This window comes from Gymnoscopelus microlampas (genome assembly GCF_963454915.1).
Source record: "Gymnoscopelus microlampas genome assembly, chromosome: 2".
NCBI classification, from domain to species: Eukaryota; Metazoa; Chordata; class Actinopteri; order Myctophiformes; family Myctophidae; genus Gymnoscopelus; species Gymnoscopelus microlampas.
In genome coordinates, this window is record NC_139939.1 from 58828657 (window position 1) to 58900745 (window position 72089).

General features: G+C 41.2%; 5 protein-coding genes across 8 annotated transcripts; all 5 read left to right on the top strand.

The window, feature by feature from the left end:
• Window positions 1–457: 457 nt before the first annotated feature.
• On the top strand, window positions 458–11619 carry LOC311056003 (growth hormone-inducible transmembrane protein-like; the record flags this gene model as incomplete). Its single annotated transcript, XM_084072342.1, has 6 exons — window positions 458–1450; window positions 2078–2130; window positions 5416–5513; window positions 8491–8696; window positions 9657–9668; window positions 11539–11619. The coding sequence occupies 6 exons, from the start codon at window positions 458–460 to the stop codon at window positions 11617–11619; spliced, it is 1443 nt and encodes a 480-aa protein (XP_083928468.1).
• An 8856-nt stretch (window positions 11620–20475) lies between these two features.
• Window positions 20476–28639, top strand: LOC311056014 (vomeronasal type-2 receptor 1-like; the record flags this gene model as incomplete). The annotated part of the gene is made up of 9 exons (XM_084072353.1): window positions 20476–20538; window positions 20756–20889; window positions 21045–21315; window positions 22709–22795; window positions 23041–23265; window positions 27188–27418; window positions 27514–27637; window positions 27747–28016; window positions 28341–28639. The coding sequence occupies 9 exons, from the start codon at window positions 20476–20478 to the stop codon at window positions 28637–28639; spliced, it is 1704 nt and encodes a 567-aa protein (XP_083928479.1).
• Window positions 28640–29059: 420 nt separating this feature from the next.
• LOC311038170 (NADH dehydrogenase [ubiquinone] 1 alpha subcomplex assembly factor 4-like) lies at window positions 29060–29596 on the top strand (the record flags this gene model as incomplete). Its single annotated transcript, XM_084047542.1, has 1 exon — window positions 29060–29596. The coding sequence occupies one exon, from the start codon at window positions 29060–29062 to the stop codon at window positions 29594–29596; it is 537 nt and encodes a 178-aa protein (XP_083903668.1).
• A 3358-nt stretch (window positions 29597–32954) lies between these two features.
• On the top strand, window positions 32955–60353 carry LOC311065025 (uncharacterized protein). 4 transcript variants are annotated; one of them, XM_084085181.1, is made up of 4 exons: window positions 32955–33121; window positions 35371–35514; window positions 51198–51293; window positions 55677–56822. In XM_084085181.1, exons 2-4 carry the CDS (start codon window positions 35403–35405, stop codon window positions 56549–56551), a joined length of 1083 nt encoding a protein of 360 aa, XP_083941307.1. In that variant the 5' UTR covers window positions 32955–33121; window positions 35371–35402; the 3' UTR covers window positions 56552–56822. The 4 variants fall into 4 exon arrangements, 2 of the variants coding, with proteins under 2 accessions (XP_083941307.1, XP_083941308.1); XR_014602784.1 differs by lacking the exons at window positions 51198–51293; window positions 55677–56822 and adding an exon at window positions 58752–60353; XR_014602785.1 differs by lacking the exons at window positions 51198–51293; window positions 55677–56822 and adding an exon at window positions 44747–46842.
• Window positions 60354–64435: 4082 nt separating this feature from the next.
• On the top strand, window positions 64436–66085 carry LOC311056023 (EH domain-containing protein 1-like; the record flags this gene model as incomplete). The annotated part of the gene is made up of 1 exon (XM_084072364.1): window positions 64436–66085. The coding sequence occupies one exon, from the start codon at window positions 64436–64438 to the stop codon at window positions 66083–66085; it is 1650 nt and encodes a 549-aa protein (XP_083928490.1).
• Between the last annotated feature and the right edge of the window lie 6004 nt (window positions 66086–72089).

A 72089-nucleotide genomic window follows, 5' to 3' on the forward strand; every position in this document is an offset into this window, starting at 1 on the left:
CTGTTGCGCGTCCTTCCCCCCCGCCCCCCCCGCGGGGGAGGTTTGTCAAATTATAGGAGGATATATATATATATATATATATATATATATATATATATATATTAAGACAGGATTTAAGAAAAAGCTAGACTTCACCAAGTTTAGTCAGTTCTTCCTGGCTTCTCCTGTTCCATGTATTCATGTTGATGTACCGTATTAATGATCATTGATTATATATCATGGATAATATTGCCCGTGTGCGATAGTGTCAGCGATATACACCAACAAGTAAGTTGTTGCTGTGACGTCATGATGGTTAAAGGAGACCTCTCAGCCAATTACAATGCGAGGTTGGTGGCAACTGTGACATCACCGCCAACATAAAAGAGACAGAGTGTTCATAATATGGATAACACGTTTCTATCCTGAACACTAAAGTATAATAAAGACTGCTAGCTTGTCAGACTGATCATTGACCATGTCTTTTGCAAGGCTATCATGTCTACGGAGTCTCCCCACGGTGTCTGGCCTCCAGCCCATGTTGACGCATGGCGCCCCGGCCCTGAGAGGTTCCACCCTGAAGCCTCTGCTAAAGCCCTATCAGGAATATCCCACAAAGGTCAGATCTGGCTTCTTCCAGTGGCAACCCACCAGGGATCTGTTCAAAGAAGCGGCATTGGAGCCTGCATCAACTACTGCCATTAGAATTTCTAACGTAGGGAGAATGATGGTGGCTGGCGGAGCTGCCGTTGGCTTCGGGACTCTGTACTACTATGGAATGGGCATGTCGAGTGAAATCTGTGCAATTGAGAAAGCAGCGAGCTGGCCCCAGTACGTCAAAGACAGGGTCCAGTCCACCTACATGTATTTTGCAGGCAGTGTTGGACTGACGGCCTTGTCAGCCGCCGCAGTGAGCAGAAGCTCGTTTCTCATGGACCTGATGACGAGGAGCCCATGGATGGCATTTGGAGCGTCTTGTGCGGCCATAATGGGAGCTATCAAGTTGGTCAGGTCCATTTCATATGAGGACAGTTCAAAGTCTAAACACGTGGCCTGGATGATCCATGCAGGTGTGATGGGAGCTGTCCTCGCCCCTCTTACTCTCCTGGGAGGACCTCTGATGACGAGGGCTGCCTGGTACACCGCAGGTATTGTGGGTGGCCTTTCTACAGTGGCCATGTGTGCCCCCAGTGAGAGATTCCTCTACATGGGCGGGCCGCTGGCTGCCGGTCTGGGAGTGGTCTTTGCCTCCTCCCTCGCATCAATGTTCCTGGCCCCCACGTCAGCGATTGGAGCAGGGTTCTACTCGGTGGCTGTCTACGGGGGCCTGCTGTTGTGCAGCGGGTTCCTCCTGAACGATACACAGGAGGTCATCAAAAGAGCGGAGGAGACCTGTCCGAAAAAACAGAAATATGACCCCATCAATGAGTGCATGGGAATTTACACAGACACATTCTTACACAATATCTTTGTGAGTCTATTTAGCATTCTAGCAGATAGGATGTAGTCTTCACTGACGCTGTAGAACCTAGAAAAGGTAGTAGGTGTCCAATCAGCTGAGGCACAGATTTCAGTCAAGGGAACAGTGCCCACGGAGAAGTGTAGCCATGCCCCTGTGGACTAGCTGATATGGTGATGATATCAACAAGGTGATTGTCTGTTTCGAAATACTATGACCCAGGGACTCTCCCAGGGGAAAGCTGAAAGTTGAGCTCAAGACTTGGTTACTGACTCTCGTTTCCTGGCTTAAGCTTTTACCTTACTGATGATTTCCATAACAGGACGGATCATAGTATCAGACACCAGCATGGAATCCATCGTAGGATATCCATAGATCCAAGGGGCTCTTTGCTCTGCCATGAGGGGGTCATGGTCTGGCATCCCAGGAAGGGCGGAAGCGCCCCCTGCATCTTGTTCCAGTATTCGCAGAACACATAGTAGCTTGTCAGAGCTCCTCCCCCTTGATGCTAAGGGAGACGAGCACTTTTGCCAGGAGAGAGCACACATTGCTGCAGTAGCCAGTGGTGGTCCTTCTGAAGCGGCTGTTAAAGATCCAGCAGTTGAATGTGCTGCATACCTAGCATGTTCGCTCTTGCAGCACAGAGGCACCAATATCCCGGTCATCTTCAATGCGCTCACTGTCTCGCCCAGGTACAGTACATGGTGTCAGACAAGTACTCAACATATGACAAGATGACACAAGCATAATCGGGCAAAGCAACAGCAAATTCCGTCTACTAGCCGGAAATTACCGGTTAAGAGGTACTAGTTGGGGACCATGAGTCAAAGCCCAGGTCTGCATAGTCTGTGTATTCATAGCTTCAATAGCATTGATGACCTATTGCTTTGATTGTTGAGTGGGCTATTAAATAGCAGTGATTATACTCCAAGAGTACGTTACTACCAAGAGTGTTTCAGTGGTTCTCAAACGTTTTCAAGTCAAGGACCCTCAAATTAATGTATTTGGCCGCGGACCCGATACAAATTTGTGTTGTTAAATTATGTCAAAATGATTCTGTAAAAAACGATGCAACATAAAATATATTGTTTTAAAGTGGTTCAACTGCTATATTAACTCATTTTGTTTGTGACCACCTGGAACCCCCTCAAGTACCCCTGGGGGGGTCCTTGGCCTCCTCTTTGGTGTTAAATGACGTTAAAGATCCAGCTGTTGGTGCTGTAGACCTATATTGCTCCGGACTGTATGACGGAAGAATTTGAGAATTGTTGGAGGCTCCAGTCTGGCTCGTGAGACTTAGGCACATTGATGCACATTGGCATGCTCTGTGTTATATTTAACGGGTGCAGTACGTTAGTCCGACAGCGCATTCCTCCGACAGCGCAGCGCTCCGACGTTTCAATACTAAACCCGAACCAAACCCGCACCCTAACCCTAACCGCACGCGGATGCCACATAGTCGGAGAAAAGGTCTGTCGGATTATCGCATGCCTCCCATATTTAACACCCACACGCCCGTTCATGAGCTTTTAGTCTCACGAGCCAGACTGTTGCCTCCCACAATTTTCAAATGTTTCCGTCACACAGTCGGGAGCAACGGAAGCTCTGAAAATGATCCGGAGGGAAAGCGGATGTGACGCCTCCTCCTTTTTCACAGTCACGTAAATGTGTCCCACTGTAAATCAAATTAGTGGAGCCTGGAGTCAGCAAAACCGCTAACTCCACCCCCCTTTGGTGGAGTTAGCTGGTTTAGCAGAAAGTTTGAGGATCCAATGGAGTTAGCTGCTTTTGTCAGAAGCGCTTTTTAATACTTTTCATTGGTTCAATATGTTTTTCTCCAACACACACACGTAAAGGCTGTTAAAATATAAAATATGTTTTCATGAACGGAGGTGACGAACAGATGACAGCTTCCATTCTTGGCTTTCGGGAGGTGTAGTTCCAGACTCTATATAGTATTGGGAGATTGTGGAATAGTTGTCTGGCCACGCAAGTGTACTGGGAGTCCTGTGTGTGGTCACCGCTCCCTGGGTTAGAGGGAAGCTAGGCTGCACTAGCACTCCTATTTTCGTGTATAGAGGGGCGGGTGTATAGAGGCGCGGAGAGATTGCGCCTGATCCCATTGGTTCACCGATCTGTCCGTCAACCCCCGCCCCGTTAACACAACATTATACGAGCGACGCCCACTGCACTCTGGTTGGTTGGGGAAATGAAACACTTCCTATACCGGGTACACCGACGCGCTCCTCCAGGCGTTTATTTTTTAGGAAAACTAAACAATAAAAGTCTGGAGATGGAGGCTAGAGGGAAGATGACCAACACAGTTTTCCCAAACTTGTTTAGGGACAGGCGCGGTCCCTGAGCCCGAAGGCTTAAAGCCCGATTCATGGATGTGCATCGTGTTTCTCAACGAAAATAGCAGACGCTATCACAACGTGCTGTGTTGTGAGCTTTCCACTTTGCAGAGTTTTATTTAAAACAGTGCTTTTCAGGGTACTCAATTGCACATTACATGAATAGAAAATTATTTCAATTCATCCGTAAAATGAACGCATTACCTTGGGATTTACACAATACAGATATACAGTACAGTATGTGGTAACGAGGCATAAAAACGCTATCTACTATTACATGTTTAAAAACATGTTTAAAAACCTATGTGACATATGTCACATATTGCAATTTATAAGTCTACAGGAGACATTGTGAGACATTGTGTATAGAGTTCTTGTTTTATATTGTTCTGTTTTAGGTTTTATATCTTTATTTTAACTCATACTGTAGGTGTCCCCAGCAAGGTGACAAAGAAGGTCAAGGGATTGCCACATGCCATATATCAATATTTATAAACCAAGATGACTGCACTGTTAGGTTTAGTTAGTAGGGACCATGGCAGGAATGTCAGGGAGGCCATGAAGGCCATGGCAGTCGTTGCCCCCCAGTATGGCCTTGTGCCCCTCAAAAAAATGGCATGCCCTGAGGCCACAGTTGCCTTAACGCCCCAGCTGACTGTACCACTTTCTTCTCTGTCTCTTTCTTGTCATGTACACCAGTGTTTTTTGTTGAGATTCTGAATTCTTAACTCCCTGAGTCCCCATCTTTAAACCAATCCAGTAACTTTGGTTGGTGCAGGGCTGAGCATGGATCAGATTGTAAATACCATAATTTATTTATTTCACTCCAGATAATCAACATAATACATTTTAAATCATCCTTAACCCTAAACATTCTATTAATTCTTTCAATGGACTAAAATCCTGTTTTATTTGATAGCCTTCCTGCCCTGGCATTTGGCCTTTGTGCCCTCAAAAAATTGACAACACCAAAGGCCAAGTGGCCTTGCACCCTAAAATGACGAAAGTCCAGGCCTGGTAGGGACCCAGTATAGCTGAACTACTGTAGGCATTCAGCTTGCAAGAATACAAACACAGGTATTTGTATTTATTTATTTGTTTGTTTTTATTTACACATGTATTGAGAAGTATAGATTGATGATGAGCAGAGAGCTGAGGCGTCGTTTTGGAAAGCATGCTGGCAAGATCCTGGGTCGGGCAGGTAAGTGAGCAGTGGTGTAAAGTAACTAAGTACATTTACTCAAGTACAGTACTTAAGCACAGTTTTGAGGTTTTTTACTTTATTGGACTATTTCCAATTTTCAGTACTTTTACTTCTACTCCACTACATCTCAGAGGCAAATATTGTACTTTTACTACACTACAATTATTTGAAAACTTTACCTGATACTTTGTATATAGATTTTGATTATTATTACAAACCACTTATATACCCCTATATATATTTGGCCATTTGAAAATAGCCGATCTACAAGCTCACAATGCGTGGAGGACGCTGGTGCAGTGAGCGAGAGTGGAAGTTAGAGGGTGCGTTCGGAAATGGCACACCGGTGCGCACTCGCCTATTACGGTAGTTTGTATTGGCCAGTGCGCTCAGTGCTGTATTTCCGAACGCACCTCTAGTATTGGAATGTGGCCTTTGTGTGGAGAGCAGCAGGCAGCAGAAAACTCCACAGAGGCTGTAAAGATCCTACAGAAGCAGAGACAGAGGGAGGGGTTAGGTGATTGGGGGCAGGTATACACTACCCAGTTACTCTGGGCATGGTAAGAGATCACACCTGCACCCCATTCCCTTAATGGCTGGCTCACCTGCACCTCATTCACTGAATGGACCTACAAGCAACTATAAAAGGCCCTCAGTTGCAGCACTAAAGTAGTAGCCTGGGCAGCATTCCTTTTCGGGTATATGATCCGGTCGGGAGCGGAAGTAAAAAAAAGAAAAAGTGGCCGGATGGGCAGAACCGGAAAGACGTCTCACCCCAATATAGGTCCGTCCTAATAAAATTCTTGATGCGGCATTGTTTAGCTTATTTTTTAAATGTAAATGTGCGTGCACTATCCGGAGACTATTTAGCGTCGGTATTATCCCACAGGGAAATTCTATTCCATTTAAATAGGGATTGGGGAACCAAAACAAAGCGGCACCGCAAAACCGGATCGGCAGAATCCGGATAGAGGATTGTTTTTTCTTTTTTTCCCCAGTAGGCGTGGCCTAGACCGGATCATATGGGTCTTTTGTAACGCAGACCAGGCTTTCCTCCGAGGTGGAAAGACTGGTGATGCGAGGTTACTAAAGTAACATGTTTTGCTTATCCTGCATGTTAGTCTGTTTGTATTGTCATGACAATAGAACATGTCGCTTGTACTGTCACATTGTCAACATTGTGCCAGTTGGTATTCATTAAAGCCTCAGTATGTAACTTTTGTATTAACAAAATGTATTTGTGTCCAATCAGTATGGTAGAGTATGTTAGTACAATATAACATATACAATTTGGGTGGTTGTATTTAGTCTCCCTGCTCCTCATATTGAGGTGCCGTTTACACGACAACGGTCTCTACAGAAAACGGCAAAATAAAGTATCAGATGTGCCGTACCGTTTAGACGGCAACGGTGTTATCAGGGGTTGAAAACGCAATAAAGTGAAACCTCCTTCCAGAGTGGAATTCTTTGAAAACGCTGCGCCTGGCGTCTCCATGTGAACGGGCAAGACAGTGTTGGAGACAGTGATAACCAGTGTTGCCAGTTGCCAGTAAAATAGCAGATCTGCAAGCTCAAAACACAAAGTATGGGTGTCCTTGACCCTGACACAAAATATTTTCAGGAGAGGGGGGGGGGGTTGTGTGACAAATACATGTAGTGCAACTACACTTTAGAAAGAAGGCCAAAGTCGCTTATAATAAGTGGACATGGCAACCAAACAAACACAGGAAGAAGGAAGAAGACACGTCACCGCCACCTAGCCATTTAAAACTACAGCGTTTTAAATCACTGGAGCGTCTTTGTGTAAATGCATAAGAAGTGGCAACGCAACAGCACTTTGTCGTTTTCTGTTCTGATCGTTGCCGTGTAAACGTGACCTGAGACATTTAGATTGTGTGAAATGTCTCACCTAGACACAGGATCTGACACATTTTGAACTGATGGTCAATTGTCAGCACTTTTGGTTATATACAGTATATATATATATATATATATATATATATATATATATATATATATATATATATATATATATATATATATATATATATATATGCACACCGTATATCTAGGTGTGCCCTGGGATCTTTTGGCTATGCCGGGTGTGCCTTGGCACCAAAAAGGTTGGGAAACACTGTGTTAGATGATGCTCCGTGCCTTTGAGTGCTTCTTGCTGTAGCGTGCCTCCACAGGGTTCTCCACAGGCTCACAGTAAGATTATCAGGTGGATGGGAGCAGCCAGGCAAGGGGAGCCTGAAGCCAGCACCAATTTCTGTTGGTGAAAAGTTTAAAAAAAGATTAATTTCACAAATTCTTATTAGTAAATTATATATATATATATATATATATATATATATATATATATATATATATATATATATATATATATATATATATATATATATGCATTTCTTTGGTTTCTTAATTTATTCATGCTAATTTTCCAAAATTTTTGGAATTATTTTTGAAATAACAGCAATTAAAAACTAAACGTAGGAAACAAAAAAGATTTTAAAAAGGGATATTTAGTCGCAACCTGTAAAAAAAAGGGTCACTGAACCCAAAATGGGTCCTGACCCACTGTTTAGGGAAACACTGGCCTCATGCATATAAAGTACTTGAATTGAAAATGGTTGACAATCTACAGTATGCTCTGACCTAACGGTATCAAACTGCAGGGGCTCCAACATGGGGGTCTGTCTTCATAGACTAGCATACTGATACCAGGAACGATAAATAAATCACCGCAGTTTGAACCGTGACAAGACACTTCTGCAGAAGTCCAGGTCAATGAACTTTCTGGTTGAAGCCACACACACACAAAAACAAACAAACAAACAGAGGAATCACAAGATCTGCTGCTCTTTGTCCTCTGGACTGAGGTTTGACCAGATATACAACAACATATGTTCTTCTGAAGAAGGTACACTACAACACATTCTCCTCTGAGGAAGGTCTACACTACAACACATTCTCCTCTGAAGAAGGTCTACACTACAACACATTCTCCTCTGAAGCAAGGTGATTGTGATTTCCTTTTGACTTCAAGTTTTCAATTTAGGTCAGTTTTAATTTGTTTTCAAAGTGGGTTTGCCAGTTTAGTTTTCATTGTGTGGGTAAGGTGTTAGTTGAGTTTGTATTAGTTTTAGCTTATTGATTGTATTATGGGGCAGTCAGGAGTCAGATTTAAAAAGCTCAGACAAACTGTGACAATAGCAGATCTTGTTGATCTTGTAGATCTGCTATTTTCACTACTTTTAAAGAAAAATATTGGACTCTTACAAAACTAAATAACATTTCCTCTATGTTTTAAGTTAGTTTCAGTTAGTTTTGTGAACACACAATACAGTTGCAGTTAGCTATTGTTTTGTTTTTTATTTTTATGTCAGTTAACTAAACTAAACTCAATAGTAGTTTCTGTTATTTTATTTTATCTAGTTAACTATTATAACTCTGCTCTGGAGGTCTAACCAACACTATATTCTCCTGTTCAGGATCCATGCTGCAGAAGATGATGAGACTCACTGTGTGCTTGTTGTTCCTGAGCGGTGTGTTCTGCCTGGCGACAGGACAGACATACCACAGCTACAGCCAGATGGAACCTCGTCTGAAGACCTTTGTTGATCTGGCTCTGAAAAAAGCTAATCAACAACTTGATTATGGACATCTGAACTTCTTTGCAATCGATGAAGTGAAACAGGTAACGCTGTTGCATGTATATCCTCCTATTATTGTATTCATCGTGTTTTGAATCTTTATTTTTGCATGGTGTATTTTTTTGTTTTTTTTAATGTAGCGTTACGTTATATGATACAGTAAGTGTGTTCTCTTGTGAAACACAGATCAGAGCTGTTCCAATCTGCTGGTATCTTAATGCTGTGGAATGACTCAGCTGTTATAGATCAGAGATTGAAAAAAAAAAAAGACTTCCAGTGGAGTAAAAATATAATAAATGTTTGTTGTGGAATGAACTTACAGTGTAGGGCAAATGTTTGCAGGCCAAGGACGCCTTAGCTGAGAGAGAGAAACGAAGTCCGGTCTCTGCTCTATATTTTCATTCTTATCTTCATATAATTGATCCTCCTCACTAATGCTTATTATTAGATGGCAAACATTTCAGTCTGCTCGCTCTGCTTCTCATTGGTGGGCTGTTGAGAAGTCTGCCTACCAGTGACATCATCAATGGGGATTCCATGCTAATAGAAACGACAGCCTTTCTCTTACTGGGAAGTTAACATGCTGACATAGAAGCCTTTGTTCTTGCATTAATTAAAATACGTTTGTTGTATATATAATATGTTTGAAATCTTGTTTGAAATGAGCAAACCTGCCTACCGATGATGTCACTGGTAGGCAGGTTTCTGAACTGTCCACAGCCCTCCAATGAGACACAGAGTGAGTAGACAGAAATGGTGTCACCTTATAATGAGCATTAGTGAGGACCAATTATATGAAGATAAGGTTGAAAGTGGAGTTAAGTGGTAGTTTAAGTATTGTGACAACTTGTTATTGAAATGAATTGAATTGAATTGAATTGCATTGCATTGCATTGCATTGCATTGCATTGCATTGAATTGAATTGAATTGAATTGAATTGAATTGAATTGAATTGAATTGAATTGAATTGAATTGAATTGGGTCATGTCTTGTTCTCTTGTAGCTCACACCCCGGGTGAGAATTGACGTGCGTTTAAAGAACACAGTCTGCAGTAAGGCTTCGGGTGCAAATGATCACACACATCGCCCTGCGTGTCAGTTCAAAAGGGTTGGTGAAATACATTACGTTCACTTTGAAACTGTGAAGCTGTGCTGGTTATAACAACAATTATAACAATAATAATAAGCATCCTATTGATGACATCACTGGAAGGACTTCCAGCTCCCATTTCTCCCAATTATTAATTAAAAAAAAATGTCTTAATTAAAAGAAAAATGTCTTCGCAAAATACACTTACATTTGTTTGTTTATTTTTTCTAATCATATATACACGATGTGCAGATTAAACCAGTAGAGTTTGAAGTTGTCTGTTTATCAGTCTGTGTTTCGTCTGTGTCTGTCTGTCTGTCTGTCTGTCTGTCTGTCTGTCTGTCTGTCTGTCTGTCTGTCTGTCTGTCTGTCAGCTCCAGGTTCGTTGCATGGTGTGTAGCCCGGATCCAAACACCAGCGATCCTTTCATCGACTGTGTTCGCCATGTAGACCAGCGCACGGTAAATATTTCTCTCTGTTTCTTACGTGTTCCAAAGCAATTCATCAGCTGTCAGGGCCTTTCTGCCATGCATCTCTATGGTAAAGACACCGCGTCATGATGCGACGCATTGTGAGCTTGTAGATCGGCTATTGTCAAATGGCTGAAATGTATATAGGGCTGAAGTGGTTAATATATAGTATTTGCCTCTGAGATGTAGTTGGAGTAGAAGTAAAAGTATTATACTCAAGTAAAGTACAAATACCTCACAATTGTACTTAAGTACAGTACTTAGTTACTTTCCAACCACTGGTATCACCCTCCCCCCTGGCTTCCCTCCCCCGAACACGGGCCAATTGTGTTCGTATAGATGCCTGACAAAGCCAGATGCACAACATGGATTCTAACCCACATCCACCGCGGTGCTGGGTAGGTACTTTCACCACTGCGCCACCCGAGTGCCTGTATATGAAATGCTTTTTGAGGGCATAACCCTTTAAGCCACATACTCCCATTTGGAGAAAAGGGACCCCCATAAGAGAAAATATCAGTTGGTAGAGTAGATTTAGTTCAGAACTGAATGTACTGTAGGTCATACATGGGCAACTGGCGGCCCGGGGGCCACATGCAGTTACAATTCCAAACATGCAAACATGACCCGCTTTAATTACTTCAGTCTATATTAGTAGCTTAATGACTAGTATTAAAATTATATTGTCTTTTTTATGTCTAATGTATTTGTATTTAAGTTCATGAAGTCATTAGTATAACTAAATGCATTTGAAATTAAATACAAATGTTACTTTTCAGGATTCCAATTTAAAAATAGCAAAAATAGCAGATCTACAAGCTGAAAACACGTTGCACTGTAGATCGGCTATTTTTGCTACTTTTGTGCGACATAGAATGGCGAAGTATGGCAAAAAAAATACGGGAGTCCGTCTGCCCTACAGTATATGCAATGTGGCCCTCTGGAGTGAGTGTGGAAATATAGTGGCCCTCTCTATCATCAAAGTTGCATCACCCCTGCTGTATAGGTGGAGATAGGTAAATGGTCTGAATAGTCATCAGTTATTCATTCTCTTTTTGGATTATGTTCTAGCTCATGACATAATAGTGAAATTAACCAGTTGAAACCTTGCGTTCCTATTTTGTGCATTTCATCTGCAAACCTGTTTTTTTTGTGCAATATAGCATACAAGCTCACAATGTGCCACGATGCCATGCAGAAATGGCAGCAAACTTGTAGATTTGTTATTTTGGCTATATATTTCTTTATAGTGCTCCAATAAATAGTACTTGTAGCTCATTTACTATTATTATATTTGCAACTTTGTATGTGTTGTTTTCTTTCAGCGTTTTGCTGTATGGGACCACCACTGCATCGCACCACCTCTACCGGGGCAAAGCTCGTTGAACAAAGAATTTGATGACTGACAGCATAACGGGAATGAGTTTAAACGTGATCACTGATCAGGGGCATGTGATAAAAACCAATGTCTCTGATTAATTAATTCATGATTAAGATGGATAGGCCATTGAAAAATGTAAAATATTTCATATGACTGAAATTAATACATTTGTTGAAGCTAATGATAAAGAAATATATTCTGATAGTACTCATTGATATAGACTCTATATCATACAGGGAGACTCCTATTACTGAACAAACACTCTATTACATCTATGTTTGTTCCTCTTTAGTAAACAGAACATGCATTTTCAGGTCGGGATACCTATTTCATCCAATCAGGAGAGAGAACTTGCACAGAATACAGCAATGATTACTATCACAATATAGAGCTATTTAACACTGTTACTGAACAAACACTCTATAGCAATGATTACTATCACAATATAGAGCTTTAACCTTTTAATAAAACAACGCAATAAAACAATGCATCAATCACACACCCCATGAAGCCTTGAATTCATGGATTTATTTTTCTTTTTTCGGCGGATCCCTAAGCCAATAAGACCGGGTCATCGGTCAGTAGAAGACTCTTGAGACTCTTTGAGTCTCCGCCGGTCATCAAATTATTAGCTTAGGAATGCAACAAAAACTGAAAAAAATCTTCATGAATTCAAGGCTTCATGGGGTGTGTAATTGATAGAAAATAAGTAATGTTTGGGGTGAACTACTCCTTTAAGTTTAGTATGTACTCGTAGTAACTTCTTGTGTAACAAGTGATGAGATCAATTTAAGGATGTGTGTGAGTTATTGGTGGAACAACAGTATGATGTTTTGCATGTTGCAACAGTAATACTGATCTGACCATTATATGTAGAGGAATTATTGACCACATCTTATCTTTGCTATAAAAAAGTAAAGTATCTATTGAAACAATAGCCCCTCTTATTATTTGTTGTTTGGGGCATGAGCCCCCAAAACCACTTGTTTATGTTAACCAGAGCTTTCTCAAAGTGTGTTTTTGTGCTTCACTGCTAAAACATTGTATTAATGTGTATTTATTGTATTAACATTTGATCATCCTTGACAACATGTAGCTCATTCCATATGGGTAGCTAATACAATCATAGTTAACTGTTAATAACGGCATAATACAGGATGTGTTAACCTTAAGGCATTGTTCACATTTTAGACCATGCAGGCAAATACAATAGTTAACATGTCTGTGCATAATAATGTCAATGTCATGTTGATTTAGGACCAGTATGTATGCTTCCGGGACATAATCATGTTTGGTATTGAAAATGTTAGAAAACACAATTACATTTTTGATACATTAATCAATCATTTTAGATAGAAGTACAATTGTTTAATTTTGCTTTAAGGAAGTACTGCAAAAGCAGTCAAGTCGATGTTATCATCTCATGACACTTAGCATATAGAGCAGGTCAAGACCAGCATACATCATTTACTCATCAATTCCCCAATTATAATAGCCGACAGCAAGGAAAAACTGTCCTTTACACAATGCATTATGGGACAACTTAGTATTTCTTGTACATTGGCAGCATATTCAGTTACTTGCTGCAGACACTTCTTGTGTAGACAAGTCTTCTTGTGTAGACAAGTGAGAAGTGGCAGACAAGTATGTCAGAATGGTGCAGGAGTGGGGGGGGGGGAGATCAAACGAGAACAAAAAAAACAAACAAGTTATCTACATATTTACACTAGTACCTGTGATAAGATATTAGGGGCGGCAGTGGTTCAGGGGTAGAGTGGCCGGGTAGAGTGAACTGGAAACCGCAAGGTTCCCAGGCCGATCCCGGGCTGGGGGGCTCCCCCAGTGTTAGTGTCGAAGTGTCCTTGAGCAAGACACTGAACCCCTAATTGCTCCCGATAAGCAGGTTGGTGCCTTGCATGGTTTCCTCCGCCATCGGTGTGTGAATGGGTGAATGTAATGCACAATCTATGTAAAGCGCTTTGGATCAAAGTGCTATATAAATGCACCATTTACCATATTAAAAAAAAGTGCGCAATGTATACTGTGCATGATATACTTATGGACGTTAGTTAAGGTGCTTAGGGGGGGGGGGAAACACAACAAAAAGACAAAAGCCAGTGCGTTATACATGGGTTTAAGGTGCAAAATGTCAGTCCGTGTCTCAATCTGCACAGAAACCATTCCTGCCTCCCTTACTTCCGTAGAAATTATTTCTTTGAATAAGCTGTTATGTCAATTACTTTGTTGGACGCAGTGTAACAAATGATCCCCCTTTAGCCCCAGTCTCATGCAGGCTTTTGCTTTTCTGTATGCATTCATTAACATGCTCTTGCAGAGTCACATCACATTTGCTCTGCAGGATAATCAGTTCAATGTAGTTTCCATGATCAATGGCAATGTTCTCCCAGGGGTAAGCAGCTTCAGATTTGGTGCCTCTATAACTATTACTTTCCAATTAGTTTAACCCAGGGGTCTTCAACAGGGGGTCCGGGACCCCTAGGGGGTCCACAGAGTTACTACAGGGGGTCCGCCAAATCTTGTGTGATATGATTTTTTTTTTCTAGCTTAACCACTAACATCAATTTTCTGAGGTGAACTTTAGCCAAAAATAGCTGATCTACAAGCTCACAAGATGTAGATCGGCTATTTTTGGCAAAGAGGTATAGGTGTAGAGGGGAAAAAAGAGCAGACCAAGTAAACAAAAATGTTTAATCTGAAACACAATTTTATACACAATAGAGGGGGTCCCTGCTTCATCTCTTTCCCCCCAAGTAGGCTTGCTATGTCTGCTTGGCTGGCCTTCATAAAATATGGCTCTGCACTATCTCTGTGGAATTGGACTCTTTCGTCTTTCATGCTCTTCTATTCTTTGATGCATATGGCTCCATGTTTTCATTAAGTCTAGTGTAAGGGTCTTCAACGTTTTCAATTCAAGGACCCCTTAGCTGAGAGAGAGATGAAGCAGGGACCCCCACACTACATATTGTATAAACTTGTTTAGCAGGTTAAAAATGTTCATATATTTCTTAGACAGTTTCGTAGACTTTGCCAGCACTATCATCTATGTGTTGGATTAATGTGTATTTTCAGACATTTAACCAGTCTGCTCTTGTTTTCCCTCTACACCGAACCACTTTGCCAAAAATAGCAGATCTACAAGCTCACAACGCCTCGCTTTTGGCAAATGTTCCACTCAGAATAGGGATGCTAGGGTTCAAGTGGTTAATGTAAAAATAAATGCTATCACACAAAGATTTGGTGGCCCCCCTGTAGTAACTCTGAGGACCCCTGTTGAAGACCTCTGGTCTAGTGGGAAGTAGGGATTTTCATGCACCCCCCGGAAATACACTTCTAATCAGTATTTTCTGATTGGAAAAAAATATGCTGAAAATTATGAGCTATGTTACCTTAACTGAACAACACTACACTTAACTGAACAAATAAGATGTCCCAGACCTATGTTTTGAGGGTCAAGGATCACAATGAAACTATTCTTAAAGTGATCACATGTACCTGTGGCATGCTGGTATGCAAATCAGTGCTGCCATTACAAAATAATTACATTCAATTATTATTATTTTAGCATTTAAAATAAATGCTTACCAATAACTTTCTCCACAAATGTGTTCATAAAGGTATCTACTTAACACCTGTCAATTAGTTCCAATCCAACTCCTCTGAGAGACTTTGTGGGAGCCAATCAAAGTTGGGGTACCCAGAGGGCCTGTCTCACACTGAATATTAACCACTTAAACCCTCTAGTCTCAGCAAAACGGACCTGAGTTGCAACTTCCATCTACACCAAATCTCTTTGCCAAAAATAGCCTACAAGTTCTACAAGACTACAAGCTCTACAAGCTCACAACGCGCCACGTTTGCGACGCGTTGTGAGCTTGTCGATCAGCTATTTAATGTTCCCCCCAGAATAGGGATGCTGGGGGAGAATTGGTTAATAACAGTGAATGCGGATGTTGTGGTTGACATGTTTCATTGTGTACTAGGGTCGGTCGGTTGTCTAGAAGTCAGGCTCTACAGATCTAATGATTTGGGACAGGATATATAAATCAGAGATTCACTTCATTTACAGTTTTGGGAATGTGGCTGAGTTTGTATCCGCTTCAGTTTCTGTGAAATGCAGAAAATAATTGTATAGATTTTTGTCTCCGCCAGGCCGAAAGGCATGGCGAGAGTATGTTTTACCCCCTGTCCGTCCGTCCGTGTGTCCGTGTGTCCGTGTGTCTGTGTGTCCAGAGAATAATGAGGAGGGAGACCACCGTATAATGCAAAAACAAATACTTATATTTGACATTATATACACACAAACACAAAAATGGCTTAAATGGCTTAAAAAATATATAGTAATTTAAGCCATGTTTTGGTTCATGTGCCTAAGTACACATAAAAATATACGTAGCCTATGTGAAGGCATTACAACTCTTTTTATTGTACAGTGGTCTCCCTCCTCATCTGTTTTACATTGGATATTTTCCATTTTGGGAACCCTAGGACTCTAGATGAGATATTATTATTGAGTTAAATTAGTTAAATTCCAAAATGGCCGCCGTGTGAATATGGTCTATTGAAGGAGGCATGAGCTCGGCCCTGGGCTCCTAGGCTGGTAGGGGGAGTGTAGTGCCCAGGATCACTTAGACAATTGGCACCGGGTGAAAAAAAGGGTTACAAAAATCGAGGGATAAAAATGATTAAAAAAAATAAAATAAAAAATTAACTTATTTTTATCCCTATTATAGCTCCACCAGGAGGCAGATTTTTGAAACAATTTTCTTTTTTATATTACTCCTACAGATTTTGTCCAAACATCATGCAAATCGGTACACATTATCTCTATGGTGAAGTGATCAAGATGGTTTTGTCTGATTTTTCATATTCCTTTCTGATTGGCGAATTCTGAACATTGCTGGCCCACAATAACCTACCTGACCTGGTGGAGACCTGTGCTCCGAGGAGCACTTTTTCTAGTTTGCCTGTTGTTTTTGGTAGAAAGAAGAAACTGTCTTTGTCACCCCATGTGTCCCTAGAGAAACAGGTTGTTTGTGAGCATAGAACATTACCAGTTAGTCTCTAGACACTCAACTAGAGAATTATGTAATTCCTCAGATTTCGTTGCAAAAACAGCTTGGAAACAGTAGAAAGTAAATTGAAAACAAAAAGAAACAATCAAGGCATAACCAATCCCACAGTTTTAGGGCGGTTGTTTTGTAATGGCGTGGTGAAATTGGTTTCTAGAATAGTGGGGTTGCAACTACCTTGCATTCAGAAGTGTCCAGATGTAGGCGGACATCTCTGCTTGTCTGGCAGCAACACCCTGTACCCAGGTGGGTACAAATTAAACGTGCACTGGACAAGCAAAGGCAGGTGTGTCATCTGGCCCAGGGGTGATGACATGGTGTCTCAACAGGTGCAGTGTTGGAAAATAATTAATCTCCAGGTCTAATGAGGGGAATGAGTCACCACTTTTCAAAGCATGCTTAAATGAATTAACAACAACAATGTTGTTGTAGATTAAAACAAATGTAATAGCCTGCTCTGAAATCTCCCTACCTCACTATGTAACTGTTTTTAAATTACACATTTTTCTGTCGGGTTTTATTTTGTTGTTGCTATGTCTATATATATTTGCTTTAATTGTTGATTTCTTTGTGTGTGTACTCTCGGCAGTATTGCAAATGAGGGCAAACCTCAATGCTCTTTTCAAGAATAAATAATGGTTTCAATCAATCAATCAATGGGAGTGCCATATAGCAGACCGGCGGTGGGCCGCAATACATGAAATGGTTGTTAATAAAAAATGCCACAACAGTTTTATTCACATTAAAAGTCACTTTAGAATAACTATCCGTTATAAGTAGTTAATAGATCCTTCATACACTGTTAGTTAATGAGTCATTAATGTCTTGTTAAAAAATTGTTAACAGTTAGTTAAAGAGGTGGTGCCATGTTTTTGCACCTTTTCTCTTTTTCATGTGTCTATGAGGTTGATAGAACTTCATTAAGCCCCCCGGTGGTGGTTTTATGGTGTTTAATGTCTTCTCTGACTATTTGGAGTTTCTTCCTGGAGGCTGAAACCTTGAGGGTCAAACGTGCCAATAGAGAAACAGCGCTTTAGTGACATAGTAAAAACATACCCTCCCCCTCATTATCATTACACAACAGGTGTGGGCATGAGGAGGAGGAGGGACTAGGACAGGTGGGTGGTGCTAATGTGGTGGAGGAGGTGCTAAGGTGAGAACCAGGTATACTTAATGAACTGGAGGCGTGTCCACATAAAAACATAATTTTAACAATTTCTGTACACTTTTTTGAAAAAAATCTTCCTCCTAGTATAACCATAATACCTGATCATTATGTTTTAGGAGGGGGGGGGGGGGGAATCACGGCACCCCGTCTTTAAGGATGTATAACTATGCCTTATAGATAGCTAGTATATCGCTCACAAACAGTTAACTGACTTGTTAACTGCATGCTAATTATATAATGAATTATGAATAAGCTATAAGTAAATCACTTACTAATGGCTAGTTAAGTATTTGTTCATAGTTAAAATAGTTAATAGTTGTCTCCGTCCGTGTGTGTGTGTCATTCTGTCTGTGGACAGAAAATCTCCAGCCTAATGGTGGCGCTGTATCAGGCCGATTCGTGTTTTTACCTATAACTGCACCGATCTGTGTAAATCTTTGTATCTGCACTCCCTAGAGGCATTTTTAACATCTGCCTTTTATAGCGCCACCAGGAGGCCGACTTATGTAAAACATTGTTTTTACATTACTCCTTCAGATTTTATCAACATTTCACGCAAATCAGTACACATGATCTCCATAGTCATGTGATCAAAACGGATCTGTTTGTTTTTCATATTCCATCCTGATTCGCTAAGATTGACATCCAAATTTTCATGAGTGGCTTGTTTTGAACAAAATGCTGCAAATCATGAACACAGCGTCCGATTGCGGTGAACCTTTGCACGCACGTTCACATTACGTTGAGATCAAGTCACTCCTGAGATCACTTGTGTTTCATTTTAAGAGGATTGATCCCCCCAAAATCATGTTTTTGCATCAAATGGTGCTTTTGTGGCGCCCCCTATGGATCAAAGTGGAAATGCTATTGGGGATTTGTTGAGTAAACCACCCTTGACATGTGTTTCAAATTTGGAATAGCCTTTAGAATAGCCTTCTACAGGTATATATATGCAACAATGTTAATTTGCTGCTCTGAGGGCAGTTTCTCAATGCTGCTCTCAGGGCAGCTTAAATGATATACATACAACAACATCAATTTTCTGCTCTGAGGGCAGTTTCTCAATGCTGGTCTCAGGGCAGCGTATAGCCTTTTACGAGTATATATATGCAACAATGTTAATTTGCTGCTCTCAGGGCAATTTCTCAATGCTGGTCTCAGGGCAGCTTACAGCCTTCTATAGGTAATTAAATGCAACAATGTTAATTTGCTGCTCTCAGGGCACTTTCTCAATTCTGTTCTCAGGGCAATTTCTCAATGCTGGTTTTAGGGCAGTTTTAGCCTTCCACAGGTATGTATATGCAACAATGTTAATTTGCTGCTCTCAAAGCAGTTTCTCAATGCTGGTCTCAGGGCAGCTTATAGCCTTCTACAGGTATATATATGCAACAATGTGAATATGCTGCTCTCAGGGCACTTTCTCAATGCTGCTCTCAGGGCATTTTAAATGATACACATACAACATCATTAATTATCTGTTCTGAGGGCAGTTTCTCAATGCTGCTCTCAGGGTAGCTTCAAACGGTTACATATTGCGCATCTGTGGCGCCCCCTATGGATCAAAGTGGAAATGCTTTTGGGGATTTGTTGAGTAACCCACTCTTGACACATTTGGGATTGACTAGATGTTTTGGAGTTTTATCATTATCTTTCCCCATTAAAGTGGAAGGGGACATTTAATGCACTAATAAATCAACATCAATTAAACTATGTAACCAATCTCTTACCAAAGTACAAGCAATCGATTCCCGGTGAAGCCGGTCAATTTGACATATGGCACGAGTGTGGGAAAAATAAACTGTGGGACAAATTACGCGGCAAAATAAAGTTTATCTAGAAAGAATAATAAAGTCGGAAGAGTACTATAGTCTGGCAACCACACTAATAAGGTCGGTTAGACACTTTAAACTACACACTGGAAGTTATTGTTGCTATACTTTTACAAACTACTCCTACGTTTCGGATCATGTTGCTCCGGGGTAATAGTATGGTGCCCCGATGTGGACAAAGGCGCAAGGACTTAGTCATCACTGTTTCCGCTTTAATTTTGTTGATTGATTGATTGAATGATTTTCTAAAATTCATAATTACATTCCATGACCTACAGAGGGTGAGTTACTAATGTGAGAGAGTGTCATTTACACATTATTTTGATAGTCTCTGTCGGGTGGAAACCTTACAGGTCTTTTCACTATTCAAATTCAAAATCTAAAAGCTCGAGAGCTTGCTGATCTGCTACTTTTGATGCTTTTGTGTGACGCTGTAGTATGATCAATTGGGTCATGGGTTCCCAAACTTTTCAGCCCGCGACCACAAAATGATGCGGAAATTGACTCGCGACCCCACCTAAACCTGGAGGTCATTTATGCACATACACTTGCACGTTCGGTGTGCATTTGTAATGTATTAAAATGGTAAAATGTACTATTTGTAATCATTTTTAGATTGTATTTCATCCATTCTGTTGAATTAAAAAATTGGGGGGAAAAATAAAAAATGGAATGATGCGACCCCACCGTAAGTCTCCCCAACTTTGGGAACCCCTGAATTGGGTCATTGATTTACGGAAAAACACAAACATTTAAAACATGGAGATAAGAGGTTATAGCCCAAAAGCGACGACATGAAAGCATTGCCCAGCCTCTACTTCTGCCTGGGCTCGGAGATGGGTTTTGTGAAAGATTACGTAATGGCATAAGTTGGCACAGGGGGATGGCACAGCACTGCGTATAAAACGTTGTAACTGAACAAACAATTTGGGAGAGGGGGTCAGACAGAGGAGGAAAGTCATGAGGGCTTCTCTAGACATATTATGCTTGCTTTCATACCTGTGCTTGACCTTGATATTGTTCACTTCTTTCTCTGCTTTGTCTTCCTCACCTTCCTCTTCTTGTGAGTTACAGGCACAGTTGTATAATCTCAACAGAATATACAAAGATGGGGACTTTATTCTGGGTGGCTTGTTTGATATCTACCTCGCCATTGTCTTCCCTGAGCTGTCTTTCACCTCCAAGCCACACGACCCCACTTGCTACGGGTGAGTATCTCAAATTCAGTCGCAAGCAAGGCAACAAGGGGAACTTCTTTTTATGTACATTAAAATGATTAGATGACGTTGTATATTTCTGCAAAGATACATATAGAAGGTTACAATAGCTTTGTGTGTGTTAGTTTTAACATTGAAGGGTTCAGATGGGCCCAGACCATGGCTTTTGCAATCACGGAGATCAACAGAAACACCAGCCTGCTACCCAATGTCACTCTGGGGTATAGTCTCCATAGTAACTGCTTCACTCGTGGAGTTGCCTTCCGTTCAGCATTGTCGTTTATCAGTGGGAGAGAGGAGCGGATCAATTTAAATGAGAGCTGTGTTGGCTCGGCTACCATGCTCGGTTATCTGAGTGATCACTCATCACATTCTGTTGCCATCGGTGGTTTATTTGGTTTGTACAGAGTGCCCCTGGTAAGTTTCTTACTTGAACCCACATTTACCATGGTTACATGTCGCCTTTCCGACATGTCGCCTTTCCAACGTTAACTAACCCTAACCGCACGCGGAAGCCACTAGTCGGAGTAGTGAGATGTCGGAATGCAGACATTACCCCATTTACCATCACCAATTCGGGCAGAAACCAGCTCAATTGTTCTATTTGTTTTTAATACATCAGTGCTATTGAACACCCTTACAAATATTGTAACCCAATATATACATTTACTCAAAAACCTCCTAACTCCACTTGAACTGTATTTGGGTAAAGTGATGATAATATAAGCACACATTCAAGTATCTGACAATGTATAAAGTCACCATACCAACTTTGATGAGGCAGTGTTGAGGCAGTGTTGTGTTGTTCTAAAAACATGTGGGTTTTTTTTTCATTTCCTGAAAGGTTTATATTTTGGACAAAGCTGGTTTCTGCCCGACAGAAGACATATGCTTAATTTAGGTTATTTGGTTATTTACAAATATATGATGTACAATGTACATACAGCATTTTGAAAGCCTGAAAGACTAGAGGACATGTTTACTTGCAGGCAGAGCGTGTGAGCAGAGCAGGCAAGTGACTGGGGAGTGAAGCGGGTTTTCCCTAAGGTTAGAGTGCAATGCATCTGTGTTAGAGGTGTGTTGATTCACCCTGGACCTGAGAGAAGGACTCCCACGGCCCTGAGTGAGGCTGCTCTCGTGGTCACATATCATCAGTGGTGTAAAGTAACTAAGTACATTTTAGTACTTTCACTTTTGGTACTTTAAGCACATTTTGATACCAACACTTTTGTACTTTTACAGACTTTTTTTTTTACAGACTTTTACTTGTAACAGAGTACTTCTACATTGCGGTATTGATACTTTTACTTAAGTAAAACATTTGAGTACTTTTTCCACCACTGCATATCATCTCTTTGTTATGTAATTGGTTTGGGGAGAACGTTATTTGTTGTGATATATACAGAATACTGTATGTGTTACGGCATTGTAACAATAAACCTTATGTATCAAGCACTGTGCTCCATACATAATAAGATTACAGCAACGTTTCCGAACAACAGCTAACAATGCTAACAACACTGGAGAGCTCAAGACCCTGACGTTAGATAGGAGAGCGTGGAGGGCAACGATTCAGGAATCCCGAGTTGGTGGTGAGAGGGAGAGAGAAAGAGAGAGAGAGCAAAAGCACTTTGGTAACACAATTATGTAACCTTAGCTCTTAGCATCCAAGGTGCATAGTCTTGTGGTGCATAGGTGCATAGTCAATGGGGACTTCTATTTGCTCCACTCGCATGGTTTGCTTGCAGGACAGTTTGTAAAAAAAAATGTGTAGTATATTACAGAACATAATGTATTTTTCCTTTAACAGGTAAGCTACTATGCCTTTTGCACCTGTCTGAGTGACCGGAATAAGTTCCCTTCCTTCTTTAGAACAGCGCCAAATAACGCCATCCAGGTGAATTTCTAACACACATAGATGTGATTGTTGGTATTAAATAGTTCATGTTCCACACACTGAACAACAATACCACGTCTCATTTGCTTGACTATTACTGCCCGAGCTGAATGTCTCTGTTGACAGTATTAATAGAGAATTCTTAGACCTTTTCATTGTGGAATCTGGGAAATTCACTGATTTACCACTATGTGAATAATCTAACCTATAAGCACTTATATCCCTACATTCTCTAATTCAATCAGGTGGAAGCTATGCTCCAGATTATGAGACGGTTTGGGTGGACCTGGGTAGGACTGCTGACTAGAGACGACGCCTACGGCCACGATGCTGCTCGAATCTTCCAGTCTGAGCTGGCCCAGTCTGGTTTGGGTTGTTTGGCTTATTTGGAGATTATGCCCTGGGACAATGACCCAGCAGAACTCCAGAGGATTGTCTCTGTGATGAAGAAATCCACAGCTCGTGTGGTCGTTTGTATTATATATGGGATCCGTATGGTTAAACTCATGGAGGAGGTTGTAATGTTAATTTAGCGATTCATAATTAAAAGGAGTTTATATTGAAGTGAAGACATCATTTCATATATAAAACTATGTTTTTATTTTAATTGCAATAATTTGTATTCATTCAAATACTAATGGGAACTTACATTGACGATACAATTTATCGAAGAAAAATACAACCATGGAGACTTTCACACATAGTGACTTCCATAACAATTGGTAACATAATGTATAAGAGAAGTAACAAGCATCATCACATAAGCATTAAATGAAACATCGATGAAAGGTGGTGAAGATTTCAGTGTAATATGTGTGGGCTGTGAAAACCGTACACAGCATTCCTCAGTGGCCAGGTTAAAATTAGCCTTGGGCAGCGTGCGTGTTCGGGGCTCCTTGCATGTCATCTGAGACAGGGTTAGACGCTTGGTAGAGAGATGTGTTCAAAATGTGTCTCCAGAAGTATTCAGATGGAAATGCGAATATTAATGAATTGTGCTTTACATTTAGCCTTTGATCTCAGCACTTCTCTGCACAATAAGCTAACACATAATCACACCATCCACACGTCATATTGCTATAATTAAATTATATATCATTTTATTATATTGCATCTGTCTTGATACTTTATAGATTGTGTTATTACTATTATTACCCTCATCATTATTATTATTATTATTATTATTATTATTAGTAGTAGTAGTAGTAGTAGTAGTAGTAGTAGTAGTAGTAGTAGTAGTAGTAGTAGTAGTAGTAGTAGTAGTAGTAGTATTTTTAGTATCAATATTGTTGTTCAACACAATCAACAGGTGGTAAAGCAGAATGTGACAGGTCTACAGTGGATAGCCGATGTGGGCTGGGCAAATGACCCTAATTTCCAGACTCCTCACTTCATGCCGTATCTTAGAGGTACGCTGGGTTTCGCCATCCATCATGGCGAGATACCGGGTCTTAAGGACTTCTTGTTACAAATACATCCTGAAAATGGCCATGACAACGGCAAAGAGAATACCATAGTGAGTATTTTCTTTCATTTCAAGCTTGAAATGCGCTTGAAGTTAGCGTTTCTCAAGCATTAGGCTTACTTGGCTGGTTCGTTCAAGTGTCTGCTCTTTAGTAGTTTACTGCCAGTGGCCTTGTGGATGCGGACCCACATTCCATGTGGCATCATCTGAAACAGTACGGGGTTGGGGTGACTGCGGTCTTTGGTGATTCTGTGAGCTTTGCTGACACAGCGTTCATCGCATAAGTCTTGTATGGTGGGAAGATCACGTCCGCTGATATGTTCAGCTGTCCGCACAACAAATGTAGTATTTAAGATGCAAATTCATTCTGATGTCTGTTTTTAAATATTAATGTATTTATTTTTTGTATTTATGTTTCTGTTTAAGCCCCCTTTTTATTTCTTCAGGTGACACAGTTTTGGGAGAACACATTTCAATGCAGATTTCCACCCCTCCAGTCAGAGTGGGTGGACGCTGGTGGAAGAGTGTGTACTGGACAAGAGGACCTAGGAACAGCAGAAACTACCCTTCTGGATATGTCTGATCTTAGACTAGAGTATAGTGTGTACAAGGCTGTGTATGCTCTGGCCCATGCCCTGCATGAAATGTTGCAGTGTGTGCCAGGAAGAGGACCTTTCATTGGGCACAGCTGCGCCAGTTTGCAGACAATACAGCCATGGCAGGTACAATATTAACACACACTTTGCCAATGTTTCTAGTTTTATTTCATTTGGAATGATAATACATTATGTAAATATGACATTGGTTTAAACTTGTCATGTATAGATGCACCGATATATCGGCCATATAGGGCATAGCAGTGGCGGCCATTTTCTGGTTCCACTTCAAAATAGTCAATGCATTTTTCCCATTGACAAAATATTTATATCAATTCATTTAAGCCTAGAATCAAGCCATCCAGGGTCATGGTGAATAATGACCATTAAACATTTTTTTCTGTGAATTTATTTTATTTTATTTTTAATTATACAATATACTATATTTAATAAATACCCTTTGTTTTGACGTTTTCAAAAACGTTTTTTCACAGAATCAAACGTTTTAGGGTCATGATTCACCAGGACCCTGGATGGCTTGATTCTAGGCTTAAAATAATTGATATAAATATTTTTGGAAAAGTCAATGGGAAAAATGCATTGACTATTTTGAAGTGGAACCAGAAAATGGCCGCCACTGTTATGCCCTATATCGTATCAGGTGATATTTGCCTCATTGACTGCCATCGGCATATCAGCAAGTAAATTGACATTCACCGATGACGGTGGCCGATATTTATGTGTTCTTGTGACACAGCTTTGTGCTGCTATGTTTGGTATAAGGCTTCATATTCGGAACAGATTTATTTGTTTCCCTGGCACAAAAGGGGGAAGGGGAATACATAAAAACTAAATACAACAACAACAAAAAAGTGTTATTTCGGTTGATTATTTCTCCCCTTCAATAATGCCAATTGGTATTGCATTTTATATTGTTGGACATCCTGAGTAGTCACCTTTACAATGAGGTACTTGTAAGGATTGTGCATTCGTGGAATGAGCAATACCCGTGTGGGTGAGTAAGCCTTGCCGAGCCATGTTGCCCATAGACCCTCTCCTGTTTCTGTAGCGTGAGTCAGCATAGAGCAGGGGTCTTCAACCGGGGGTCCGGGACCCCTAGGGGGTCCTCAGAGTTACTACAGGGGGTCCGCCAAATCTTTGTGTGATATGATTTTTTTTTTTTACATTAACCACTTGAACCCTAACGTCCATTTTCTGAGGAGAACTTGAGCCAAAAATAGCCGATCTACAAGCCCACAACGCCTCGCAGCGCGAGGCGCTGTGGGCTATTTTTTGGCAAAGACGTTATACAGTAGGTGTAGAGGGGAAAACCGAGCAGACCAAGTGAACAAAAAAAAGTTTAATCTGAAACTCAATTTCATACAATATAGAGAGGGTCCCTGTTCCATCTCTCTCTCAGCTAGGGGGTCCTTGGCCTGAAAACATTGAAGACCCCTGGCATAGAGTGTCCATCCTGAGATTAGGAGGTCGCTTTTGATTCCCCGGCCGGATCACAACAAAAAAAAAAAGTATAAAAATGGGACCGTTATGCCTCCCTGCTTGGCACTCAGCTTCAACGGTTGGATTGGGAGATGTCCCTGCGACATACTAACGTCATGTCCAATGGGTGTACTTGTACACTGCAGTCCCATGTTCATAGTCTTTGTTAGGGTGCTTGTGGAGAAACCCCATGGTTTCCCAATTGGTACAAGCCTATCCCAGTGCTTTCTCTGTGGTCAACAGGGATGTTAACCATGCTAAAATGTCTAAATCTCTGACAAACTTTATCCAATGTATGTCATGATGACATATAATACTGTCAGGCATAACTGGAACTCTCAATCAAAAACAACTCAATGAGACACAATTCTGAGTTATAAAATATTGTGACTATATTATTGTTATTAAATCCACAGCACTGTTATTATTAAATCACAGTCTGTCTCAACAGAACAAAGGATGACATGACTTTTGATATGACATAATTACTACTTGCCTATATTGCCTCAACAGAGGGAAGGAAATTTAAATATGTGTCATTTGATATCCCTAATATCAAATGACACTTTCAGTTCGGTATAATTACAAAATTCCTGATTAAGATCTGGTGATCGAAACACTGAGAGTGCAATAAAACAAAGTGCGCTGCGCTGACTTTATTGTTACAACTACGGACCCACGCAGCATCTCTTATCTCTTAAATGTGTACAGTTTATGTTTATGTTATAACTACTCTGAAAGAGTGTAGACAGTTCCTGTAAGTGTCACTTTTGTGTAATTTGTATACAGTATTATATGTTCTTCATACATTTTGCTCATCACCATTTCTAGCTGGTGTATTACCTGGAAAAGATCAACTTCACCACATCATTTGGTGAGCAAGTATCATTTGATGAGAATGGTGATCCTGGTGAACCAATCTGTGATATCATAAACTGGGTGTGGCTCCGTGATGGAAGCACAAAGGTTCACAATGTAGGGGTGTTCAAGAAGTCCCCCTCCAGAGGTGAAGAACTCATCCTTGATGAAGACAAAATCTTCTGGAGATTTGAATCCACAAAGGTCACTTTGGCTGGCTAAAATACCTAATGTTGAGCTCATGATGTGAATGAAATTAAGTTTAGACTGAAATTGATCATTGTTACTTTCCTCTGTAGCCGCTTCGGTCGGTGTGCAGTGAGAGCTGTTCCCCTGGAACCCGTGTGGCCAGAAGGAAAGGGGAACCTGTTTGCTGCTTTGACTGCATTGCTTGCTCTGAGGGAGAGATCAGCAATGAGACTGGTAGGTTTACAGTATGTATGTACAGTAGGTTATATTGGGGCTGATACTGTACTTGTCTGTCTATTTAACCATGCCCTATTAACCATGCCCTCTTTGTTAGACTCTGCAGAATGCATCAGTTGTCCAGAGGACTTCTGGTCCAGTCCCCAGCGTGACCACTGTATCCCAAAGAGTGTGGAGTTCCTCTCCTTCCATGAGGCCCTGGGTATCTCCTTGACAACCATCTCAGTTCTAGGCACACTTACCTGTGCCATTGTCTTTGGAATCTTCATCTATCATCGAGACACGCCCATGGTACGCGCCAACAACTCAGAGCTCAGCTTCCAAACTTTGCTGTCACTCAAACTATGTTTCATGTGCTCACTTCTGTTCATTGGCCGTCCCAGACTCTGGACTTGCCAGCTGAGGCATGCAGTATTTGGGATCAGCTTTGTGCTGTGTGTCTCGTGTATCCTGGTAAAGACTATGGTGGTGTTGGCTGTGTTCAAGGCCTCCGAGCCTGGGGGTGCAGACATTATGAAGTGGTTCAGCGCTAAGCAGCAGAGAGGAACAGTTCTGGCTCTTACTTCCATCCAGGCAATAATCTGCACAGCCTGGCTTGTGTCTGCCTCACCAACTCCTCATAAAAACACACAATACCTCAGTGATAAGATAGTCTATGAGTGTGATGTGGGATCAACGGTTGGTTTTGCAGTGTTACTAGGTTATATTGGTTTACTAGCACTCCTCAGCTTCGTCCTAGCATTCTTGGCAAGGAATCTTCCAGGCAACTTCAATGAAGCCAAGTTAATCACTTTCAGCATGTTGATCTTCTGTGCCGTGTGGATAGCCTTCATCCCTGCATATATCAGCTCTCCAGGAAAATATGCAGATGTAGTGGAGGTGTTTGCTATTTTAGCGTCTAGTTTTGGCCTTTTGCTGGCGCTGTTTGGACCAAAGTGTTATATAATGCTTTTGAAACCTGAGAAAAACACTAAGAAGTCCATTATGGGTCGGATGTAATCTGAGACTGGCGTCTTAGACAGTGTGTAGAGGCTGACATCATCTGAGATGACGGCATGAACGGAATACAACATATAAGGATATAGATATTATGTACGCACCATATAGGGACAAGAGAAGACGGAGTGACATCAGCAGTAATTTGTGGCATCTCTCGAGGAGAGAATATAAGACCCGTTTCATCAGGTTCGGGAGTTCAGTTCGAGCATGGAACTCAGCTGACATCGTATATGGGTCCTAAGAACACTACAAGCAGACCTTGGGTAGAGCGAACAGAGCAGTGTCGAGTGTGACGTCTCGAGACCTTATTTCAACATATGTGAAACAAATTAGTGAGATACTTTTGTGGCCTACTGCATACATGTATCAGTGTGGCGTATAACCTTTATTGTTAATGCAGTTTTGTGTAAGATTTCAAATATGGGGGCACGCGTGTCGCGGATGTTTAGGAGTTTTAATCTAGAAAACCGGGTACACCGTGAAATATCCAAGCAAAAGCCAGAACCAGCACCACGACACCAGGTAAACGTTCCACCTGAGGCTGAGATCAATCCTGAAGTTCTGGAGGTAACTGATGCAATCCACCAAAAGAACGCCCCTCTTCTGTCGCTCCTGAAGTCTGTGTACGTGGAGTCGAACGATCCAGAAACAGGCTCACCAAAGCAAGTGGAGCAGAAAGAAGAGGAGCGCAGACCACTGAAGTACAGCTTACCCGTGGACCCTTACGGCCTTGTTGACTTTACAGACGTTCCTAAAGGCAAACTGTCCATCGTGGAGGCTCTCAGAGCCCTTGCAAGTCACAAGAGGGAGCCACAATCATGGACCCCTGAGAAGATCGCACAGGAGTATTCCCTTAACTTGAAAGACACAAAAGCCATTCTGAAGTTCTTTATCCCCTTTGAAGTCAAAATCATCCCACCAAAGACTGAAAATGTGAAGCAGTTAAAGGGTACTTAAGCCTTTATACTTTGTCGTACCGGTGGTGTCTCGCGCCGAAAATAGCCGATGGTCTGCATTATAAGTTAACCATTATTCACTATTCACTAAGTTGTGGGTGGGGTCTGGTCCGAGTCTAACCTGGCACACCTGAGGTAGGCCCAGTTAGAAGCCTCAGGCCTACCTTTGTCAGTGAAGGGTGGAGAGGTTGCACTATATAACTCCATGGCAAATGTGTCCACCTTGATGCATTATAGAATTCAATCATCATCATCATCATCATCATCATCATCATCATCATCATTTACATCTGTTTGTGCCCGGAGTTAATAAAGACAACTAATGTGAACATAAAATATGGTCCTCATCATGCTTTGGCGGCCATACTGGTGTAGGAGTTGTGTGTATCTAGCCAGTGAACTCTCCACCCAACCCACAGGACTTTGCAATGACACTCAAGTTGCAAGTCGTACATCCTCAGGTAAGACATTTCAAAGCTTAGGTCCCTGGGCCACATCAGCCCCGATCACCAATGGTGACTAGATGAGTCTTGTGAACAACCAAAGAGAGCCCCACCTGAGGATCTACGCCTACGGCTACGGACAGGCTCATATATACGGTGCCAGCATGTCTAAAATCGAGGTAGGAGCCTGGCCTTGTAGAGCTTTAAAAGTCATCAATAAGACCTTGAAGTCAATCCTGAAACTAACTGGCAGCCAATGAAGATAGGCCAGAATGGGCGTTATGTGATTGTGTTTCCTGGTGCAGTTTTATTAATTAATTCATTGATACAGGCACCTACATATTGTGGGCACCTCAATGTTAAATTGGCCATTTGTTTTCCTCCAAAATGTATAAATAATGTAATAAAACATAAATATGTGAGGTATCATGAGGTAAAAAATGTAAAGTATACATTATTTGTACTTGCAACGCACATCATTATCAGACTTACATTTATCCTTGAACATCTTGTTTACACCCCAAAATGACTGGCTATCCACAGTCATTTGTAGCAAATGTAGAAATATAAAGCCTTGAATGTAATAAAACATGATTCTATGCATTTGGTACCTATATATATATATATATATATATATATATATATATATATATATATTACAAAAATGTAAATAGAATATAAATCAAATACAAAATGGTGCCTAGAGTTCTCAGGTGGCCACTTTTCTGGAATTATTCTTCATTAAAAGGTTATTAAGCTCAAAATGTGTAGAGTTAGAAATATTGTGTTATATCAAACATTTCCACGTCACTCTAGCGTCAATAGCAATAGTCAGACGTTGCCTCGGTTTTCGTTTATCCGCGGTCTGTGTCACCCTCAAGTGGACAAGGTGAATATTGCAGGTAATACCATCGCATAGTGTTATTTATCAACAATATTCGTCCACCAATTATTGGACTGAAATCATTGGCAATTATTTTGTACCAACAACATGCCAGTCTAACCAAGATTCAAACCTGAAGTCAACAGCTGTGCGATGTCAAGTAGTGGTGATAATTATCCTTCATCAGCAGTGGTGGAAAAAGTACTCAGATATTTTAAGTAGGGAGAGTGGGGTAATGCGAGACATTTTTTACATTTTCTCCCCTCTAGGTGAGCTAAATGATATATCAGTAAAATGTTCACATTTCCCAAACATTTGGGATGTTTCCTAACAATGGAAATTATCAGAATGTATTCAAGACGAGGGCAGTGAAAATATGATTGTTTAAAAAAAAGTTTTTTGGTGTCTCACTTTACCCCAGGTCTGGGGTAAACCGAGACAAACCAGAAAAATCAATGGGGTAAACTGATCCACTTACTTTTTTCAGTTTAAAACTACCATAAAAACACATGTTCTAACAGTTAGAATACCGACAGCTAGCTTGACAACCACACATTCCAGAACTAATGTCAGACTAGTAACAGAATCATGGCAATTGGTCATTAAGCACATTTTGCTCTACACAATTGGAACCGAGACAAACCAGTTTTAACCAATCAAACCAATATTAGATTATCAAACCAATTGGATTATCAAACCAATATTAGATTAAACTATGTTTAAGTACTAAACTTAACTTTGAGACAGTTTCCCACTGTACCCCAAGCCATTTGTCTCACTTTACCCCACAGCCACATTTTGGTGAAAAGGACCACTTTTAGCAATTCTGGCTAATCTTCAATTAGCATTAATCACATGGATGTATAGGTTTGTAGTTCATCAACATGCATGACATACGTTTTTCTACCTGAATCAATTTTCTTTGACACAACAGCTGATTATGTTGACAGCCCAAAAAAATACTTTTACATGCAAAAAACATATTTTAGTGAAAAAAACATGCTTACTACAGCACAATGAGGTCCTCTCCTCCATGGTAAGTGGGAAATGGGAGGGGCTTCAAAATCTAATGGTCATATGACCACACAGGTGTTGTGGTCAGGTGATAAGGGGGGTGTCTCACTTTACCCTGTGTCTCACATTACCTCACTCTCCCTAACAGTAGCATTGATTGATTGATTGAATACTTTATTTAGAAAAACATGGTAAAATACATGGAAGTACAATTCACAATAAAGGTCCTCTAAGATGGGACCCAAGTGGATCCCGCTGACATGCCGACATATGGTTTAGCCCACCTGAACCCATATGGGACCCACGTGGGCGTGGGCGTGCTGGCTGGGTTAATGTGTATTTGTCCGCAGACCCCCACCTGAAAACATTTTGTGCCAGGGCAGGGACCCCCGTGCCAGATGTGTGTTGTTAAAATGTTTCAAAGCTATGTCAAATGTTTTAATTATTTTTGAAAATGGTAGATCTACAAGCTCACAACGCGTCACATTGCGATGCATTGTGAGCTGTAGATCGGCTATTTTCAAATAGCCAATGTATAGGTTTAAAGAGCTGTACATTGGTTCAAATGTTGACAATGTATATTACTGTATGTGTCTTTGTCTCCATGAATTGAATACACAGGACCACAATGGAAACAAGCCTCTGTGGATTTTTGTGTTATCCTTGTAGCACCATGTTGCATGAAACTGTACCTCTGTGCTTTTTTAGCAAAGTGTTAAAAAAGTATTCAATCAAACTTTTGTTAGACCTGGTTGCTTATTTCTCTCGCAAAAACCTGGCAACGCTGCGACGAACGAGTCGTTCATTCTGAGGAAGTGACCCCAGAACGTTCTTCTACGGAAACGCCATCGTTGGAGCCAATAGAGCATGCGCACTAGCGTTTCAGACGATTACAGCATGCGCAGTAGCGTCCCAAATGCAAAGAGTCCAGCAATACCAGATTTGGCCACCAGGCTTCTGGGGGCTCGGGGAAAGTGAGGCAGCGAAGTGACCCAGAACGTTCTTCTCCTAGGGAAACGTCAGGGTTCATGTGGTTATCCTTTGGAAACGTCAGGGTTCATGTGGTTATCCTTTGGAACAAAGAATCCGGACGGGATTCAAACAGCTCTACATTGAACAACAGAGAAACAGAGAATATTCACAACACAAACGGTCGGCTTCCACGGCTAACATCCGTGGCTGGAAGGTAAACACTTCAGCATAGTGGGCTAGCATAGCTGCTAATGCTAGTCCTAGCTAGAACAACGTTGGCTCCATTCTAGCCTTATGTATTTGTGAAGAAGAAGATATCCTGGATACCGTCCTCCTAAATACATAAAGAAGCTATACTGGGTGGGTCCTGGAAGGAGCTAGAACAACGTGTGTGACTGTGTTGTTGGAATGTGTTTTGTAGAACAGGGGTTCTCAAACTTTTTCATGTCAAGGACCCCCTAATAGACACGTATTAGCCCACGGACCCCCATTTAAAAAGATAAGCCAGGAACCCCCATAAGAGAAGATTTTTACGGCTCTCTAGCAGTGATTCTCAACCATTTTAATTTCAAGGAGCCCCAGTTTGACATGCATTGGGTCTGTGGACCCCATTTAATGGCATCTCTATCTCTGGGACCCCAATTTATATTGTAAAATCAATGTTAATCTAACTCTGAGAGTGTACAAATGGAACCAAATGGTTTCCATTTGGTTCCATTTGTACGCTTTCAGAGTTACAGACCCATAAGGGTCCATTTGGTTCCATTTGTACGCTTTTCAGAGTGTGTGTGTGTGTGTGTGTGTGTGTGTGTGTGTGTGTGTGTGTCTCACTCGCGTGCGTTATACAGTGCATAATAGGCTTTGGCTATTGGAAACTAAAAGGCTACTGTATTAAAGGTAGAGTAAGTGATATTTTTTGGTTGTAACAAAACGTTTTGTATTAAAAGGTTAAAGCACTATATTGCGATAGTACTCATTGCCATAGAGTGTTTGTTAAGTAACAGGGGTCTCCTCGTCTTTCCAGGCCTTACAAATACATAAACAGAACAAAAATGTTCATGTAGGTGACAACATTTCAGCCAATCAGGAGAGTGTTTTTGACCATCGAAAATCACTTACCCTACCTTTAAGTTACAGACAGGTACCCTATACTGTTTACAGTTCTCAAAGTGGAGTCTGGCGGGGACCCACATGGGTTCTTGAGGGGTTCCAGAGCGTCCCCCCTCAAAATGAGGAACAGTTTAAACGATTAGGCTCTTAATGTATATATTTGGCTATTCAAAAATAGCCGATCTTCAAGCAATTTGTGAACATTGTTCATTGGCAAACAAATCATATACATTTTTTTTAAGGCAAAATCACGATCGACGATCTATCTATCTATCTGAAAATTAAATGAATACACAAAGTTGTCTAACCACAAATCAAGAACAATGCACACATTTGAAGATGAAGCATCAGAAACAACAGCTGTCCATTTCAGCGTCAGGTCGCGTAGCGTGCAGGTTAAGCCAGGAATTATGGAATGCACGCACGTTCCCAACCCGTAAACAAACATTACCACTTGAATTGAAGTTCTTTATGAGGAGATGGAGACTGTACATGATCACCACTAAAGCATATTCAATTCAACTTTCCCAAAGTTGCATAACAGATGCATGGACACACTCGATCCCAACATATAATTATGTCACCATATGACCATACCAGTGAGTAGCTTATATTTTGATTCATTTGTCCAGATTAATCTATCAACCATATGAAACATTTGCGCAGACACGACTTTTAGACTGTTGCTCGTCGTTCTAAAGAACATGTGTTGGCATGAAACTACCTTCATCCCACCAGACATTCCCCGCATCTGCTGCTCTGAGTCGGAAATTATTTAGGCTACAACCATTTTACGTCGCCAGTGAAATAAAAGTCTCAGTAACTACCATCCCGCCCCCTCCCCGCCTATGTGAAGGTGGAAAAGTAGATGGTTGCCTAGCCAGAGCCATGAGCCATTGTTGTAGCAAATTGGGAGAGAATTGGACAATTGCTTGGCTTGGCCTTGAGTTAGTAGTGTGGAGAAATATAGGCTGGCTGGACCATGCTTCAATTAGGTAGCAAGATCTATAGCCTGATATTATGCAACATAGGAATGGTATTATAGCAAATGAATTCCTCTGAAACAGCTGAGAAGCCAAACTGCCTTTCATTGGGCCATGGACCCCATATCAAATGACTTAATGCTTCACAACTATGCTGCTGTAACTAAAAGGGAAAAGGAGAAAAATACATCTTGCAAATTGTGTGAATCTTGGGGATGTATTTTGAGTCACTGCCCTCAGTGCCCTGTCTTTTATAACTGAGGGTGTACTCACCCTCAGTTCCCTCTGTTTTACAGCCAACCTTGATCTACAACCCATGTCACTTAAAAGTCCTTGTTATTAAAGTCCTTCTTCTATTCCTTCATTCCAGACCAGTGTGTGGAGTCCAGTCTGTGGGTGGAGATGAGTCCTCCAGAACCATCCGGGAGTGTTTCTGTTCAACAGGAACCTGAAGACCACCTGGACACCAGGACCGTTTCTATTAAACAAGAACCTGAAGACCACCTGGACACCAGTACGTTTGCTCTCTCTCTCACCTTCACCTTCACACAAACCTTTCAATAATCGTCATCATTAAAAAAAAGATAGCACTCCAAAGTAATCTTCAACATGGTTTATTGTGCTTTTAGCGTCTATATACAGAGTTATCACATAACACTTGCTGTTGCTGTCATAATGGATTCAATGGCTGAAATATCATTAATTAAATGGCGGGTGATGGCTTGAATTTCATGGAGAATTTTCATTTGTATCACATTCCTTCATGGTGAATAAAGAATCCAACTAAAAAATGGCGCTCCATGGAGCACATATCTGCACCAGGCTGGGTTGCTTAGGCCAGTGGTTCTCAAACCTTTTCATGTCAAGGACCCCCAAATTGACACTTATTAGCCCACGGACCCCCATTTGAAAAGATAAGCCAGGGACCCCCATAAGAGAAGATTTTTACGGCTCTAGCAGTGATTCTCAACCATTTTAATTTCAAGGACCCCCAGTTTGACATGCATTAGGTCTGCGGACCCCCATTTAATTGCATCTGTATCTCTGGGACCCCAATTTATATTGTAAAATCAATGTTGATTTAACTCTGAGAGTGTACAAATGGAACCAAATGGACCCGTCATTGTACGCTTTCAGAGTTACCAACCCATAAGGGTCCATTCGGTTCCTATCCATCATTTAGCTGGGGACCCCCTGGAACTCCCTCAAGTACCCCTGGGGGTCCCCTTTTGACAGCCCCTTTTGGGCAGAAGTGAAAGTGCTTTTAGGCGTGTTCTCTGTAGACACCTCAACGTGTGATTCCGTTGATTAGAAGTGTTCATGAAATGTTATTTGTCAAAAAAGATAATGATAAATATGTTTGTTTGTTTTTTGTCAGAAAGAGGCCCCTCCCACACATTTCTGAAGCCAAATAACAGCCAAACTGTATGGAATATCAATACTCTCTTAGGCGGTCATTGTCACATGACTCGCATCCTTACCTAATTTAGTTAAACAAAATCATGCCTCTGCAACAAAAAGTGACCTTTCAGCATTTGTGGCGACTGTTTAGAGCCCCCTCAATGTGTGGTTTACAATAGAGCCCGGCTGATGCCAGCTTTTTATTTCCAAGTCCTAGAGTAGGAGGAATTAAGCAAAAAAAAAAAAAAGCCAAATCGTTACGCGGCAGATAATAGCATGACATTTGATACAGAATCCTAAAACATCCTAGAAGGGGTGGCCAAAAAAATCTTAAACATTAAGTGAGTTATGGACAAAATTCGAAATGGCCGCCTACAGTGTTGGCGATTGACTCAAAAAGCCTATAGAATCTCATAGAAGCATACAATATGGCATGGCACATTATGTCCCTTGGGTCATCCTAAGACATCCTAAAAGGGGTGCCCAAAAAAGTTTTAAACCTGAGTGAGTTTTTGGCTAAATTCTAAATGACCACCTAAAGCAGTTGACACTAAAAAAAAAATCATGAATAGTAGCCTAATGCAGGCGTAAGACCATTGTGTTTGTATTGTTTTAGGTTTATTTTTAGGCTATGTAATGTTATGTAAATGTATTCCACCGTTTGTATGTTTTTCTGATTTTATGTTTTGTGTGAGGACTGCGGATGAAAATTTTCATCTTTACTAAATCCGGTGTATTTACGCTCATGTGACGTTCATTAATATGCTCTGTCCTGTCTAAATAAACAAATAAAGTAAAGTATTGTGTTATGGGTATAATGCATAGTTTGGGGGGGTCAAAAAAATCGGCCGCGCAGCAAAGCATAGGATAGGTGACCCTTATTTTAATCTCTGGGACTTAACCCTAACCTCGGGTCCTCTGCGATACGCACGCCGAGGTTGAAGTTGATCCGTGAGCTTGTGATAACCAACCGGTCGATCTCCAAAGCCGTCAAAGTTGATCACAATACACAGATGTGTGTATTACTTGGCCATTCATTTCAATGACAGTTAACCAACGCTGTGGCTCTGGCTCTGGCAAGTGTGCCGTTGTGATAATCCATTCCATAGTTATTGGCAGTTGAATGTAGGTTGTTTTTGACCCAAAAAAAAGCATCAGCAAGTAGAGAAAAGGGCATTTTTCCAAATCCATTAGAATGAGTGAATGTGGCTGTTTTTTTTTGGTAAAGTGATTTCCTGCTTCACTGGGAGTCAAATGGTGACTCATAGGTTAACGAAGAGCACAACAAAAAGACTGTAAAAACTGAAAACACACAACATGCGTGAAAAGACGTCATGTACAAGGAGCAGTCGCATTGCACTACTGTTTGGGATCTCGTCTGTGCGTAATGGCCCATCTTCATCGTCACGTTGACTTTTTTTTCTGAGAGGGTCAGAGAGTTCCAATTCCTGGGGGTGCACATCACTGAAGACCTCACCTGGGCAGTACAGACCATCCCAACCACAGACTGTTTCTAAAAACACTCAAAACACCGGACTGGTGTGGTTTGGAGACTGGCATGGAGGAAGACACCAGAGTGATTGGGGAGAGCCATCTTTATAGTCCCCAGCCTGGTCACTGGTCACCAGCCGGCTCCACTTAGTAATCAGCCAGTCACACACAGCCACCACTCATTCACACCAGCTGGTACCCATCAGTCACTTTTCACCACTCATTCACACACACCAAATGAAGGAAAAAGATATACACAGGGCAACACACACACACACACACACACACACACACACACACACACACACACACACACACACACACACACACACACACACACACACACACACACACACACACACACACACACACACTGGGAAATACAATATGACCCTATAGGGTCATAACAATAACACTGGTATGATCTCCATTACTTTCCAGTGCTCGCTGGAGAGATCAAGCACCCTGGCGTCCGCCTGTTTAGTGGTTGTGTGGTCTGACAGCATGGCTGTTACTGCCCACCACTGCTCTATCAGTCGCTCGAACATATCACACACTGAATTCCAGCGTTTTTTGCATGACTGGATCAGCTTTTTTGGGGTCATTTGCATCAATTCCTGCTTATTTTTCAGCACTTCTGTTGCAGGATTGCTGTGATTGAAATGCTTAACCAAACGACCAGCAGCAACAATGACTCTGTTCACATGTATGGCAAACCCATTGTTTAAGGCCAACTCTAACGTGTGTGCGTAACAGGGAACATAATTCCACACTACTTAACCCAGGGAGTTGGCCTTGACGATGTTGCTTGCGTTGTCGTGGACACAAGCTGTAACACGCAGTCAGTCCCCAGTCCTCAACAGCACTATTCTGCTTTTCTGCCAAGTTTTCAGCCGTGTCTCTTGACTGATAGACTTTGTGTCAGCAACACATCAGATTGAAGATTCCATTCTTGTAACTCTCTGTGGTCAATGCTGTCCAGCAGTCTGTTGTGAGAGCAACATGATCGGCTGTGGACAGATTTTTCTTTAACACTTTTCAATTTGTTTGGTGACTGTTGCTCTGGCTGGAATGTGGTATTCTGGTTCGAGGTAGTTCATTCATTGACAGAAGCCTGTTCCCTCAACAGTGCTGGCAGGCAGCATGTCCACCTCAATTATTTTGTTAACTTTTTGTGTGATTTCCTCCGACCGACGACGATCACATCATCTTTGTTGCACAAAGGACGTAATTGATTGTTGTTTTTGCCTGCCCGTTTCATCGACTACGACCAATGGGTGTTTTGCTCCCATGATTGCCCATGCTGCTCGTGCCACGAGTGTATTTGAGCACTTTTTCACAAAGACCTCCTTTATTTCTCTTTTTATTATCCCACGATTTTTGTAACCCATTTTTTCACCCAGTGCCAATTGGCTAAGCTTGCCTTTAATCCTGTGCACCACTCTCCCTCTGCCAGCCTGGGGAGAGTCCCGAACTGAGGAGTGAGCAGGTCGCTTCTTATCACCTGACGGGGGAGTTTCTCCGGTAGGACGTAGTGCGTGGAAGGAACACGTTATTCCAACCAGTTCCTTTCCCCTCCATCAGGTGCCCCGGCTGACCAAGGGGAGGCAGTATAAAGATCAGGATTACTGCATGTTTTTTTGTGAGCATACCTTCCCTAGGGGACACGGGGAGAACATGCAAACTCCACACAGTTTTAAATGCTCCCAGACCGACTACGTTTGATTTGTTTCGACATTTTGTGTTACTCTCGCCTCGCTGTCACTTGCTCTTTACTTTTCACTACAGTATTCTAAAGCTCCCGGTGCGGAGCAGCGGAAATGATCTTTCTCTCAATTCTAGCGTTCTCTTGGTCATAGACTACTCTCTTGCGCCTTGCTGAATCTGTTTAAAATAATGGCATCTCCCCATAACCAAATAACACCATCAGGACAATGCGGAACATACATTTATTATGTAAATTAACCTTGAAGCCGAGAAGCATATTTGGATATTGTTTAACGATCGACTAACAGGCTAGCCGGCTAACGCATCCCTACTGTAAACCACTCTATACTGCTCGATAAGTTGAAGCCAATCAGTTTTGATAGTGCATCCGTGAACTGGATGAGAACAGGTGGTGGATGTGAACGGATGAAAACCTGCACATGGCTCGCTGATGACAACACACGTTATCCATTCTTTTTGGGTCCAAAATTAACCTCAATAAGGCCACATACTCTTGGTCAGTCGGAATGCACTGAGGACACTAGCTGGAGCACTCATCAGAATCAGAATCAGAATACTTTATTGCCATGACATGTGAACATGTTAGGAATCTGATTTGGTACAGCGGAGCACAACACTCCCCAACACCACAGCAGCCATGGGCGGCGCTATCTTCATCCAATGTCATTTTGACTATGCATGCACCTCATGGTACTCTAGCACCCCAATAGCACTGGAATCAAAACTATAAACCTAAACAAACTAATCAGACTACTGATAGACCTCACTCCTAGGACTCACCTAACCGCTACTCATTATGCCTAGGGTGGGATGGTTCAGGGTAGAGGACAGAGTACAGTAACTTGCAATAGGCCTGGTTTTCAAGGGACCGACCAGGGCCCTTGTACCTGTCAAACTACCTCACTAGAGTGAGAAACGGACACAACACCAGAGGGAGCATTTATCGTGTTCCCCCCAGATTTGGCACAAACATGGGGATGAATTAATTCTACTGTTATGCCACCAAAATGTGGAATGCCCTGCCACCATCCTTATTGCACCAAGTGTATGCCAGCAGGTCTCAGTTGGTTTTATTGCTGGCACAGTGGCACAGTTGAGTTCCAGGAAAGATAAGACAGAGTTATCCAAAACTAACATTAGCCCATCATTATAATTTTTTTTTCTAAAATGTTTTATCCCACAATTTTGTAACCCATTTTTTCACCCTGTGCCAATTGTCTAAAGTAATCCTGGGCGCTCCAGGATTACTTGAATCCTGGAGCTCATTCATTACTTGAATGAGGCATGAGCCGAGCTCATGCCTCATTCAATGCATGAGAGCTAGCAAGCCGCTTCTTATCACCCGACAGCGGGGAGGTTCCCTGGTTAGACGCAGTGCGTGGAAGGAACACGTTATTCCAAACCGGTCCTTTCCCCTCCATCAGGCGCCCCGGCTGACCAGTGGGAGGCAGTATAGAGACCAGGATTACTGCATGTTTTTGTGAGGGTACCTACCCTAGAAGACACGGGGAGAACATGCACCTCTCACCAACCCCACCTAGGGTATGATGACGCGGAGGAGAGAACACGCCCCCAGCGCCCACAGCTTTTGTCAAGCACTGTAACTGTATGTGTGTGTGTGTGATCATTTTAGTCTATTTCAGGTTTTTTTAAACTGCTATAATTTGCCTAATAAATAACCTACATCAGTGACGCTGACAGCTGAGTTAGCGCTCGGTGCCGCGCTATGAGCTTGTATACCGGTATCTGCTATTTTTGAATAGCCAAAGAAATCTAAAAATGACAGAGATGCGTCCCGGGATTGAATGGGTTAAGCTATAACTAGGCTAAGTTTGAACTTAGTGTGAGGTGGTGCAACTGACCCCTGGTACCTGGTCAAAGAGATGGTCCCTTTCCACACGGTGGAGGAACAGACATTCAAGAATTTACTAACAACACTAGATGCCCAGTACGAGCTGCCTCGATGTTAATACGTTTCAGAAAAATGAATTCCTCAATTGTATAATGAAGTCAAATGTGAGGTTGAAGAGCTGTTGGCGGAAGCAGACAGCTACACATTGACAACTGATATGAGGTCTGCGAGATTTGTGTCACCGTACATGTCATTGACGATCCACACAATTACACGTGAGTGGAAACTAGAGTCACAATGGGCCTCATGCAGCAACCGTTCTTAACACACCGGGTGCCGAACACGGTCTGGACTGTGTTTTCACATAGTAGCGCTCTGGTGCCGAACACGGTCCGAACCGTGTTTGGTGTCTTTTTGTTTTTTTCCATACGGGAGGGGCTGGAGCAGCTTTGGGATCACCCACGGTGAATCTAAGAAGGATGGGGCAGATGCATCGTCATGTCAAAAAACATGGCGCACATCCGCTTCCGCTCTATCTCCTTCTCTAAAACCCCTATAACTCCGAAACTTTTTACTCTGGGGAAAACGACTCATTTTGTGTGCACGATCGCTCCGCCATTGTTACTCGCGTGAGAGATGTTATCGTTCCAGGCGTTAGCCAGTACCATCGGGCAAAATGGAGGCATGCTTTTTTTCTCATGGAATGCACGTCGTGGAGTCTACAGTTTAAACAGCGCTGCGCAGCTCAACGGTGAGATTTCGGCACCGAACGTAAACTGTTATTATAAAATGCTGGCACCCGATGTGTTAAGAGGAAATTTCTTCTTAAACCCACTTAAGAAGTTTTGAAGAAGATTTTGGTATACTCCAATAAAAAAGTTCTCAAAAGTGTGGTCTGGGGACCCCCAGGGGTTCATTGGAAACAAGACCGCAAGGACTTTCATGAACGACCTGTTAAAAGGAATTATCCTTATCCTTGAGGGAGTTACAGGGGGTCCACAGCAAACGAAGAACAGTTTAATCACTTTAACCCTATTTTATACTTTTTTAAAAAAAAGCCGATCTACAAGCCCACAACGCGTCCCATTACTGGCCATTTTGAGCTTGTAGATCGGCTATTTTCGAAACATTTTGATAAATCTTGAAAGCATTTCCCCAGCAGAAAATATTTTCAGGTGGGGGTCTGCAGCCACATGCATGTCAATTTGGGGGTCCTTGACATGAAAATGTTTGAGAACAACTGCTTTAGAGTTTTCAACGGGTCTGAAATTACAATCTAACCCAAACGGACCCGGTTGAGTTGAAGCCCACGCCCCATACCCACCCCATAACCCCCCACCCAACAGAAGTACCTCCACAGAACTATTGATTTATTTATGTTTATGTTTGGAGTCTGGTGTTCAACCATTTTTAGACTTTAGTTTAGGTATTATTTACTTCATTCTCTCAATTGTATTTCTGTGTGTGATTTCCTGTGATGTATGTGTGCAGCAATCACACACAGGTGTGACTGCAGGCAGGGCCATGCAGTCATGCCTTATATGGGGATTGGTGGGGCGGCTCCCTATGGTAATTAGGATTAACTGGCACACCCCTTCAAGTTTTTTGGGATTCATCATCATAAGAACATAAGTTAGGAACAATTCTGCCTTTTAAGAACGTTTCATGAATCTGACTGACTTCTCTTAGGAATTCACTTTGGAAGAAATGTAAGAGGAAACATTAGGAACTTATTGCTGTAGGAGGCCCAATGTCTCCAGATGACGTCATTTCCGGTTCTATGCTTATCCTGATGTCAAGGCATCATTCACAGGTTGACAAAGAGCGCCCTCTAGCGTAATCACTAAAAACATGTTTTTTTTTTTTGGAATGGACGCATGTATGCGTCTTTGGCGGTGAAGGGTTGGATTTGAAAGGGCGTCCTTGGCAGACAATGTGTTAAAAGTTGATAAATGAGTTAAACATACTTTAAAGTAAATAAAGTGAAAAACAAGTTGATGGGAAAAAGTGCATTTTTGTCAAGTTTATCTCAACGACATAGGAACTTGTGCAAACTTTTTTTTCCTCCTTAATATTATGTCGTTCCCATAGAAAATAAAAATCTAACATGACAATTTATTTTCACAATTTTTTCACCCCTTAATATTATCTTGTTCTATAAACATACACACAATTTGACATGCATTTTTTTTAATTGGTGGGAAATTCCCCACACCATGGAAATCCTAACATATGAACCGAATGATTGATATAGGCTCCTATAATCCAGTACCATGCACCAAGCCAAGTTCTGGTCACTCGGTTTGTTCAGTCACCTCAGACAGACGGGCGATGGGCACTTGACAATGGGAAAAGAAGCACATCATTTTATTTAATCGAAGTAAAACTAGTGTTGGCATATCACCAAATTGAAATATAGAACTAGAACTATTCTGTTTCCAGGCGATGTATTGCCCAGAGGGACAGTTTATCAGAAAACAGTTTATCGAAAAGCACAGAAATCACCTAGTGGAATCAAATAGCCTAGTGTTTCATTTCACCATGCTTTTACACGTTTGGTATATATGTCCTGCTGCATGTAACTATAGGCTGTAGTTGAAAATGTGTATCCCCAAATCTCAATAGCAACCGCTAATCCACTTCCTGGGCATCTTCTTTTCACAGACAAGACGAATTGTGAGACTTTGGTGAGAATTTAAAACTAGGATAGTTTAACTCATTCAGTGCCACAGCCAAAATTCATTGTAAAAAAAAAAGTGCTTAGGAGCCGAGATACAGCCTTTTCAGTAAGAAGTTAAACAAGAAGTGAATGGAGCAGAACATTTTCAAATCATCATTTACATCAATAAGCTTATGTGACATTGTCAGCTTTGGACCTTCATTATTTCACACTATGTATGCATTATTTTCATTAAATGTGTTAGCTTTCCTTTAAAGTGCTCAGCAACGTGATGACCATTGAGTGATGAATTGTGGATCACATCAAGTTGTAAGGAAGCTAAGTAAATAAAGTGGTGATCATGCATTATTATAGGTAGTTATTATAGGTGCACAAAGACTCAACCATCACAGTACAAAACAGAGAGTGTTCAATTTCCACCACAGTCAAAGCGTATTGGTAAATTAGAGTGGTTGGAGCAAATAGCAAATGTCTTGAAATTAGGAGACTTCATTTAAAGTGGACATTCCTCCAACTACCACAGCTGTAAAACACTTAACAGAAAAAAATGTAAGTTCAAACTAATGGTTTTCTCTAATTATATATTTTGTCTAGACTTCCTGCACTTCCCTGTGGGTATAGAGGAGGTTTTTCCTGAACAGCAGGAGAGGAACCCCAGTCTGGTCCATGAAGAACCAGAGCCTCCACAGATTAAAGAGGAACAGGAGGAGCTACTTATTAGACCAGAGGAGACTGCAGTGACCAGTGACGATGCTGATGAAAAGAGAGAGACAGAGCCCATAGCCAGCACCTCAACTGACCAAATGAAAACACAAGCTTATATAGAGCACTGGGTAAAATCACAACTAATCTGTGATGACCAGGTCCTCTCTTCTCACTGTTCTGAAGCTGACACTGAAGACACATTGAAAACACCTAAGACACAAAACATGGAAGAACAAATATTGTCTTTGAGCAACGAGCTGTCCCAGGACGTTAAATCATCAAAACAAACTAAGACCATGAGGACTCACAGAAAAATGTTTAGTGTTGAAGATTGTGGCAAAATATTGAAAGGATTAAAGTCATATACTTGTACATTTTGTGGCAAAGGCTGTAGTGGAAAGGGTGCTCTACAATCACACATATGGACACATACAGGAGGAATGCCCTTTTTTTGTACTGCTTGTGACAAAGCCTTAAATTGTAGTGTAAAAACATACATGAGGACTCATACAAGCGGAAAGCTCTTTACTTGTACAGTATGTGGTAAAGGCTGTGTTAACACTAGTCAGCTGAAGACACACATGATAACTCATACGGGGGAAAAACCCTTTGCTTGTTCAGTTTGTGGCAAAGCCTTTAGTCAAAAGTCTTTTATCAAAACACACCTTAGGACTCATACAGGAGAAAAGCTCCAAAGGCCCTATATTTGTACAGTTTGTGGGAAAGCCTTTAGTCAAAAGTCTAACATAGAAGCACACATGAGGAGTCATACAGGCGAAAAACCCTTTACTTGTACAGTTTGTGACAAGGCCTTTAGTCGAAAGGCTCATCTAGAAACGCACATGAGGATTCATACAGGCGAAAAGCCCTTTACTTGTACAGTTTGTGGCAAAGGCTGTAGTGCAATAGGTGGACTAACTACACACATGAGGACTCATACAGGCGAAAAACCCTTTACTTGTACAGTTTGCGGCAAAGGCTGCAGTCAAAGATCTTACTTAAAAACACACATGAGGACTCATACAGGCGAAAAGCCCTTCACTTGTACAGTTTGTGGAAAAGGCTATAGTCGAAAGACCTATATTAACAAACACATGCGGAGTCATACAGGCATTACTTGTACAGTTTGTGGCAAAGACTGTAATGGAAAGGGTGATCTAAAAGCACACATGAGAACTCATACAAGCGAAAAGGACTTTATTTGTACAGTTTGTGGCAAATCCTTAAAGTCTCATGTCAAAGCACACATGAGGACTCATACAGGTGAAAAGCCCTTTATTTGTACAGTTTGTGGTAAAGGCTGCAGTCAAAGAGCTGATTTAAAAAATCACTTGAGGATTCATACTGGTGAAAAGCCCTTTAATTGTTCAGTTTGTGGTAAAACCTTTAATCAAACGTCTACCTTAAGAACACACATGAGGACTCATGCAGGCAAACATCACAAAAAGCCCCATATTTGTACTGTTTGTGGCAAAGCCTTTAGTCAAAAATGTTACATAAAAATACACATGAGGACTCATACAGGCGAAAAACCCTTACCCTTTACTTGTACAGTTTGTGACAAGGCCTGTAGTCGAAAGCATCATCTGGAAACACACATGAGGACTCACACAGGCGAAAAGCCCTTTACTTGTACAGTTTGTGGTAAAGGCTTTAGTAAAAGATGTAATTTAAAAGCACACATGAGGACTCATACTAGCTAAAGTCCCTTGTACATTTTGTGGTAAAAGCCATAGTCGAAAGGTTTATCTAAAACACACGCATGAGGACTCATACAGCCAACAAATAACTTAACTTATGCAGATTGTTCATGGGACATCTGAAAATCATAAATGGGGAAAAACCTTAATTTGCAGTTTGCAGCAAATGCTGTAATCTAAATGCATTATCTGAAGATATGAGTATTAATTCAAGGGAGACGTTATTAAGTGAACAGTGAAATTATGTTTACTAAGAAGCCATCTGAGTTGCCGCATGATATATGGTGTCAGGATGTATAGACTGCCAAATGTGTTTGGAAAAAAAAAACGTTGACGAGCAATAAATTACCAAGTGGAGCTTTTTGCAACTTTACCAGTGTGCAGACTCTATTATTTTCTTTATGATACTTTGTTTGTCTAGCACCTGGGCCACGGGATGTGCGTGCACTACCTTTTTCATACGTTACTACCATAGACTGTATAAATGAGATGGACAAACCCCCTCCGCTGCTTTCTACAGACCGAAAATGAATCCTTTGCTGCAGACTGTAGGTCCGCCATGTTTCACTACGCGTCAGAATGAGTTCAGACCATTATTGGTTGGGTAACTTGTCAATCAAGAGCGGGGGGCGGGGAATGAATGCTATTGGTTGTGTAGCGTGTCAATCAAATCATCCCGCCCCTCCTAGAGAATAGCCTACTTTATCGTCAATTTTATAATAAATAGAACCATAATTTAGCAAAACGCATATCCTGATGATTGAAAGGAGACTTTAAACTAGCGACTGGAAGCATATAGAATTTATGACAATTTTTATTACAGTAAGAAAATCGAGTCTGAAAGTTGGTAAAAACCCATCGGCTTGCGTTAAAATAAATTCTTTCTGAACTCACAGGTCGGCACGGGTGAAACAGCGCCTCTCGCTGGACATTTACTAAACATCCGGGTTGGCCTCATAGTAAATATCTCAGCCTTGCCCCTTGGTTACTACCAACTCCAAGCCACGCCCTGACAATCCTCATGTCAGACAGCAAATGCCTAGTTGATAGGAGCGTTCTCCACTCTGCTATAACAACATGGAACATTACATCAAGTAATATTCATGCCTTTAAGAAGAGAGCTGAACAAACACTTCCTCAGTATGTGGGCTTCCATAACACCTAAGCAGTGCCACAGGCTGACATTTGGGGAAAGTGAAAAACGGTCTTCGCTGTTCCGTGCACATGGTAATGGTCAATGGCTGTGTGCAAATTCAGATCAATTACTCCAGCCACTGATATGAGGAGGACCGGGCAGAAGAGTTTTTGGCCTCACTATCCGCATAGAGCTTTGTCGAATTATAGGAGTATTATTATTATTATTGTTGTTGAACGGCTATCTTCTTACCCTGAATGACACATAACACCACAGTAGGCCTGAGTCTGAGTTGACTGCCAATCTCTTAGTTGAATCATATTATAAAATAAATAAATACATAATAATATATATATTGTTTTACATTATTTGACTGAGAGATTGGCCTAATTTTTTTTAACAATTAAGTAATAGTTTGAAAAAATAGGATATACATAATTATTTATTGGGAGAAACCAAGAAAGTATATGTTAAATCAGACATTAAGCACCCCTACAGCCCAAATGGAATGTTTCTCTATTGCATAACATCTTTTTTTGCGTGATTCGACTGAGAGATTGGCTGTTGCATAATGATGATGTGATTGTCACTCCTGGTGAGGTCCATGAATCTATTCTAAAGCTAGGTGATAATATGGCCTGTTGCCTGGACAATATAACAGCATTTGCCAGTGAGAAACTGTGTCCTGTCATTGCGATGTGTTTTACAGGTTTCTTTGTTCACAGGTTTTTACCTGATTCTATGCTCTCTGTTGTGTTAGTGCCAGTCATTAAAGACAAAGTGAGTAAGCTAAACAGCTCAGAAAAGTATAGGCCTATAGCCTTAGCCAGCGTTTTGTCCAAAGTTACGGAGACAATTATACTGAATAGACTTGAGAAGTACATCTTGTCTATCGATAACCAATTTGGCTTCAAACGTAAGCATGGCACTGATATGTGTATTTTTGCACTTAAATACATTTTAGATAAATATAATAGGCAATCTACAATGTTTATGTGTTTTATTGATGTGTAACAAGCGTTTGACCACATTAATCATGAGAAATATATTTTTTAATTGTCACAAAGAGGGGTCCCTAGTTTCCTAGTCAGAATATTGGTCTTCTGGTAGGCTATGCTTACCAGACGATGCAATTGAACAATGGGGTCCGTCAGGGAGAATTTTGTCTCCTTTTCTCTTCAATATTTATATGGAGGATTTATCTTTGAATTTTAAACGCATGTGATACAGGGTGTAGGGTTGGCAATTTGCTAATGAATCACCTTATGTATGTGGATGACTTGGTCATCTTTAGCCCATATTGTGCTGGTCTTCAACAGCTTCTGAGTACATGCTCACAGTATGGTGTTGATTTTTATATAAAATACAATGCTAAAAATAAAAAATAAAACATTATTTTATTTTTTTGAAGTCCAGGCGATTTTCAATCTCCCCCTCAAAAAAAAACACAACCATGTGTGCAATTCTTGAAAGCAATTACTGTCTGTAAAGAGACAGAGGGCCACACCACAAAACTGTTCCAGGGGGCAGACTGCATGTACTGATTGCTACCGCCACGGTTTCTCCCTCGTGAGCTTGTGATGTAACGGAGTGATTTCTAACGTTGACCGGGCCAGAATCTTAACCCCCCCAACAACGGCTGATAAGTCTATTGAGAATTACCGAGCCATTCCGGGTGGAAAACGGAACGCTCGTCCCAAAACACACTGCCCCATTTTTTCGCGGACCGAGGCCGCCGGTTTAGACCCGGGGCAGGTTGTTTTAGGACAACGGTTCTTCTTCTATTACATTTCTGAATGGAGAGAGGTGCCCGTCTCTGCGTAATGGAGAACCGGTTTGACGGCGAAACTGTTTTTCTAATGGCCACTCATTAACAATTTGGCCGAACGCAAATGAGCCCCATTTGAAAACCAAGGCGACTTATAGGGTGAGGGGCTGCTAATGTTATGTTGATTTTTTTGTTTTTTCCCCCTGGCGGATCTTGCCCCTACACTAGCCATGGTTCACATGATGCATATTACAGTCATTTTTCAGGGCTACCCCTACACAGGGGCAAGCAGGGTTTACACAGACCGGGCCATGGCCTCGTTGGCCCCAATGACCGTACGCCTCTGGTGATGTCAACAGTATATAAACTGCCCACAAAAAGTTTGGAAACTTAACTTTGGTCGATTATTTCTCCCCTTCAATAATAACAATTTTTGGTATTGTGTTTTATATATGTTTTTATCGTTGATTAGTCACCTTTACAACGACGTATAACTTGTAAGGATCGTGCAATCATGGAATGAGTAACACAACTAAACGTGTGGGTAGCGCCTACAAAAAAGGTGCCAAAATCCCCCAATATGCTTCTGTTGGTGATCACTCTTGTTTTGAGCGACCTGCCAGCACACACTTGCTGAGAGCTGTGTACCAGTCACAAGTGTGTGACTGGCACTGTCACAGATGTGTGACTGGCACCTGAGCATGGGTCTTGCAACTTTGTTGAGTTTGTGTATGCTCCAAGCAGCAACACTGCCCCCATGGAAAGATGCCACGTTTGTCCCTTCAGGATAAGGCCTGTGCAATAGGCAGGGTTGCATTGGTGATTTGGAAAGTGGTTGAACTCCATTTTAACGACGTCACGCGCACGTCGCTTAACACCTACACTACAGGTCACACAATGGACAATTGACATGCATGCATCTAGGCTCATTCCTATGTTAATCCTATGTTAATTCATGCTGGTGTGACAACCGTCAGACGGCAGTCTTTGTTAACTTTGTTGCGGTGTGAATTTAAGGTTGTTTTGAATCTATGCCTCTGCGTGCGTGTGCTCCAGCTCAAAATAGTGGTTGTATGGCGTGTTAGCCCGTCCCATGACCAACGCGACCCTGGCAATAGGGCAAGTGAAGCTGGTGTTAAGCTCATGACTGCCATCTTGAAAGTGACCAGGTCATATATTTTCCTAGATTTTTGGTACGTTATTTAGCATGGCAAATACTACCAGAATCCATTGAAATACCCTTTGTATCAATTCATTTGGAGTTAAGTGATATCTTTTCAGATATTGACTCGCCTACTGATTAGTTCTCAGACCAAGTGTCAAACATTCGACGTTTTCATTGGTCCAACGCTGACATTTCCGGAAGTGTAGTTTTTGTCTCTCGTTTTATTTGAATTGACAGAAATAGGATAAAAATACATACTTTCTTATGGATTTAATTAGAAAAAGACTCCAAATGTTTTATAATCACTTTATTTATCTATGACCTCAGCGTGTATTTGCGTTGTGCTAAGCGAAACACCTGTGAAACAGGCTCTGAAACAGCTGAGAAGCCAAACTGCCTTTCATTAAATTACTTCTTCACAACTATGCTGGTGTAATGCTGCAGTAAAAAGAAAAAAACACTTGTTAACACCCAGGCTCAGTTCTCTCTGTTTTACAGCCAACCTGCATCTACAACCCATGTCACATCAAAGTCCTCATTAATAAAGTCCTTATTCTATTCCTTCATTCCAGACCAGTGTGTGGAGTCCAGTCTGCAGGTGAGGATGACTTCTCCAGAACCATCCAGTGTTACTATTAAACAGGAACCTGAAGACCACCTGGACACCAGTATGTTTCATGCTGTCTCTCTCTCTCTCTCTCTCTCTCTCTCTCTCTCTCTCTCTCTCTCTCTCTCTCTCTCTCGCCCTATCTTGCGTGCCACCTTACCCCATATGCCTAAGCCTTTTAGGCATTTTTTTGGTACTATTTAGATTTTTATACTGTAGTTCAAATAGTCGAACTACAGTAAAAGCTCACAACGTGTCGATGTAGATTGGCTGTTTGAACTATTTAAAAAGGTTTTTCAAAGTAGTAAAAAATGCCTAAAAAGTGTTATAAGGGGTGAGGCAGTGCATCTTAATCCCAAAAATGACTTTTTAACTCTTTGCCTGTCAACGACGAGATTTCTCTTCAAATTCTGCCAAGACGCAGTCTGCCAACGACGAGAATGACGAGATTTTGTGTTTTCAGTAGTTTTCCACCAGATGGCGCTGTTATCTACCTTATCTGCCAGATGACGACAGATACCCAGAATTGACCCGGAAGTTAAAAAAAACCCCTCTCTTTTACTTCCTGTGACCCGGAAGTTAAAAAAAAAACTCTCTTTTACTTCCTGTTTATTTCCTGTGGGAAAATGCCTATATCTCCGTTCCTCTTGCTTTATGGCAAAAACAAGGCATTCAACTGGCCACAGCGGATTTGTTTATTTTGCACACACACACACACACACACACACACACACACACACACACACACAGACACTGTCGTGAGTGTCGTCTGCCGTGTGAAAATAGCCGATCTACAAGCTCACAACCTCTGAGCTTGTAGATCGGCTATTTTCCTAATATGTTTTATAATATTATAAACTTCTGTGTGGACTATTAGTACATTTTAGACAAAGTCGTAGTACACACATCTTACTTTGTTTTCATAGACCTGGTTGCTTGTTTCTCTCGCAAAATACCTGGCACCCTTTGGGAACTGCAGGTTTTGACGTCACTGCTTCAGTGGTTCTCAACCTGTGGATCGGGACCACAACAGAGCTCACGGGTCCAGTTCAAATATCAGAATCAGAATCAGTTTTTTTTTATTGTCACTTCCAATACACACAAGGCATACAGGGGAGCAAAATACCGTTCTCCACAACTCATAGTGCTTTCTCATTTTAAAAACAATAGACACATTTAAAAAGAGGCAAGGCCGTTAAAAACATTAAAAAGTTAAAAGAGCAGACAACAATGGTAATACAATAAGTGCTGATGCATTCAAAGTGCAATATAGTTAAGGTGCCATTTATCCCTCAGGATGTTCGTATAGGGGGCAATATGTGGCGAGTGTTCAGGGTTCTGATGGTTTGGGGGAAGAAGCTGTTGGATGACCTGCTGGTGCTTCCCCCTAAGCTCTTGAACCGCCTACCAGATGGCAGGAGTTCAAAGAGATGGTGGGAAGGGTGGGAGGAGTCAGACATTATTTTCATGGCCTTCCCGACACATCTATCTGTGTATAAGTCAGATATGGGGGGGAGGGGGACACCTGTGATCTTCTCTGCTGCTCTCACTATCCTCTGCAGGGACTTGCGGTCGGCATCCGTACAATTCCCATACCAGACAGTGATGCAGTACGTCAGGATGCTCTCAATAGTTCCTCTATAGAAGGATGTCATAATAGAGGAGGGGGAATTCACTTTCTTCAGTCTCCGCAGAAAGTACAGGCGTTTCTGGGCTTAAATATGATTATTTTGGGGGCTCACAGCCTGAAAAGGTTGAGAACCACTGCATAGGTTATCGAATCAGGTCCATTTGGTTGCAAATGTTAGAGACACCTCACTGTGTGAGAGAGAGACAGACAGACAGACAGAGAGACAGACAGACAGACAGACAGATGGCACTGTCGTGAGTGTCGTCTGCCGTGTGAAAATAGCCGATCTACAAGCTCACAACCTCTGAGCTTGTAGATCGGCTATTTTCCTAATATGTTTTATAATATTATAAACTTCTGTGTGGACTATTAGTACATTTTAGATCCACATGGTCGTAGTACACATATCTTACTTTGTTTTCATAGACCTGGTTGCTTGTTTCTCTCGCAAGATACCTGGCACCCTTTGGTGCCAGGTATTTTAAAAATAGCAGATCTACAAGCTTTTACGGAGCTTGTTTTTTATGCCATTTATGATAATTTGTGAAAATAAATAAATGAAAATAAGGGATGCCAGGGCGTGACCCCCTAAAACAAACATATTTGAACAGGGGACCCCCATTTTGTTTGACTGGTTCCACAGATAAATTGAAAATATTGTGAAAATAGCAAATCTACAAGCCCTCTCTTCTTCTTCTTCTTCTTCTTCTTCTTCTTCTTCTTCTTCTTCTTCTTCTTCTTCTTCCTCTCTTCCTCCCATCTGTCTCTGTCTGTCTGTCTGTCTGTCTGTCTGTCTGTCTGTCTGTCTGTCTGTCTGTCTGTCTCTCTCTCTCTCACACAGTGAGGTGTCTCTAACATTTGCAACCAAATGGACCTGATTTGATAATCTATGCAGTGGTTCTCAACCTTTTCAGGCTGTGAGAAATAGTGAAATAGCAGATCTACAAGCTAGCCCTCTCTTCTTCTTCCTGTCTTCCTCCCCTCTGTCTGTCTGTCTGTCTGTCTGTCTGTCTGTCTGTCTGTCTGTCTGTCTGTCTGTCTGTCTGTCTGTCTGTCTCTGTGTCTGTCTCTGTAACCTTTGACATGGCCCCTTTAGACCGCCCCCAGAAGTTAAAGTGCTTTTGGAGGTGTGCTCTGCAGAGACCTCAATGTGTGATTCCGTTGATTAGATGTGTTCATGAAACGTTATTTGTCAAAAAGATAATGATAAATATGTGTGTTTTTGTCAGAAAGAGGCCCCTTCCCACTCATTTCTGAAGCCAATTTACAGCCAGTAACAACAGTATGGAAATATCAAAACCCTCTTTGACGGCCATTGTCACATGACTCACACCTTTTACCTAATTTGGTTAAACAAAATCATGCCTCTGCAACAAAAAGTGACATTTCAGCATTTGTGGTGAATCCTATTGGTTCTGTGTTTTTATTTTTTGTGGAGCCACCTCAATGTGTGGTTCACAATAGTGCCCGGCTAATGCCAGCTTATTATATCTGATTCCGATTTGAAGAGTCCTAGACCAACGATTAGGCTACTGTTGTTTTGACTGATATTTTGGGTAAAAGTGAAAACTTTGATTTGATTACATTTTCTATTTGAGAAAGGGCCAGTGCCGTGCCCATCGGGCACTGGCCTACTCCGAGTCAAAACAAGAGGAGAACGATGAAAGTTGGGAATGCATGCCCCACCCGGCTATGCAATATATGTCATACTAAGTTGTACCCAGTGTACCTGTCTTGTCTGTCTGTGTCCCTTTGATGCCCATATATGGACTAGCCTCGCGTAGCCAGACTATATCACTGCTTGGATATGAGTCTGGTGCCTCTATGAGGACGTTTTTTTTTTCCAAGGGGGTGGGATCAAAACAATGGCTCTGGACGCAATTGGTTAGACCTACAACCAACTACCAATCACAGTCTCCCATATTTGAACACTGGGCCCTGATTGGTCACCCCAGACTTCTGGAGCAGGAAATAGATTCATAATGGATCGGTGCCAGACCCAAATCGCAGAGGGCACTTTTTTTTTTGCACTGGCAGATTCGTCTGGTCCCAGGCTATATATGGACATCTGTCATTTGACACTGTAAACCTATATAATTTGTATAATTGTTTTCATTTGAGATATATAGCCACTTCTAGCTCCCGGCAGCAATCCACTTCCTGTTCATCTTCTTTTCACAGACAAGAAGAATTGTGAGACTTTAATTTAAAAACTAGGATTGTTTTAGCATTTTTTCCTCCTTTCTTTACTTCACATTTATAGAAGTGAGATACTTACCTAAGATTAGTGTACTATAGTATGAGAGACAGACTTTACACAATAAGCTTATGTGATGTAACAACAGTGTGAAATAATGGAGGTCTAAACCTCACAATATGTATAAATTATTTTCATTTATTTTTTTTAGCTTTCCTTTATTAATGATAATACATCAAATTTATATAGCGCTTTTCTTAGTACCAAAAGTCGCTTTATAGTGCTCAGCAGTGCGATAACCATTAAGTGATGACCATTAAGTTGTAAGGAAGTTAAATAAAAAAAGTGGTGATCATGTATTATTTTAGGTAGTTGTACACAAAGACTCAAACATTACAGTACAAAACAGAGAGTCTTCAATTTCCACCACAGTCAAAGTGCATTGGTAAATTAGAAGGTTAGGTTGAAGCCAATAGCAAATGTCTTGGAATGAGGATAGACTTATACGGTTTAGAAATTAAGCATGTATTTATAGTGGACATTCCTCCAACTACCACAGCTATAAAACAGAGGTTGAACTTCCTATCTAACTCTTAACTCTTATATATTTTGTCCAGACTTCCTGCACTTCCCTGTGGTTATAGAGGAGGTTTCTCCTGAACAGCAGGAGAGGAGCCCCAGTCTGGTCCATGAAGAACCAGAGCCTCCACAGATTAAAGAGGAACAGGAGGAGCTACTTCATAGACCAGAGGAGGCTGCAGTGACCAGTGACAATGCTGATGAAAAGAGAGAGACAGAGCCTATAGCCAGCACCTCAACTGACCAAATGAAAACACAAGCTTATATAGAGCACTGGGTCAAATCAAAACTAACCTGTGATGACCAGGTCCTCTCTTCTCACTGTTCTGAATCTGACACTGAAGACTGTGATAAATGGGAAACCAGGGAAGCAGACCAGTTCCTCTCTTCACAATGTTCTGAATCCGATACTGAAGACACACTGAAATCACTCAAGACACAAAATATGGAAGGGCAAATATTGTCTTTGAGCGACGAGCTTTCCCAGGACCTGAAATCATCGAAACAAACTAAGACCATGAGGACTCATAGAAAAATGTTTAGTGTTGAAGATTGTGGCAAAATATTGAAAGGATTAAAGTCATATACTTGTACAGTTTGTGGCAAAGGCTGTAGTGGAAATGTTGAGCTACAATCACACATGAGGACCCATACAGGCGAAAAGCCCTATATATGTACATATTGTGACAAGGCCTTTGGTCGAAAGGGTTATCTAACAGTACACATGAGGACTCATACAGGTGAAAAGCCCTTTACTTGTACAGTTTGTGACAAGGCCTGTAGTCGTAAGGCTCATCTAGAATCACACATGAGGACTCATACTGGCGAAAAGCCCTTTACTTGTGCAGTTTGTGAAAAAGGCTTTAGTCGAAGAGCTCATGTGAAAACACACATGAGGACACATACTGGCTAATAGCCCTTTACAGTTTATCGCAAAGGCTGTAGTCGAAATTCTTATCTAAAAACACACATGAGGACTCATACAGGAAAAAAGGCCTTTTACTTGTATAGTTTGTGGCAAAGGCTGGAGTTGCATGGGTCAGCTGAAAACACATGAGGAATTTATCACTGTTTACTTGTTTGCCTTCCAGTCAATCTCATTGAATGCCATGTCAACAACTTTTAACACCAATGTGCTAATTCTAACTTGACTGCAGCTGTTATGTTCTCCTAGGAAAGCCCAAAGTGTCCCAGCATTCAGGTGCAATAAAGACTTTTGCAACTGTAGCCCACAGTGTGCGAGCGTCCTCTTTTGATTTATTTTTTATTTTTTCCCCGCTCAGCACCTGCCCAACTTCGGGTTGGGATGTGTATGTCTTTCCTCCTTGTTATGTTCTCCTTACAATTGTCTCTTTGAGACTTGTGCCTGGCTCCCATCATCATGTCATGAAGAGTAGGTGACAGCTGATTTCATACATGGACGTTCTTAAGTTAAAGCTAGGGTAAGGTAAATGTTTTGGTAATGTTCTTAGTTTTGTTAAAAAGGTACTATATTCTGATAGTAATCATTGCTACATAGCGTTTGTTCGGTCACAGGGGTCTCTCCAGCTCTTTAGTAAACAGAATATAGTACATTTTCAGGGAGGTTAGGCCAATTAGTAGAGAGCACTGAAAATGCATTTTCTGTTTGATAAAGAGCGGAGAGACATGGGAGACTCCTTTTACTGAACAAACACTCTATAGCAATGAGTACTATCAGAATATAGAGCTATCAGGAAGGCCAAAGCAAATTGTACATCAGTGGTATTGAGAGTGCCATGGGAAATGGGAGAAAGGTTTGGCAATATATTAATAAACTACTAGGCAGACAGAATAGTCAAAACAGTGATCTACAACTAAATATTGATGGCACACTGGTGAAGGATCCATATACGCTAGCATGTTCAAGTTCAATGATTTTTTATCCCGGACTCGGGTTTCTGAGATTACACAACTTTTCAAGTTTTTTCCAGCCCTATTAATAGTGAACAACCTGTTTTTTACCTAGAAGAAGTGGCAAAAATTATTGGAATACCAAACTGTTCAAAAGCTAAAGCTGTGTATGGGCTGGACACAAACCTTTTAAAGCTACTAAAATAATAATTATTGCAACCTGTCACACATCTGGTGAACTTGTCAATCAGATATAGTACAGTTCCATCACTGTGGAAGATGACCACCATCACACCTATTTTTAGCCCATCAGTATCCTCCCTGTCATCTCAAAGGTGGCAGAGAAATGGATAGCCAATTTGATCATTAAACATCTTGACAAAGGTCATCATACCCCACTGCAGTTTGGGTTCCGTGCCTGCCATTCCACAGAAGCAGCCAATCGTGTGCTCATTGAGAGGTTAAAGGGTCTATTGGATAGGAATCCCCTGTGTTACTGCCGTGTTTCTTGACTTGAGAAAGGCTTTTGACACAGTCAGCCATCACGTTATATTGTGTCCAAATTAACTCACTTTAACTTTTCTTATGAGGCTATACAGTGGTTTAAGGTTTGCAAGAAAATATAAAGAACACAAATGTTTAACAGAACAAAAATTATCTATTTTAATAAAAGCACAGCTCTGTGTTTTTCTGACCTGACCTTTTAACACATTGTGTTTGACCTGCAATTGAAAAAAGAACATCAGAAATGGATTCTATATACATGAAACCCCCATAAAAGACATATTACACATCATGCTAGGACAAGCGGGTCTAAAGTAACACTTTTGAGATAGCAATTCAGTGGCCATCTTTGAAAAGGTCCCCATATGAATGCAAATCAACAAAAAAAGGTAATCGGAAAGTTAATTTCAAGTATTGAACAGATAGAAACGTCAAATGGACTAATTCACCTGCTTGCCAGATGACATTCAGGTGAAATTGACCTGCAATTTAAAATATAACATCAGAAATTGATTCTACACACATGAAAACCCACTTTTAGGACAAGCGATTATGCAAATTACCCAAATGGCAACTTTGGCCAACCACGCCAAAATTGTTCTAGGACACCAGATGAATATATAAATTAAATTGCAAATGGACTAAACTACCACAGCTATAAAACAGATGAAACCCTGCATAGAAAAAAAATTAAACATTTAAATTAATGGTTTTCTCTAATTATATTTTTTCTTTAGACTTCCTGCACTTCCCTGTGGGTATAGAGGAGGTTTCTCCTGAACAGCAGGAGAGGAGCCCCAGTCTGATCCATGAGGAACCAGAGCCTCCCCAGATTGAAGAGGAACAGAACAGGCTATTTCATAGACCAGAGGAGGCTGCAGTGACCAGTGACGATGCTGATGAAAAGAGAGAGTCTGAGCCTATAGCCAGCACCTCAACAAACCAAATGAAAACACAAGCTTACATAGAGTACTGGGTAAAATCACAACTAACCTGTGATGACCAGGTCCTCTCTTCTCACTGTTCTGAATCTGACGCTGAAGACAGTGATGAATGGAAGACCAGGGAAGATACGTCAGCTGACCAGTTCCTCTCTTCACAATGTTCTGAATCCGATATTGAAGACACATTGGAATCACCCAAGACTCAAAATATGGATGGACAAAGATTGTCTTTGAGCAACAAGCTGTCCCATGACCTGAAATCATCAAAACAAACTAAGGCCACAAGGACTCACAGGAGACTGATTAGTGTTGAAGATTGTGGCAAAATATTGAAAAGATTAAAGTCATATACTTGTACAGTTTGTGGCAAAGGCTGTAGTGGAAAGGGTGATCTACTGCGACACATGCGGACCCATACAGGTGAAAAGCCCTATATATGTACAGTTTGCGGCAAAGCCTGTAGTCAAAAGGATATCTTAAAAATACACATGAGGACTCATACAGTTATTACTTGTACGGTTTGTGAAAAAGACTGTAGTGGAAAGCGTGATCTACAATCACACATGAGGACTCATACAGGTGAAAAGCCCTTTATTGAAAAGCCCTTTATTTGTACAGTCTGTGGCAAAGTCTTAAAGTCTCATGTAAAATCACACATGAGGACTCATACAGGTGAAAAGCCCTTTACTTGTACAGTTTGTGGTAAAGGTTGTGATAACACAAGTCAGCTAAAGATGCACAAGATGACTCATACAGGTGAAAAGCCCTTTACTTGTACAGTTTGTGGCAAAGGCTTTAGGCGAAGAGTTGATCTAAAAACACACACGTGGAATCATACAGGCAAAAAGCCCTTTACGTGTACAGTTTGTGGGAAAGGCTATAGTCGAAAGGCTTATATAAACAAACACATGCGGAGTCATACAGGCATTACTTGTACAGTTTGTGGCAAAGACTGTAATGGAAAGGGTGATCTAAAAGCACACATGAGGACTCATACAGGCGAAAATGACTTTATTTGTACAGTTTGTGGCAAAGTCTTAAAGTCTAATGTAAAATATCATATGAGGACTCATACAGGCGAAAAGCCCTTTACGTGTACAGTTTGTGGTAAAGGTTGTGCTGACAGAAGTCAGCTAAAGACACACATGAGGACTCATACAGGGGAAAAGCCCTTTGTTTGTTCAGTTTGTGGTAAAGCCTTTAGTCAAACGTCTTACATCAAAAAACACATGAGGACCCATACAGACAAAAAGCCCTATATATGTACAGTTTGTGGCAAAGCCTTTAATCATAAATTTAACTTAAAAGCACATATGAGGACTCATACAGGTGAAAAGCCCTTTGCTTGTACAATTTGTGGTAAAAACTTTGCTGAAATGGGTAAAGTAAAAAGACACATGAGGACTCATACAGGTGAAAATAGCTTTGTTTGAGCAGTTTGTGGCAAAGGCTGTAATGTAAGAGGTAATCTAAAAACACGTTAGGACTCGTAAAGGCTACATGCCCTTCACTTTTCCATAACACCTCAGTAGTGCCACCGGCTGATCATCTCCATGCCACGTCCCATTGATGAAGTTATTTGTTAAAAAGTAGCCCAGACCAAGTATTGAGTGCAGAAATTAGGATTTGTAGAAAAACACTTCTAGCTCGGATTCTTCTTTTTATATTATTATTTTGATATATGGATTTTTGATTTTCATGAGCTGTACATGTCAAATATTTCACTTTATGCACAATGACTCTAGAATATATGAAAGTTTCACTTTTTGAATTATATTACGGAAGAAAAAAAAACATTCCACAATATTCTAACTTTTTTTAGTTTGATTTTTATTTATGGGTCAGTATAACCAAGTCAAAAAATCATGTCCATAATCACAAGGTTATACATCGATGCTTATACTATGAAATAAATATTAGCCAAAAAAACATTTTATTTTGAATACGGCATACTTGACACACGTTGTTGAAGGTTTGTTACAAAAATGTCCTGTTCTACACTGATTTTTTTTTTTAAATAAAATGGACTATGAAAATACTCATTCCCTGATATGTGTTTTTGCCCATCTTAGTCAACAAAACAAAGTTATTATAATTCATTGTTATTATTGAATGATTATCTTCATACCCTGAAAGACATAACACTACAGCCCAGACTGATTAAATGTGATTCCTTTGAAAAGTGTCTGGATGCATACGTGTTCCAGCAGACGAGGTCGCCCACGGACAAGGTAACAAGCTCACGTGGTCACTTTCCAGCAGACTAGGTCTAGCAGCATTGTAACCACTGGGGGCAGTTACGGGTTGAGTTATACAAAGAACAAGAGGTGGAGTTCTATGTATTCTGTACCAATAAGTAGCTTCAGGCCGATGCATACTACACTATTAAAGTCTAAATACAAATCGGCTCCGTCCAGACTAAAATATGATGTCATTCAGAGGTTTCCGGTGGGAGGTCCCCATCCTAGATTTGCCTCTTCAGTGCCACAGATATGTTGTGACATCCTGTAGCCATTTCAGGAACATCTGACCAATCACAGTACCTGAACCAGTTCAGCTCTCCTGATTAGTCAGATGTTGCTGGCACCGCAAATATTGCCTTTGTTTTTGTTTCTGCAGTGTAGCGACTGTACTCAGCCAAGCATATGCTAGCCTGCCTATTCTGTTCCTGCTTCACTACTGTCTCTTTGCGTTTTTTTTTTTATGTGTGTGCACTTGTTGTTTATCTCACTAAGACCGGGGACGCGTCTGTGTCATTTCTTTGGCTATTCAAAAATAACAGATATACAAGCTCATAGCGCGGCACCGACTGTTTAGTTTTTTTAAACTTTTTTTTAGTTTTTGAAGAATTGCCTCCTGCCATGCATAGCCCACAGGGAACATACCCTCAAAAAAAAAAGTTCACAGTTAACTTTAGTCTCATTTGACATTCATTTAAACAGAACAAAATCCTTAAAACAGACTTTCTTTCAAATTAAGATGGCGAATGCAAAGACTGCATGCTTTCTTATGTGAAGACGCCTTTACTGAAAGCTGTTTACTGAAGTCCTCCAATAACCCTACCCTAACCTTAACCCTAACTTAGATGGGTAATTATAACAGAGTTAAAGTTACACTATAGTTCAAATAAAGTTAACTTAGATGTATAAATATAAGGGAATTAAAGTTAAAGTTAACTAAGATGGGTAATTATAACAGAGTTAAAGTTACACTATAGTTCAAATAAAGTTAACTTAGATGTATAAATATAAGGGAATTAAAGTTAAAATTAACTAAGATGGGTAATTATAACAGAGTTAAAGTTACACTATAGTTCAAATAAAGTTAACTTAGATGTATAAATATAAGGGAATTAAAGTTAAAGTTAACTAAGATGGGTAATTATAACAGAGTTAAAGTTACACTATAGTTCAAATAAAGTTAACTTAGATGTATAAATATAAGGGAATTAAAGTTAAAGTTAACTTAGATGGGTAATTATAACAGAGTTAAAGTTACACTATAGTTGAAATAAAGTTAACTTAGATGTTTAAATATAACGGAATTAAAGTTAATTTAGATGGGTAATTATAACAGAGTTAAAGTTACACTATAGTCCAAATAAACCTAACTGTTTAAGGTTAAACTTAGATGCCTAAATATAAAGGAGTTATAGTTACACCAGAGTTCAAAATAAACCTAACTCTTTAAAAATGAAAATAAATAAAGTTAAACGTAGATGTTTAAATATATAGGAACCAAAGTCAAAACTTAACTGGGTTAATACCAAATAGCCCATATAAGCTTAACTATTTAAAGTTAAAACAGATAAAGTTAACTTGGATGTTTAACTATAAAAGAGTTAAAGTTAAACTTAACTGTTCAAAATACAAATTAGTCCAAATACACTTAACTAGTTAAAGTCAAAACAAAAAAAATAAAATAAAATAGGACCTTTTAAAACTATACATTTTGGTATGCGGTCCAATATAGAAAAGACTCAGGAGATTGGACGTTCCTGCCATGCATAGCCCACAGGGAACATACCCTCAAAAAAAAGTTCACAGTTAACTTTAGTCTCATTTGACATTCATTTAAACAGAACAAAATCCTTAAAACAGACTTTCTTTCAAATTAAGATGGCGAATGCAAAATTTCTTTAGGCTGCTTTCTTATGTGAAGACGCCTTTACTGAAAGCTGTTTACTGAAGTCCTCCAATAACCCTACCCTAACATCAGTAATATTATACCCGCCTGGGGAGTCCCAGGTACGATTCCAGGCCAGGCCAGCAATGTGTCGATGTGTGTCCCTGAGCAAGACTCTTAACCCCAATTTGCTCCCCGAGCAAATGGCTGATCACTGTTGTTATAGGATGGGTAAATGCAGAGGACAAATTTCACGTATGTATATATACATATACAGTGACAAAAAACACCCCAGGGAGTGGGGACAATTTATTATGAAAAAAAACCTGTAACTTCTGTAAGATTATGCCTACACCGGAGAAAATACATTTTCCGCAAAAAGTAGCATTAGATCATGGAAAATCAACTGTCAGCAGTGGGATTTCAACCCGAGGATGATGTATTGGGAGTCTAATGAGTAACGCGGTATGCCATTGCGGCAAATAGTAGCTTGTGGTTGTGGGAGTTACTTGATTGTGACGCCACTCCGTCTATCTGTCTGGGAAGTGACTGGGGGTGTGGCCAACTAACTAGCAGTACTAACGCCACTCGCTGCAATGATTAGTCAATGCTAGTTTTATGTTTTAGTCTTCTTTACAGGAAGATATTTGAAGTACGTGACACGTGACGCCAGAGCTAGTAACTGACGCTATAAATAAATTGTTGGTACCGACGGCGATTCGCAAGAGCATTTATTTTCCTGTGACCACGCACTTGCGTACTAGTTATGCGCACCCAAGTATATGGCCATATATGGGCAGGCTGATTAGTTTTTGCCTGTTGCCATGGCATCAGGCTCTCTCTCTCTCTCTCTCTCTCTCTCTCTCTCTCTCTCTCTCTCTCTCTCTCTCTCTCTCTCTCTCTCTCTCTCTCTCACATGCATACATGCTCCACCCAATCCAACTCAATGTCATATTTGAATATTATTCAGTTTCTCTCTCTCTCTCCTTTTTGTCACCTGGAGCCTTGTGATGCCACCAGAGGAACATATTTCACGAGAAAAGTGTGCTCCTCGGAGCACAGGTCTCCGCCAGGGTTGACTACCCAGGGCCCGCAAACTTTGGAAGGCAGTCATAGCCACCTGTAAGCCTGTATGGTAACAGTTTGTGTTGTGATGACGTCAAACCAGAGCTATGGTCTGCCTATAAAGGGCTTTAAAGATGACATATTGCCGTCAACTCCATCCAACAAAGACAGGAGCAAGATATATATATATATCAATACTTTCCAGCAGGTGAGCTGTGATAGAAACCGCAACATCATTAAACATAGGTTTGAAACTGACAACACTACCGGAGAAAGCCAAGGCCACCATGTTCAGGAAGAATATGAAGAAAAATCCTGAGGTGTTTAACAACGTGTCAGAGGGGCTGCGGCGACTGTACCGGACAAAACTCTTCCCCCTGGAGAACATGTATCGATTCCACGAATTCCACTCCCCGGCACTGGAAGACGCCCATTTCAACAACAAGCCCATGGTGCTCCTGGTGGGTCAATACTCCACCGGGAAGACCACCTTCATTCGACACCTGTTGGACCAGGACTTCCCTGGCATGAGAATCGGCCCCGAGCCGACGACGGACTCTTTCATCGCGGTGATGCACGGTGAACAGGAAGGTGTGATACCAGGCAACGCTCTGGTGGTCGACCCCAAAAAGCCCTTCCGCAAGCTGAACTGTTTTGGAAACCAATTCCTGAATAGGTTCATGTGTGCACAGATGCCTAATTCAGTCTTGGAGAGCATCAGTATCATCGATACCCCCGGAATCCTTTCAGGGGAGAAACAGAGGCTCAGCAGAGGTTATGACTTTGCGGCTGTGCTGGAGTGGTTCGCCGAGCGAGTAGACCGCATCATCCTCCTGTTTGATGCTCACAAGCTGGACATCTCCGACGAGTTCTCTGAAGTCATCCGAGCCCTGAGGAACCATGAAGACAAGATGCGTGTGGTACTCAACAAGGCCGACCAGATCAGCACCCAGCAACTGATGAGGGTCTATGGCGCCCTCATGTGGGCCCTGGGCAAAATCATCAACACGCCTGAGGTGGTGCGCGTGTATATCGGCTCGTTCTGGGCCCAGGCGCAAATGGTCCCCGACAACAGGCAGTTGTTTGAAGCAGAGGAGCAAGACCTGTTTTTGGACATTCAGACCCTGCCGCGCAACGCAGCCGTGCGCAAGCTCAACGACCTGATCAAGCGGGCTCGCCTCGCCACGGTGCACGCCTACATCATCAGCTCCCTGAAGAGCGAGATGCCCAGCGTTTTTAGGAAGGAATCCAAACAGAAGGAGCTCCTCTCCAACCTAGGCTTGATCTACCAGAAGATCGAAAAGGAGCACAAGATCTCTCGCGGGGACTTCCCCAACATCAACAAGATGAGGGAGCTGCTGGAAGGCCAGGACTTCTCCAAGTTCCCGTCGCTGAAGCCCAAGCTGCTGCAGAGAGTGGAGGACATGCTGGCCAACGACATCGCCCGCCTCATGACCGTGGTGCGCCACGAGGAGGCCTCCATGCTCTGCCCCTCAGTCAAGGGCGGAGCCTTCGAGGGCCCCACGAGGGGGCCTTTTGGTCTGGGATACGGCGTGGGGGCAAGTGAGGGCATCGATGATCGGGAATGGGTGGTGAGTCGCGAGAAGCCCACCTACGACGAGATTTTCTATGCTCTCTCTCCCGTCAACGGTAAGGTGTCGGGCGCGGCGGCCAAGAAGGAGCTGCTTAAGTCCAAGCTTCCCAACACAGTCCTGGGGAAGATATGGAAGCTGGCCGACATGGATAATGACGGCTTCCTGGACCATGAGGAGTTCGCCCTGGCCAACCATCTGATCAAGGTTAAGCTGGAAGGTCACGAGCTTCCTGCCAATCTGCCTGAACACCTGCTGCCGCCGTCCAAGCGTGCGCCGTTGCTGGGGGCCCAGTTATCTGGAGGCAAGATGAGCAGCCTGGAGAGCAACCGTGTCACAGCCTAAAGAGCTACGTGTTGCCTAGAACAGTGGTCCTCAACCTTTTTTTTGGCTCAGGGAACCCCTGTAAAGGACTTTGAACTACTGTACATAACCATTGCATTTCATTGCTAGTTTATAGCACCTTACATTTATGTCATATTATGGTACATAAATATGAAAGTCTTTACCCCTAAGATAAAAGATGTCACGAGGAACACTTGAGGGAATATCAATTTCCATTAGGGTGGACAACAATGATTCAAATTGAAATTGATGATTCAAAATATGCTCCTCATTGACTTACATTGTGCTGTGAAACAGCTCTCAAAGTCACTATTTTAGCTCGTCTACGAACACAAACAAAGCTGATTCAGACAATATAGAACATCACCAAACCCACTACTGTTTATTTTTTTGTAAAGAATGTTAACTTCCTGTTGATTTTACAATTTGAAGATCCGGATCCGGATCCAGTCCGGGGTTTCTTAATAAAAATAGCAAAATCAACAGGAAGTTAACATTCTTATTAAAAAATCAGTACTGAGTTTTGAGATGTTCTATATTGTCTGAATCAACTTTGTTTGTGTTCATTTATGTGTGAAAAGAGTGACTTTGAGAGCTGTTTTACCGTACAATGTAAGTCAACGAGAGGCATATTCTGAATTCTCAATTTCTAATCAATGGAGCAATTATTTTTGATTTCTTGTCCACCTTTGGAGTTACATCATGGCAAGTTAACTACACAACCCAAACCTCTACCAAAGTGGTCTTGCCCTCTAAGAACAGCTTAGCAGTATTTTTACTACCAAATTTGTACAGCTGTCCACTGTAGGCAAAGGCTGAATGATCCCAGAGTCTTTCTGGAAGAAGCTGTGTAGAAGGCACGCTCAGCCGGTCTCTTTGTCAAACACACTGATGTTGTAGTCAGGTAAAAACATCTTTATCCCAATGATGGTGGCAGAGTGACCTGATGATAAAGGTGGTTGAGTGTTAATTCACTGCCAGATTTATTTCTGGCTGTGTTTGCCCACTGCCAGCAATTTCGTATTTTTTGTAACTTTCAACAGGTCACAAAAATGTTTTATTCATTATGATCGCAAGTCCAATCGTTTGTAAACACACAGGCTATACGTCCACGTCACCCAGACAACACACATTCCGATCGGCTCGGAGTCCTTCTCATGCAGCCCTGTGTAAACACACCATTTCTCGTCACGTCTCGGCACGGTTCACTCATTTTTTCAGCTCGCCACAGAAAATGTACGTCCCTTATGATCGCGTGTACAACTGTTTGTAGACACACAGGGTAGGTGTGTGAGTGGCCCAGAGAACACATTTTCAATCCGCGACATTCCATTCTCCGGTAGTAGCAGTTTGTAAACAACGAGTCTGACGGAGAACGGCGGAGAAAAACAAAGCCGAGAAGATACCCGTCCATTGCACATACAGTACTCCTGGGGTGGAGCCTGTCAGCGGGGAGTGTTGGGCTGGAGGAGTAGTACGAAGGCTCTATGTCCTCTCGGTGGGAGCTCCTCACTGGCAGGTGAGGTTCTAAAGTATGTGAACCTATGCTTTCTCCTTTGCTGTCTGCTTACATTCATTAATCATTAAAGAACATGAGCAACTTGAGCTGTGCTGAATCATGTTGTACTGAGTGAGTGACCTCCTTTCATGTTTTTATGATGTTACAATTACAATTATGTCTTGTATCACTGCACATTTCTCTTATAGTTAAACCAGAGTTCAAAATAAACCTAACTCTTTAAAAATGAAAATAAATAAAGTTAAACATAGATGTTTAACATTCTTATTAAAAAATCAGTACTGAGTTTTGAGATGTTCTATATTGTCTGAATCAACTTTGTTTGTGTTCATTTATGTGTGAAAAGAGTGACTTTGAGAGCTGTTTTACCGTACAATGTAAGTCAACGAGAGGCATATTCTGAATTCTCAATTTCTAATCAATGGAGCAATTATTTTTGATTTCTTGTCCACCTTTGGAGTTACATCATGGCAAGTTAACTACACAACCCAAACCTCTACCAAAGTGGTCTTGCCCTCTAAGAACAGCTTAGCAGTATTTTTACTACCAAATTTGTACAGCTGTCCACTGTAGGCAAAGGCTGAATGATCCCAGAGTCTTTCTGGAAGAAGCTGTGTAGAAGGCACGCTCAGCCGGTCTCTTTGTCAAACACACTGATGTTGTAGTCAGGTAAAAACATCTTTATCCCAATGATGGTGGCAGAGTGACCTGATGATAAAGGTGGTTGAGTGTTAATTCACTGCCAGATTTATTTCTGGCTGTGTTTGCCCACTGCCAGCAATTTCGTATTTTTTGTAACTTTCAACAGGTCACAAAAATGTTTTATTCATTATGATCGCAAGTCCAATCGTTTGTAAACACACAGGCTATACGTCCACGTCACCCAGACAACAAACATTCCGATCGGCTCGGAGTCCTTCTCATGCAGCCCTGTGTAAACACACCATTTCTCGTCACGTCTCGGCACGGTTCACTCATTTTTTCAGCTCGCCACAGAAAATGTACGTCCCTTATGATCGCGTGTACAACTGTTTGTAGACACACAGGGTAGGTGTGTGAGTGGCCCAGAGAATACATTTTCAATCCGCGACATTCCATTCTCCAGTAGTAGAAGTTTTTAAACAGCGCGTCGGACGGAGAATGGCGGAGAAAAACAAAGCCGAGAAGATTTCAGAGGGAGAGTTAAACAGGGAGCAGCACCCTAACGTTCAGTGTGTATTGTTACAGTATCAGTAATGTTCAGTGTGTATTGTTACAGTATCAGTAATGTTCAGTGTGTATTGTTACAGTATCAGTAATGTTCAGTGTGTATTGTTACAGTATCAGTAATGTTCAGTGTGTATTGTTACAGTATCAGTAATGTTCAGTGTGTATTGTTACAGTATCAGTAATGTTCAGTGTGTATTGTTACAGTATCAGTAATGTTCAGTGTGTATTGTTACAGTATCAGTAATGTTCAGTGTGTATTGTTACAGTATCAGTAATGTTCAGTGTGTATTGTTACAGTATCAGTAATGTTCAGTGTGTATTGTTACAGTATCAGTAATGTTCAGTGTGTATTGTTACAGTATCAGTAATGTTCAGTGTGTATTGTTACAGTATCAGTAATGTTCAGTGTGTATTGTTACAGTATCAGTAACGTTCAGTGTGTATTGTTACAGTATCAGTAATGTTCAGTGTGTATTGTTACAGTATCAGTAATGTTCAGTGTGTATTGTTACAGTATCAGTAATGTTCAGTGTGTATTGTTACAGTATCAGTAACGTTCAGTGTGTATTGTTACAGTATCAGTAATGTTCAGTGTGTATTGTTACAGTATCAGTAATGTTCAGTGTGTATTGTTACAGTATCAGTAATGTTCAGTGTGTATTGTTACAGTATCAGTAATGTTCAGTGTGTATTGTTACAGTATCAGTAATGTTCAGTGTGTATTGTTACAGTATCAGTAATGTTCCTGCTGTTTCTCTCCATCAGGCCTCATCCATGAAAGCAGAAACCTGCTGTGCTCCATGGAGCATCAATGTGTGATCCAACACATGACCTGACCTCTGTAGTCTCACATACTGTAGCCAGAGGATCCCATATCTCCACCTATCTCCATCTACCAATCATCTGAATGCATTTAAATTCATTGTATGGGATTGGACGACCGGTGAAGGCCACCGGTGACAAAGCCACACCCACTGTTTTTCTTTTTTCTTTTACGACTTTTTACCTTTACTGTGTTTACCACACCCACTGAATGACTCCGCCCAGTTGTTTACCACACCCACTGAATGACTCCGCCCAGATGAGGAAGGACCGCCCTCTGTCCTTCACATTAGTTTTACAATGCAGGTTTTTTTTTTAGGGATGCTCCCATATGGACATTCTGAGAAGTTACCCATGTTTAAAATAACTGCTGCGCCGATAGCCGATACTGATCATTTTTTGGGGGGGTTTGTTTTGTCATTAATTCCCCCTTTTGTGCCAGGGAAACAATTACATCTTTATTATAAAACATAACTGTTGTGAATCTCCAGCTTGGTAGGCTGCAGATAACCAACAACAACAACATAGCAATGCACAAATGATGATATCACAACAACACTGATGACATCACAACAACACTCATGACATCACAACAACACTGATGACATCACGACCACACATAAACATGTGTGTCAACTTAACGATATAAGGAAAATATCATCTGCTACCGATATAAACCATATCTGAGCATTTTATTGTCCTTTTTAATGTCATTGTTTGCACCCAGCTCTAGCCCATACAGATCTAGTCAGCAGACGTCCAGTAGGCAGACATCTCTGAAAGTCTGGCTACGTGAGACCAAGGTTTCTCCAGAGTAGATTTTCCAAATGATTTGCTTAATACAGTAGTTGTAGCTTTATTGTGTTTGGTTGACTCTAACGTTGACGTATACTTTAATCATCATTCTAAAATACATGAACCTATGCTTTCTCCTTTGCTCTCTGCTTACATGCATTAATCATGAAAGAACATGAGCAACTTGAGCTGTACTGAACCATGTTGTACTGAGTGAGTGACCTCCTTTCATGTTTTTATGATGTTACAATTATGTCTTGTATCACTGCACATTTCTCTTGTTCATCCGTATGAGTTTTCTCTCCTGATTGGATAGAATTGGTATCCTGACCTGAAAATGAATTCTGTCTTTACTATCACAATATAGAGCTATTTAACACTGTTACTGAACAAACACTTTATTACAATGCTAACTATAAGAATGTAGAACTATTTAACACTTATTTTAACTAAACAACATCACTTAAACCCACCTTTAAAGCTGACAGAGAATGTACTGTGACCAAAACAGAGAGCAGATGTCTTGAAAGGACATGAAGTCCCATTTAGCAGAATAGATGAGTCATTGCATTCATGGTAACCATGACAACGTCCTGTACTACACATAACACATTTAGGAGAGGAACACTTCAGCAGGTTCATCTTTATTGACTTTTATTTTCTTATGGTAACAAACATTAAACATCAAACATCAAACATACATGGTTGGATGGATCCTATAGGCTCATCCATAATGGTTTGAATGGTTGGATGGATCCTATAGGCTCATCCATAATGGTTTGAATGGTTGGATGGATCCTATAGGCTCATCCATAATGGTTTGAATGGTTGGATGGATCCTATAGGCTCATCCATAATGGTTTGAATGGTTGGATGGATCCTATAGGCTCATCCATAATGGACCAAGTTCAAAACGAGAAATCCAACTCAGATGATGTTACATAAAACATAAAAGGAGAAGTAATAAAATAGAAATAAGAAAATATTAATATACATTGAGGGCCTTATTTTGCACCCTGCGCTATGCGTTGGCACAATGTGCTATCCATTAATTACGCACAAGGCAGCTGGTGCTGCCCCTAAACGCTTAAAGCCAATGACACCTGGCACGCTGATGGGTTTTATTAATCTAACAGCCAAACCACACCTATGCATAATGTAAGGGGTAGCTCAGGTGTTTTAGGGAAAAGGATGGTGGCACAAAATAACAACTCAGCCACGGGAAAGCCCCTTGCACGATACTAAATCCCCAAATAGTGGGTAAAGTGACTTGGGCGCAAAATAGGGCCCTGAGAGCTCATAAATAATCTAAAGATACTATAACTAATCCAATAAAAACAATAAGATATATTGTTCATAACAAGCCTTGTTTAAAAACAGCAATAAAACTGCTGATTACATTACACAATATAAACAAACAGGCAAAAAGCATGACTGTAATTAACAATAAATTATAATGCTACCTTATTATTAAAAAGCTGTGTTCAAAAGACGTAATACTTAAACATCTAAAAGTAAGAAGTGAATTGTAAAAAGAGTATACATACATAATTTATTAACACATCTCCACATTCTATTGTGCCAATAGAAACACATTAATAATTAGTAATGAGATCAATAGTTGTGTAGCTCAGACTCTGATGGTTCACTGTGTGACAA

Bases quoted from the DNA above. Each gene is read 5' to 3' on its own strand.
- LOC311065025 (XM_084085181.1), top strand. From the start codon at position 35,403: ATGAGTCCTCCAGAACCATCCGGGAGTGTTTCTGTTCAACAGGAACCT. The intron at 35,515-51,197 runs GTACGTTTGCTC...CCTTCATTCCAG, and splicing joins TGAAGACCACCTGGACACCA to ACCAGTGTGTGGAGTCCAGT. The intron at 51,294-55,676 runs GTATGTTTCATG...TATTTTGTCCAG, and splicing joins TGAAGACCACCTGGACACCA to ACTTCCTGCACTTCCCTGTG.